We start from the raw sequence: 72,089 nt of genomic DNA on the forward strand, positions 1-72,089 counted from the left end.
GAGCTTTATCACAAACAAGTTTTATCTTCAATAAGACACAGTTCTGCCCAGTTCTTTGCCACCTCTTAACAGAGATCACCTTCCTTCCCTCCAGTTTCCAACAGCATGTTGCTCATTTCTATCCGAGACCTCACCCGAAGGACCTTTGATGTTCATATTTTTTATATCAACATTGTGTTCATTATAATCTAAGTATTATCTAAGATGATAGAAGTTTTCTCTCCACTTATCCTCTATTCTTTCTGAGTCCTCACCAGAATTACCTTTAATATCTATGTTTGCATCAATAGTTTCTTCAAGGAAATCTTTTTTTATCATGCATCTCAAAACTTTCAGCCTCTACCTATTACTCTGCTCCAAAGCCACTTCCATGATTTTAGGTATTTGTTTCAGCAGCACCCCACTAGTGTATCAATATGCATTAGTCAACTTGAGCTACAATAACAGAACCAAAGACTGGGTGGATTAAACAACAGATATTTATTTTCTTACAGTTTTGGGGATGTAAATACAAGATCTAGATGCCAGCAAGGTTTATTTTCTAGTGAGAACTTTCTTCCCGGTTTGTAGTGGCCAACTTTTCACTGTGTCCTCATATGACCTTTATCTGTGCCCCTGCAAAGAGAAAGCTCTGATATCTTTTCTTTTCTTATAAGGACATCAGTCCTATTAGATTACAGTCTCACCTTTATGATCTCATTTAACCTTAATTATCTACTTAAAGGCTCTATCTCCAAATACAGTCGTTGGTATTTAAGTTTCAACAAAAAATTTTGGAGGGACAAACTTCATTCATAACAGAAGGGAATCAAACATGCCATTACAAATTTTTTAGTGACAAACATTTTTGTCACTAAACAAAAAGAGAGCAATAATGGAGGAAATGAGGAGCAAAAAAGTTGTAAGACATACACAAAACAGATAACAAAGTAAGTAGAAATTTCTAAAATAATAGTTGGAGAATTTAATAATCCCTTTCAATAACTGATAGAATAACCAGCAGAAGATCAAAAAGAAAACAGAGGACTTGAACAAGGCTGTAACTCAATTTAACCAAAAAAAAAAAAAAAAAAAAACATATAAAGAACATTCCACTCAACAATAGCACAACAAATGTTTTTCTAAAAATACATGGAACATACTTCAGGACAGGACATGTATAAGGGCACAAAACAAGTCTTAATAAGGTTTAAAATATTTAAATTATACAAAGTATTTTTGCCATCACAAAGGAATAAAACTAGAAATCAATTATCACACACACACGTGCACACACACACAACTGGAAAATTCAGAAATATATGGAAATTAAGCAATACAACACCCTAATAAAAATATATTAAGTCCCAGAATAAAACACAAAAGAAACTAAAAATAATTTGAGATTAATTAAAACAGAAAAAAAAATATACCATTATTTGTGAAATACAGTAAAAACAGTGTTCAGAGGAAATTTATAGCCATAAACACCTATATTAAAAAGAAAGAAATACCTCACATCCATAACCTAACTTTACACCAGAAGAAACTAGAAAAAAAAAGAAAAACAGCAAACTAAGCCCAAAGATAAAAGGAAGGAAACAATAAAGGTCAGAGTGCATATATACATAAGATAAATGTAGAAAAGAAGAAATAAAAATCAATGAAACCTAAAGTTGGTTCTTTAAAAATATTAACAAATGTGACAAACTAACTAGATTAGTTTGAAAAATAGAAATAAGACTCAAAATACAAAAATTAGAAGTGAAATGGAGACATTGCTACTGATTATGCAAAAATAAAATAGATTATGAGAGAAGACCATGAACAATTGTATACAAACAAATTAGATAGATAAAATGAACAACTTCTAGAAACACATCATCTAGTAACACTGAATAATGAAGAAATAGAAAATGAAAAAAAGATCTATAACTACTAAGTAGATTGAATATACAATAAAAATGTTTCCCTATAAGAAAGGCCCTGAACCAAATGGGTTCACTGGTAAATTCTATCAAAGATATAAAAGCATAACACCATTTTTTTTCTCATACTCTTGTAATAATTAAAGAGAGGGAACACTTCCTTACCAATTCTATGAGGCTGGCATTATCCTGATACTAAGACCAAAGACATTAAAATAAATTAAAAGTACAGACCAAAATTAATGCAGATACTTCAACCAAATATTAGTAAGCAGAATATAATAACTTATTACAAGGATTGTACACCATGACCAAATGTGACTTAATCTCATAATGCAAATGTCTTTCAACCTGAAAAAGTAAATCAATGTAATAAACATATTATTAGAACGAAATCAGAAAAACCTACATGATCATCACAATTGATGCATAAAGCATTTGACCAATTTAATACCCTTAAATGATAAAATATAAAAAAAAAAAAACCCTAGGAATATTAAAAAAAAAATTCCTCAATATGACAAGAGGCCCATATGAAAAACCCACAATTAACATCATGCTTCCTAATGAAGACTTGAACCTTTTCTGCTAAGATCAAGAACAAGATGATTATATCTGAATTTACCACTGCTATTTAACATAGTATTGTAATTTCAGTCAAAGTAACTAGTCAAGAAAAATAAATAAAAGAAATACAAACTTAAAAATGAAGAAATAAAGTGATCTGTATTTTTCAATGAACATGTCTTCTGTGTAGAAAATCCCAAAGAATACACACACACACACACATACACACACACACACTTAGAGCTAATATATAAGTTCACTGAAGTAGCAGTGTACAAGATGTGTTTCCTTGTGTTTCTATACAAGAGTAAAAAAATCTAAAGAGAAGATTTATAATGGTATCTAAAACAATAAAATACCTTGAAATAATTTATTTTCTTTTTTATATTAATTTATTTTTGTTACAGATGTTTCTCCTTTTACCCCCTGGACACCCTCCTCCTGATTCTGACCCCCACCCTCTCCCCAGCATTGTTGTCTATGTCCATTGGTTATGCATATAAATTTTTTTATTTATCTCTTCTCTCTCCCACCCTACCCCCCTCCTCTGAGGTTTGTCAGTCTGAATCCTACTCCTTTCTATGTCTCTGGAAATATTTTGTTCATCAGTTTATTTTGTCCATTATATTCCACAAATAAGTGAGATCATGTGGTATTTGTCCTTCTCTGATTGGCTTATTTTGCTTAGCATAATATTCTTTACGTCCCTCCATGTCATCTTAAAAGATAAGAGATCTTTCTTTTTTTTTTTTATTGATGTTTAGAGAGAGAGAAAGGGAGAGGGCGAAGGAGATAGAAACATCGATGAGAGGGAACATAGATCAGCCACCTCCTGCATGTGGGGATTGGGCCCACAACCTGGGCATGTGCCCTGACTGGGAATCAAACCAGCGACCTCTTGGTGCATGGGTTGACACTCAACCACTGAGCCACACTGGTTGGGCAAGAGATCTTTCTTTCTTACAGCTGCATGGTATTCCATTGTGTAAATGTACCACAGCTTTTCTATCCACCGATCTACTGATGGACACTTGGGCTGTTTCCAGATCTTAGCTATTGTAAATAATGCTGCTATGAACATAGGGGTGCATATATTCTTTCTGGTTGGTGTTTCAGACTTCTTAGGGTATTATTCCTAGAAGTGCAATCACTGGGTCAAATGGCAGTTCAATTTTTAATATTTTGAGGAAACACCATATTGTTTAGAAATAAATTTAAGTAAGGACATGTTCATGGGTTAAAATTCTTAATATTGCTAACATGTCAATATTACCCCAAACAATCTACAGATACAATTCCTATAAAAATTTCCATGCTCTTTTTTTTTCAGAAGTTGAAAATATAATGATCGAATTCTTATGGAATTACAGGGACCCCAAATAGTCAAAACAATCTTGAAAATGAACAAACTTGGAGAACTGATACCTTTCAATTTTAAAACTTTCTACAAAGCTACTCTTATCTAAACATTATGGTAATAGCATAAAGATAGATATATGAGATGAATGAAATAGAATTGAGGGTCCAGAAACAAACTCATATATTCATGGTCAACCAACTTTCAAAAAGTATGCCTACTCGGCTGTGTGGCTCAGCGGCTGAGCATCGAACCATGCTCCAAGAGGTCACTGGTTTGATTCCCTATCAAGGCTCATGCCTGGGTTGCAGACTCAATCCCCAGTAGGGTGTGTGCATGAGGCAGCCATTGATGGTTCACTCTCACATTGATGTTTCTATCTCTTTCTTCTCCCTTCCTTTCTCTCTAAAATCATTTAAAAATATTTTTTTTAAAGTATGCCAGAACCACTCAGTGGGAAAGAATAATCCCTTTAACAAATGGTTCTAAGACAACTGGATAACCACATGCAAACAGTGAAGGTGGACCTCACACCATATATAAAATTAACTAAAAATCATAAATCTTTTAAAAGAAACATATGGGTAAATCATCATGATCTTGGATTTTGTGATGTTCTTAGATAGGACACCAAATGCATGAACAACAACTATATATATATATATATATATATATATATATATATATATATATATATATGTGTGTGTGTATATATACATACATATACACACACACACACACACATATATATATATATAAATTAGACAAATTTAAAACTGTATATCAACATATTTTCAAATAAATAACCTATAGATGCATAGATGAGAGGAATTATTTGCAAACCATATATTTGGTGAGAGTCTGTATCCAGAATACATAAAAACTCTTTTTTTTATTTTATTGATTTGAGAGAGAGAAGAAGGGAGAGGGAGAGAGAGATAGAAACATCAATGAGAGAGAACATCAGTTGGCTGCCTCCTGCATGCCCTCCCTGGGGATTTTGCCCATAACCCTGGCATGTGCCCTGACTGGGAATCAAACCAGCAACATCTTGGTGCATGGGTCGACGCTCCACCACTGCACTACAGCGGATGGGCCATAAAAACTCTTACAAGTCAAAAAGGAAAAGACAAATTACCCAATTAAAAATAGACTAGAAACTTGGAAAGACATATCTCCAAAAAAGATGCAAATGGCAAAAAAAAAAAAAATTAGGAAAAGGTGGTCAACATTATTAGTCTTCAGGGAAATGCGACTGCAGACAATATGGAGGTACCACTTCACACACCTATTATTATGTCATAAGAAAAATATACAGGTGCTGAGACTTGGACATAGTGAAACCCTTGTCTACAGCTGGTACACAAAAACTGGTTCAGCCCCTTGGAAAGCAGTTCTGTGGTTCCTCAGAACGTTAGACATGTGACTACATATGAGCATGTGATTCAGTCCTAGGTATGTACCAAAGGACTTGAAAACAGAGACTCAGATGTGGATGTGCACACACATGATTACAGCAGCACTATTCACAACACCCAAAAGGTGGACGCAACTCAAACATTTGTCATCAGATGAGTGGGTAAATAGACTGTGTTACACACATGTGATTGAAATAGAATATTATTTAACCATAAAAAGGAATAAACTACTGATACATGCTACACTGTGAATTATATATTATGAAAACATTATGGTAAATAAAAGTAACCAGATACAAGAGGTCATGTTTTATGTGATTCAGTTTACATAAAATACCCGGACTAGATAAATCCACAGAGACAGAATGCAGATTGGTGGCTGTTCAGAGTCTGGAGGAGAGAGAAAGTGGGGAGAACTGTGACAAAGGGTGTTACCTTGGAAACACTTTGAAACTACACAGACATAGGTGATGGATGCAAACATCGTGAATGTACTAAATGTCATTGAATTTTGCACTTTAAAGTGGTTAATGTTATTTTAGGCAAATTTTACCTCAATTAATTACTTTTTTAAAAAAGAAACGATTCCGGCCAGTGTGGTTCTGTGGTTGAGCCCACCAAGAGGTTACCAGTTGGATTCCTGGTCAGGGAACATATCCAGGTTGTGGGCCTGATCCCCAGTAGGGGCATGCAGGAGGCGGCCAATCAGTGTTCTCTCTCATCGATGTTTCTATCTCTCTCTCCCTCTCCCTTCCCCTCTCTAAAATCTATAAAGAAAAAAAGAAAATTAAAAAATAACCAAAGGCACTATTTGGCTATGACACTACTATAGAGGAAAATGATTGACCCTAAAATGCATTGCTCATCACTGCTGTACTTTTTATAAACCATGACGGAGGTATGCAATTGGAAATTCCTGCATAACTTCCTTCTCTAAAAGTACAAGGATTTAGTCATCCTCTATCATTTATCATAAGAGCAGAAAGAAAAAAGGAAAAGAAAAAAAGCACTTGGCATTTGCTGGGCAATTGCATTTGATCTTAATTGATTAGTAGCCAAGTGATTAATTCTAGTGTTATTTTCATTGTCAGTACATGGAGGTCTATTAGGTCTGGTCTTTACTCATTTTGAGTTTCAATTTTTTTTTTTCTGTAAAATGATAAAGCAGTTCAATTCAACTAAGTTTTTGACTAGTAGTATTCCAGGCATAATGCTAAGTTTCAAGTATATAAAGGTGAATGGAATGTGATCTTCCCCTGTGCAGAGTTCACAGGCTAATAGAGAAATGAACATATGATCTATAGACAGTTGATATGTAGTAGTACGTGCCATGGGGAACAGCTTCAAAGGTGGACACATTACCTGTCCCAGCAGACAGGAATTGTGAAAGCTCTCTTGGACCTATGTCTGAGCTAAATCTAAATGAATGAGAAGGAATTAGTTGTGTACAATGTGAAGAGGATGTCATTGAAAAGTTGCCAGCACCATGGTCAGTGTGGCTTTGTGGGTTGAGCAGCCTCCCATGCACTGAGAGGTCACTCATGATTGCAGATTCAATCCCCAGTAGGGGGCGTGCAGGAGACAGCCCATCAGTGTTTCCCTCTCAATGTTGGTCTCTCCTTCTCAATGTTTGTCTCCCTTCCTCTCTCTCTAAAAAACCAATAAAAACATATTTTTTTAAAAAAAGTTGCCAGGAACTGTTGGTGAGGCTGAGTGTCAAAGAGAAGAAGAAGAATCTGTATCTCTTCCACATGTATCTTTTGGAAAGTGTATAATTGCCACTCTTCTTGGCCTTAGCTAGAACATCATACATTGGACTTAGTTAACAATTGGTCAAGAATTTGAAGCTAGACCTTAATCTATAATGTGGTTCACAGAATATGTGAAAGCCTGAAGTTCTTCTGAGATTAGCAGCAAAACATTTCTTTACCATCAGAAAAAGAAATATGCAGGACCATTGACCTCCCCATTAGTTGTAAACTTGACCCCCGCCACAGGCTGAAATGCCAGCAGGCTTCCACAAGGGATCAAAGCATGTACATGTATGCCAGGTGATGTCCTTCTCAAATAACCAGTGCTATTTACAACAAAATATGATGCTGATGCTGTAGCTCTAAGGACCACACTTTGAGTAGCACTGAGTTGCAAGGTTGTAGACCATCAGCTGGTTGAGGACAGGGTTCTTTTTGTTTCAGTCACTTGGGTATATACCTAGTACATAGGACAATTCTGAGAACACAGTGGGTGCTCACCACGTGTTTGTTGAATGAATACATATCACCCTTCTCCTGTCTGGTTAAGGTCTTTTGTTTGTGCTTTCCCTAACATCTGTGTGTAGATAGGATACATCTTTCTGGCACTTATAACAACCTATTGAAGTAGAGTTTTGTTTGTTTCTTCCTTTCTTTCCTTTCCCAAAAGATAAGTTGCTTAACAGGGTCTATACCAGTGGTTCTCAACCTTCCTAATGCCGCAACCCTTTAATACAGTTTCTTATGTTGTGGTGATCCCCAATCATAAAATTATTTTTGCTACTGTTATGTCTTAGGTGACCCCTGTGAAAGGGTTGTTCAACCCCCAAAGGGGTCCCGACCCACAGGTTGAGAACTGCTGGTCTATACAATTTTCTACCTTTCTCAGTACTTAGGACAGTGCTCGGAACATCAAATGCACTTAGAAAATGTATCTGAAATAAATAAATGATTTGGAAAAGAAACACCTGCTTTTTATCCCCCAAAGCTGCAAATTTGCTCCTCCATTGATTGATATGTGTTTCTCTGATTCCGAGCTGATCACCTGTTCTCGGGAGACTGGAGGAAGAGGTGCTGAAGACAAAGGAGGAATGAGTGTCTGGGAGGATACTCCTGGAGCAGAAATCACATGCAAACTCATCCTCAGATCAGACAGATTCAGAGGACATGGCAGATGAGGAAATGTCTCTACAGAAGTAGACTGAGTACATCAGTTATTTTCAACTGGTGCTTTTTGTCGTGAAAATAGCTTCTCTGCCAGGTCAGAATTTTTTTTGGTCATTTCCAAGGTCATTGCTCTTTCCCAGATCTGGCACTGAGTCCAGTCTGGCAAGTCTGGCTTCTTAAAGTGGATTAGGTGGGCCCCAAGGAGAGTCTGGTTTCCTGGCTGCATTCCGGATTCATATACCTAAAAGCCTTGTGATTTTCCTCTGAGGACAACCACCCACCTCTTCTGTTCCTGTTTGGACTGGAGTCCAGCTTTCTGACCTAAGCCACATGCACTATTTCATAAATGCCATTGCCCATGCCTGACCTGTTACAACCACTAGCTTTTTGTCATCGTCACTTTAGCTACATTCTGGTAGGTAAAACATAAATTAAACCTGTGGCCAAATCCAGAGTTCCTTAAGATTGCGCCAGTGCGTAACCCTTCCATGTAAAAGTGGGCTTGTGTAGACAGGCTGTCTCAGCCTTTTCCAGAACAGCAGAAAGACAGCTGTCCATGCAGGTCCTTCTCTCTGTCTGTTCTCTCTGAACTCCTGTGAGCTTATTTAACTCCCACATGGTGGGTGGACTCAGTTATCCTGTGTGCATGTGTGTGTCTGTGTCTGTGTCTGTGTGTGTGTGTGTGTGTGTTTAATCCTCACACTAAGATATTTTTCCATTGATTTTTTTTTCTTTCAGAGAGAGTGGAAAGGGTGGAGGGGGTGAGAAAGAAAGAGAGAGAGAAACACTGATGTGTCTTTGATTGGTTGCCTCCCACACGCTGGGAATTGAATCTGCAGGTACCTGCCCTGGACCAGAATCAAACAGGCTGCCCTTGCCTCCCCGGCCAACGCACTAACCAATGAACAATCGGCTAGGACCACAGTTATTACTTTACAAGAACAAAGAAAAGGAGCAGTGATATACATTTGAGGGTAAATTTCCACATCCGGTGTAAAAAAAAAAAAATGGGGGGTCATCTGAAATTCTATCTAGATAAAAGTGAACAAGAGTTAAAAATACTCTTACTTGTTCTATCGGTTTAGATTTTCATAACTGACTGTTTAATACACTGATAGGTGTGTTATGGAATATGGAAAGCCTATAGCTATGTATACTATAGATATGTAACTATATCCATGAATATATAAGTGATCTAGGTAGTACATAAATACATATATCTAGTTGTAGATAAATTGATATTTTAAACATGTAGAAAATTATTCATAACTTTGGAATAAGATAATTTGTGGGCAAGCAACCTAGTTGCTCCACAAGGAACGCGGTCTTGCCTGTCTTATGTGGTAACTTCACTTGTTTTGGGCAACTCCTGGAGTCTTTCATCCGATCCCATTTAAGAGTGGAGGGGACTTTTCAAGTGACTTTTGAAACGTTCCAGAAACGTCTGCTGGATGGAACCCACCCCTGGGAAGCAGGAACCAGGCTCCCGAGGCCAGGGAGGCTGGGGACGGCGCCTCTGCTCTCAGTGACAGAAGCTCAAGGACCCATTCCTGCGAAGTCTGGGAAGAAGGGAACGCCGGACCCCTCCTCTCTGCAGGGCTTCCAGCGGCTGTCTGAAACCGCAGCTCTCTGAGACCCTCCGGCCTCCCCTTCCCTTGCTCCCAACCGGAGCCCTGGGGAGTTAGAACTGGAAATGACCCCGGGGGATAACGTCCTCTTTCCTGGAGAGGGAAGCGGGAGTGGCTGGGCGCGCCCTGCATCTGCCTGGGACCAGGCTGTCGCCGCGGCACTGGCCTCCAGCCCAGGCTGCGTCCTGGTTCCTGGGCCACGTTTCCTGCGCACCCACCCTGCTCCCGAGGGCACCGTCCCCAGCACTCGCCCCACCACCCCTTCCCTCTGACGTCCGATCTCGAGCTCTGACGATCGCCCCCACCGGCCGCCCTTATAAAGGGGACTTTTGCCAATACTGAGATCGATCGCCACCTCGCCCGGTGCCACGCGCCCTCCGCCGGCTCCCACACCTGTCAACTCTGCGCGCCCAGGTTCTTAGAGAAGCTGGGCGAGGAGCCGCGCCGGGATCCTGACCCCAGCGCCTGGCCCTGCCCCCGCCCCCTGCAACCCTGCCCACCCCTTCCCACCACACACACACACACACACACACACACACGCACGCACACACGCACGCACACCACTGCACCCTTGCAGCCCGGCCAGCGGGTCCCGGGGGCGGCGGTCCCGGGAGCAGTCCGACGGGCGCAGCGCTTCTCCGAGCGGCGATCGGTCCAGGTAGGCGCGGCGCAGGGCGTTTTCAGAGCGGAGGGACGCGTCTCTTGCCTCGTCGTGGGGACGCGCGGGCCGTCCACTCCCTTGTACTCATGGTTCTCGGGTGCGAGCAGCTGGAAAGTCTGGTTACAGAAGGGACAAAGTCCTTGCGCAGGAGGTGGGCGGAGGGGTCCAGGGGGGACAGCGGGCCCTGGGAGCACACTGGCGAGGCCCCAGAAAGAACTTCCCGGTTAGGTTGCTCACAAAGGCAGCGCCCATCCAGCCCTGGGCTTCTTTTGCTTCCCCTGAATCCTGGGTAGGTTAGCTCGTCTCCCAAGGTCTCATTACCCACCCGCGTGCACAAATACGAATTTCTCCCAGAAACGTGTTTGTGTGAACTGGGTGCATGGAATAGCCATGATCACAAGGGGGGAATAACAGAGAAAGTGAAGGCGTTAGAACTTGACATCTGTCTTCTAAGAATCTTGATTTTAATACTTTTGACCCTCTGTTATGTTTTTAAATTGTTCCTTGTGTATACCGTTGAGGGGGGTGGGGGAGAGATGAAAGGAACAAAGGAGAATGGATCGGGAAGAAGGTTGATCAAGATGTTAAACAGCATCTTTAGTTGCTACAGAAACTTGAACCACAGGCACTTGTTGAAAATTGGAGTTGATGTGTTCTTTGAAATGGGTTCTGCTAAAGTTTTTGTTTGGTTGGTTGGTTGAGGGTTTTTTATTTTGGATATTTTCAGGTCACATTGCTTTTGGAGCATGCCCTGAAATTGTTTGAAGGAAGGCAAAGAGGAATGGATGAATGAATGGCTATGTTAGAATTCTCGGAGTAATCTTTTATGATATACTTACCTTACTGAATGATTCTAATTCGATTAATAAGTTCGTTCCCAAAAGGAAATAGATACATACTCTTTAGAAGTGATTTCTTAACTGAATTTCTGAAATAACAAGATAAGGTTAATTTTATATTGAAAGAATTTATTAAACACAAAATGTTTATGATTACATTAGTTACAAAGCATTTTCATGTCTCTCTCTCTCTCTTTTTTTTTTTTTTTGAATGCTCAGAACAATCCTATATTGTTAAATAGAATAATATAATAGACACCTACTAGTTTAACATGTGATTTCAATGTACTTTTTCTTCAACTGGCAAAGGATGCCTCATAAGCCAGCTGGTTTACCTCTGCCTGCCTGTGTATGCGCGGCTGGTCTGTAACCACTACTGTGTGTTCTTCAGAAGTCTGATGAAGTAGCCAGCTGTGGAAGACTCCAGAGCCTGGGTGAAATGGCTTTCCATGTGGAAGGACTGATAGCTATCATCATCTTCTACCTCCTAATCCTGCTGGTTGGAATATGGGCTGCCTGGAGAACCAAAAACAGTGGCAACTCGGAAGAGCGCAGCGAGGCCATAATAGTCGGTGGCAGAGACATTGGTCTGCTGGTGGGTGGATTTACCATGACAGGTAGGTCCAGAGGCCCAGCTCCATGCTGCCCTCCCTCCTTGGCTTCTCAGAGTGACAAAGCAAACATTACTCTTTGTCCTTTGAGGATTCTTTGTGTTCTTTACATATATATTTTAGAAATAATTTTCCATTTATTTAAAACAAAATTAAAATTGTTCTACGCGGTCATATTTGAACAAAGTGGCTTGATAATTAACCACAGAACAGAATATGAATGAAACAACCTGGGCCATCTGGGTGGAAACAATAAAAACAAAGAAGTGGAGGAAAGTGCAGAAGTCTCTTAGTTTTACAAGTTATGTATCTGTTAATTAATGTGATCAAGTCAGCATATCTTGTTCATTAATACAGGTATGCAGTTGTGACTTTGCACTGTCTTAAATGATGAGTATCAGTGAACACTAACTAGTGATGGTTTTAAGCAATAAATCAGTTCTAGGGCAACACAATTCCAAATTGATTGATGCCCTGTTTTGAAACCTAATCATCCCATTTAATAAACTATTTTCCTTAAAGGAAGACAGTCAGATGTTAGGAATCCACAGCAATGAAAGAAAAAGTTCCCAGGAACCTTGGTATGAAAGGAAAATTTTAGGGCATGTCTAACAGGAAGCGCCGGCTGCCATCTGCCCTCTCGCCTCCACACCTTCCCTGTGCCAGGAGGGGCTGGTGTTCTAGCCTCCTTTGCCCAGAGGTAGTCCTATTTCAGTGGTGATTTATTTCTCTCTTATATTCTCTTTGGTCATTGAAAATATTTCTAAAAAACAATTTATAATTATATTTTTAATATTATTTGATACATATTCACTAACAAAATACTTTTCCTTTTAGAGTCTTACTAGGTTTTTAAACATCAGCAACATATCCATACTAACAGCAGCTCTGAGTGCTCATTGGAAAGTAGCCCATTGGAAATCATATTAAAATGATGCTCAGTTTCAGTCTTGAAGTGTCACTTAAAAATGATTTGCTTTCTATGTGAAATATTTTACCAAACCAAGCTGTGAAGACTGCATCCCTGTTTGACCATCTGAAATATACTATGTTCTAGAATAATCTGTGGACTATAGATTTTTCTTTCCAATATTCACATTTTGTTTTGTTAAATCTTAGCCAAGTGTACATGGTTTTATTTGGTCTGAATACCTATGAAAGGATTCTGGGAGTGAGTGAGCACACAGATTTACACGGTTAACAAGGACCAGAGCCAGGGCCAAACCCGATCTTCTGGGAACCACGCCCAGGGCCCCTCCACAGCGTCAGCACAGTTAGCATCTCACTGATTTCTCTTTATTTCTTTATAAATGCACAGTTGTAAGGAGGTATTTTATCTTACCCTCTGTGTCTGCTCTTTATATACACCATATATGAAACACATTGTGTAGTGCAAAATATTTTCCATGATGTCTAATTGTGCAAAATTAGATAAATACAAAAACACAAAGAATCAAAATTATTCACAGAAATTTTGGCATGGACTTGTCGATGTTTTTTTCCCTTGTTAACCACCTATTGATGAACAGTGAACACAACTTTATATCATCATTTTCATTTTTCATTATAGCATTTCCTCTTTCCCTTAAAGACCCACATCTGATATTGGTATTTTAAGTGCGTTAAAACATTGTAATATTTCCCTCAGTTATTTCCTGTTACAAAGAAAATAAGAAAAAGAGCAAAATGAAACAAATGTGGTTGCTTTTACTAAAATAAGTGTTGGAAAGGATAAATAAGCTATTGTATATAAAAGTATTTTGCTCATTATAAATTATTATGTTTTATTACTCTAGTTTAACATTCTATTTATTTTGTCCATAAAGATAATATTTCACAATTTGTTCTTTTATCTTTACAGTGATATTTTTTTCAATCTAATAGGCTATTTTTAAAATAATCTCTCCCATTTCTTTCTTTTTAATTTTTATTGAATTTATTGATTTGACATTGGTTAATAAAATTATATAGTTTTCATACATACAATTCTATAATAAATTATCTGTGTATTGTATGGCATTGTGTGGTTACCACCCAGAGTCAAGTCTCCTTCCATCACCATTTATCCCACCTTTACCCTCTTCTCCCTCCACTCAACCCATACTTCGTCTATGAGGTGTTTTTGTTTCTGTTTTTCGTTGCTTAATCCTTTCACCCTTTTACCCAGCCCCCAACTCCCCTTCTCTCTGACAGCTGTCAGTCTGTTCTCTGTATCTGTGAGTCTGTTTCCATTTTTTTGTTAATTTTTTTTTATTAAAGTCCACATATAAGTAAAATCATATGGTATTTGTCTTTCTCTGGCTGGTTTATTTCACTTATGGACCATTAAATGGTACAGAAAAAAAATTGAATTATAATGTTTTTTTTTTTTTTAAGAGTCATGGTCTAAACTCAGTTTTTAAAGATTTTTAAGAATTTCTCAGAACTGAAAAGAATCTTGATTATTATCATAATTTATTTAAAATCTGAACCATATTATCTAAGCCTTGTCAGATTCATTGATTTTATACTTTTGATAAGTAACAAAGATTAAAAATAAAAATGCATATAGTTTAAAAGAGTTCTTGTTCTCATTCATGAATCTGACATGAAATATACAAACAGGCAAAGCAAATTTTTTACTAGAAGTTACCAGATGAATAAAAATGGAGGGACTCTAAAGATAACAAGTAAGTCTTCACTTCTATATTAGAATATTGGAGATCATTCAGGCAAGAATTTTCTGTTTGGATGAGGGCAGGAGACCTGCACAGAGAAAAATGATTACTAATAGCTTTGTGCTTGTGAGACCATCAGCCCATCTACTCTGTGCAATGACACATTGCTGGGTTGTTAGCAGTTCTGGTCACCAGCAGGAAGATGGACGATAAAATCTCAGGTCCTGTGCCTATGAGAATTTGTCTTTTCAGGCTCTAGTTACAATGGGGCTGGGAGAGGGGAACCCTTTTTTGAATTTCAACTAGACTTAGAATGAAAAAGACAAATAAGAGCTTTAGTTATTTGTTAACTCCCCCACAAACACTACTATGATGATGACTGTCTGCTAGCTCTGTGTTTGTCCACTTTAGGGTTTTGTACAGAAACTTTCCATCTAAATATACTTAAAATTATCCTGCAGGCAAGTCTTTTTATGTTAACCCTTTAAAAATAATACTAACTTCAAAATATTCTCTCTTCTTTGCTTTGTATTTGGATTTAAAAATAAAAACAACAGATAGATTTTGGTGTAAACACAAGAGAAACACTTGTTTTCTATAGATTCATATACATATTTTTGAAATTTTAATTACATGCAGTGAGATTTTAGAGAATTTTTTTAGAGTTGAATTAGATGATACAGCTTAGAATTCAGTCTCATACCTGAGAAGTTTCTTACCAATGTATGTTCCTCATAATTTTACACAAATTCTTCATAGGAATTATTTTAAATATTTAAACTATACTCTTAAAAATATATAAACTGCAGATATTTAAGTGTTCCATTAAATGTAGTTTTTAAGCAAGAGTTAAATACTATATTATATTCTCAGAGAAAATGGTAGTTTGTACATTTTCTCTAAACCTATGTAACCAAAATGTGGAGGTTTTTTTGGGGGGGGGGGGGTCCTTTACCTCTCCTTCAGCCATTATGCTACAGAAGTTTTATTAAATAGGATCTAAGAATATTTATTTTTCTTACTAGAATAGCCAGATTAGAACAAATAATTGTGAGTGGACATGCAATCAGTGTTTTAAATTTTTCTGAATGTTAGTCTAGGTTCGAAGCGTATGCTGTTTACTTGGGAAGAGAGTGGGAAAAGGCAATTTTCACTCTGGGATAAGTGAAATCTCTCCGCTCTTCAGTCTTTTAACAATTTAAGGTAGTAAGTACAACTTAGTTGTGATTTAAAGTGACTCTATTAACAAAAAGTACACACACTCACAACTACACATGTGCATGCGCATACACACACACACACACACACACACACACACACACTCGCTCCTTGAGAACAACAGTCATGATCAATGTGAATAGATCAATACAATTAAAACAGAAGAACGTTGAAATAAATACATTTGACCCATGTTATGGAGGCTGCGGGGAAAATCGTAGTTTCATTGAGAATAGAAATAGTCACGCACAGGGCCGCGCATGCGCGCTGCAGTGGGGCGAGGGGCAGCACAGGCGGAATCTGTCAGTGACAGCTGGAGGGGGAGGGGGAGGGGGAAGGGGAGGGACAAAAATATATAGTCGTGTACAAAGTTGTAGTTTTATTGAGAATAGAAATGGTCATGTACTATATTACATATGATCTCAAGCTTTATGAGCTAATGGTATCATTTAAATGTGTTGATAACTAAAGACATTGGACACATCTGGGGCAAACCTGTCCATTAGAAATATAATGAGAGCCACAAATGTAATGTTACATTTTCTACAAACCAGAAAATATAAAGAATAGTTGAATCAATGTAAGTAATAAAATATATTTAATTCAATACATTCTATTGTGTATTGTATGTGTGTGTGTGCAAAACAATGCAAATGTTTTCATTTCACAATGTAATCAATACAAAAATTGTAACATCTTACATTTAGATTTTCTTTTTTTTCAATCCTCACCCGAGGACATTTTTTCATTTTTTGTTCAGATAGAGTGGAAGGAGAGAGAGGGAGAGAAACATCAACGTGAAAGGGACACATCGAGTGGCTGCCTCCCACACGACCCAACCAGGGCTGGGGACAAACGGCAACCGAGGTACATACCCTTAGCGGGAACCGAACCCGGGTCTCTCTGGACCACAGACTGACCCTCTAACCACTGAGCAAAGCCAGCCAGGGCTACATTTAGGTTTTCATATGAACTCTTTTAAAATTTGGTTAAACATGCTGAGTCTTTGGAATCCAATGTTTTTTACACTCATTGGTTGTGTCATCTGGACTAACCACATTTCAGGTACTCAACAGCCACATGAGGCTAACAGCCAGGTGTTACACCGAGCAGGAATAGGGTGTGGCAGGCATGAGAGCGCTTTCCCTTACCTTCCTTCTCTTTCAGCCACCTGGGTCGGAGGAGGTTACATCAATGGGACAGCTGAAGCAGTGTATGTACCAGATTATGGTCTAGCTTGGGCTCAGGCACCAATTGGATATTCTCTTAGTCTGATTTTAGGTAAGTGAAAGTTCAAACCTCAGTGACCCTCTTGGGAAAGCACAAAGAGCAGAATAAAAATAACAAGTGAAATAACAAGTCAAACAATGTAAATAATTATTGTGGGAAAATGTCACCAGAAATATTTAAGTAGCTACTACCAGAAACTAGTAGCACATGCTTAGATTACTTGATCTCTTGATGATGCATTATGTTAAAAAAAACTCTTGATATATCAGAAGAGTGATTTTTTTTTTATCCTCACTCGAGGACCTTTTTGTATTTATCTTCAGACAGAGCAAGAGGAAGGGAGGGAGGAAGAGAGAGAAACATCGATCTGAGAGAGACACATCAACTGGTCGCCACCTATATGATCCCAACAGGGACAGGGGACAAACCGCAACCAAAGTACATGCCCTTAGTGGAAATCAAACCCAGGACTCTCTGGTCTGTGGGCCGACACTCTAACTGCTAAGCCAAACTGGTCAGGGCAGAAAACAGTGATTTTTAAAAATATAATGATGTGGTTATTTTCTTTCAAAAAGAGTTGTTTAAAATGAATCAACTTGAATTGTACCTGAATTTCTTTTTGTAAATCAAACTAATAAAAGGTCAAGAATATTATATAACAGAGTGTTCCTAACTTATTTTTGCACTTAAAATACATATATTAAATCTTGGGCTTAATTAAAATATCTGAACACCTGCTATGCTGGGTGACACATCAAGCTGTTTCAGTGAGTGTTGTGTTGGTCCATGTTTTCTAGTCCACAGGCCTCAGACATACCATTCAATTGTCCTTTGATGCATACAGTGATCAGGGTATTAATAAATTTGCCTTTGGTTGCTAGATATTTCTTAGTTTCTATATTCATATGACATTTCAGACTGGTTCCTTAACACATATAAGTGTCCTTAAAATTTTCTTTCCCTTGAGAAATTGTAGCATAATAAAAGGTTGGAAAAGACTATTACATTATAAATTTGCTATTTTGACATAAACCCTTGTTTCATTCCTTTTAGGTGGTCTGTTTTTTGCAAAACCTATGCGTTCCAGAGGATATGTGACCATGTTAGACCCATTTCAGCAGATCTATGGAAAACGTATGGGCGGCCTTCTGTTTATTCCTGCACTCATGGGGGAAATGTTCTGGGCGGCGGCCATCTTCTCCGCTTTAGGTAAGACCTAAGGAAACATCCCTCTACCCGAACCTCTGGTTGACTCAACATCAGACACACAACTCTACTTTCTTCATCCAAACTTCTCCTAGATTGATACAAACATCTCCCTAACACTTCTGTCTGCCTCCTGGAGTCTACCCATGGCAGCCGCACTCATCCTTCTAAAATGCAAATCTCATTATGTCCCTTTGCTGCTTATAAACAAACTTTTAACCAGGCTCATAGGCTTTTCATGACTTAGCTCTGACTGTCTCCTCTCATCATCCCCTCTCCTCCCTTCTTCTCTCACAACCGCAGTCCTTCTCTCTTACCTCTGACATTTTGCAAGCCCAGGTGCCTCCTGTCTGAGACGCCTCTCTGCTCGTTCCTGTCTCACGTCTGCCTCCTCCAGACCTTCTCATAGATGTCATTTCCTCAGAGAAGTGATCCCGCGCTTGCTTTCCCTGTGGGCTTCCTTAGACACCAAAAAAATTTGTTTTCATTGGAAATATCATTTTGTGCAATTATGTGCCTGTTTAGTTCATGCTCAATTTTCAATCTCACAAAAAGGACTATAGATTCATGAAGGCGGGATTTATGTCTTGTTAACAGTTGTGATCCTATCACAAATGAATGAAAAAAACCATTTACATTTTTTTAAATTCAATTTATTGGGGTGACATTGGTTATTAAAATTATATAGGTTTCAGAAGTATGATTCTACAAACTTCATCTGGATATTGTCTCCTCCCATCACCATTTATTCCCCTTTTACCTTCTTCTATCTTCTCCACCTCCTTCCCTTGGCAATCACCATACTGTTGCCTGTGTCCATGCTTTTTTTCTTCTTTGCTTAATCCCTTCACCCTTCTCACTCAGCCCCAAACCCCTTCCCCTCTGACAGCTGTCAGTATGTTCTCTGTATCCATGAGTCTGTGTCCACTTGGTTAATTTATTTTCTTCATTGCATTCCACATATAAATAAAATCATATTATACTTGTCTTTATCAGACATAGAGTTAAAAGTAATGGTTATTAAGATGCTCAGGGAACTTAGTGACAACTATAACAGCATGAAATAAGGCATAGAAACCATGAAAAGGAACCAATCAGAAAAGAAGTATACCATATCTGGCATCAAAAATAAAATGGAGTCCTGGGTGGCATGACTTAGTTGGTTGAGCATTGTCCCATGCACCAAAAGGTTGGTGGTTTGATTCCTAGTCAGAGCACATGTCTGAGTTGTGGGTTCTGTCCCCAGTTGGGGATGTACAGGAGGCTGCCAAGTACTGTTTCTCTCTCTCATTGATATTTCTCTCTCTCTCTCTCTCTCTCTCTCTCTCTCTCTCTCTCTCTTTCTCTCTCTCATACTTTCTCTCTCTCAAATCAATAAAAACTATAAAAAATACACTGGAAGAAATAAAAAAAAAAAGATTGAATGAAGCAAAGAATCAAGTCAGCAATTTGGAAGACAGAGTAGAAAAGAAAACACAAAATCAGAAAAGCAAAAAAATAAAAATAAAATGAAAAGAATGAGGACATTTAAGGGAAATTTGGGACAATATGAAGCATAACATCCACCTCATAGGGGTACCAGAAGAAGAAGAAGAAGAAGAGAGAGAGAGAGATAGAGAGAGAGAGAGAGAGAGAGAGATCAAGAATGCGTTTGATAGAATAATGACCCAAAACTTTCCTAACCTGTTGAGGGAAAAACACAGACAAGTGCAGAAAGCACAGAGAATGCTAAACAAGATAAATCCAAAGAAGCCCACACAAGGACAAAAGAGAAAAGGAACCTTAGAGCACTGTTGGTGCAACCACTGTGGAAACAGTATGGAGTTGCATCAAAATAAAAAATGGAACTTCCTTATGACCCAACATTTTAACTTCTGGGAATATATCTAAGGAAACCTGAAACACTAATTTCACTTAGCATAATACTCTCCAGGTCTATCCATGCTGTCGCAAAGGGTAAGATTTTCTTCTTATTTACAGCCAAGTGAGTAATATCCCATTGTGTAAATGCACCACATTTTTTAATCCACTCATCTACTCATCTGGCACTTGGGTTGCTTCCAAATCATGGCTATTGAACACTGCAATGAACATGGGGATGTATGTATCCTCCCCCCCCCCCCCCCCCCAGGCTGATGCTGAATGGAAGGGAGTGCTCCACCCAAGAAAGATGGTGACTACTGTATTGGAGAATGACTCAGCACAAAGATCCTGGTGGCTGACCCCTAGCTCCCTCCCCAAAGCCAAAAACCCCAGTCTTTCTTTATGCTACCATAGTCCTCTGGAGATGAGGGTGTGTGGCTACAAATGAAATTTTGTGCATTGCCTCCCCACCTTTTTAAATTTTCTCCTGAGGATATATTTTTATTGATTTCAGAGAGAGAGAAAGGGAGAAGGAAAGAGAGAGAAACATTGATGTGAGAGAGAAACATCGATTAGTTGCCTCCCATATGCACTCCTACTGGAATTCAAAATTGCAACCTGAGCATGTGCCCTGACTGGGAATTGAACCTGTGACCTTTCAGTGTATGGGGCAATGCTCCAGTCAACTTAGCCACACCAGCCAGGGCATATGCCCTGGCCCTTTAAGAGGGTGCCTGTGTCTCCAGCAGTCCCCATTTCTCCCTGGCAGATTGCAACCCCACTGCTTCTCAGAGCCAGATGTTATGTATGTGCCTATTCTCAGCTCTGGTGCTCTGTGCTGAGGATTTGGCTTCAGGTTTAGACCCCACTTTTTATGGGGATTTCCTTCAGCTGAGATATCCTTCCAGAACCTTAGCTTCAGCTCATGGGAGCTGGGTCAGCTTTTTTAGTTTCTCTTCCCTTCTTACTAGTCTTGACATGGCTTCCTCTGTAAACCCTGGGTTATAAGACTCCCCTTCAGTAGTCTTCAGTTGGTTATAGATGATGTTTATTCTTCAATTTAATTGTAATTCCAGTTTGGCCCTGGGAGGAGGTGATTGTAGCTTTCACCTACTCTGCTGCCATCTTGAAAACCCCTAATTCTGATTATACTTTCTTCAAAAAAAGAAAAAGAAAAAGAATTCAACATCTTTTCTCAATGTAATCCTGCAACATTGCAAAGTGTGGGGTGATATACATGTTTAGAGATCTAGAAAATAAGCTTAGACTCTTTAGGGCCTAACTTACTACCAAGATTAACTACTGCTGAGGATAACCTGTCCTTGGCCCTTGGATTCTTAGTCCACTTATAAGATTTAAAAAACAAGAGATTTCAATGGGATTGTGGGAAGTTTTCAAAGTCAATACCCTACCTTTTGATCAAGGGTAAATCTAAGCCATTCTATTGAGTATTTAGGTCCTTCCTAAATATTAATAGAATTGGAAATTCCACAAATTCCCTCAGTGAGCCATGTCAATGTTTGACATCCAGGCATTCATTTTGTTACTCTTCATCTTTCCTTACAAATGGAAATAAAGGGCTGAAGTCTACAGCCAGACTTTCAGTGGTCAAAACGGAAGTAAGGTAAGATGAATTTGTTTCTATGTTATCTGTTCTAGACCACAGATTTGTCTTTTGGTTTCAGTACTATCATCAGATCTGGTCTCTGTAATATTAGATATTAGTTTATAGTTATAGTTCTTTCCCTCTCAAACTTCTACATAATCTTATCTTATTTTCATGGTCTCTAACTATAAAATAAAGGAATGACTTTTCTTAAAAAGAAGAGAATTTGATCATTTTAAATGCTGTCATAACTCGGTGAAATGTTGGACTTCCCTGGTGCTAGATAACGATGCTCCACAACTACCACTGCACTTAGATCCTAATGAAGATACGTATGAAAATGCACCTCCTTTGCTACCTTACTCTCATTAGTAAGAAACAATAGTAGTTTATTTGTCATTGGTTTCGACATCAGAAAATTTTGCTTTTAAGAAACTGCCTGCTGAGATATCAAAAAAAAAGCAGGCTTAATATCTGACAGAATACAAAATATTTATTCTCACTGAATAAAGATCAATTTATGCAACAGATTCCTTAAAGGGGAATAGAATTAATAAGCTAATATTTCTAAAGTATTTTGGAAATATAAAACATAAGAGCAGCTATTCTTGTATATATGTGTGTCTACTTTTCTGTGCATATGTCAATATATTTGTAAAATATGTTAATGTCTCTCTCTCTCCCTCTCTACATATACACACATCAACAATAGAGATGAAAACATTACTGATATTGTTTGAAATATATGCTTTGATAAAAAGAATGTGTGTCTACTTTTAAATCAACACCTGTATTTTCTTCAAAAATAATAGTTGGACATGATTCAAAGTTATTATATATTTATTAGAAACATTTATTTTTATTAGATTAATAAACATTAATATTTATTAGAAACAACTTAAAATACTTAAGAATAGACACATATAAGATCTATTACCACCTTGTTGTGAGTGTGCATGGTTCACCACTGAAACTTAGGAGAATCTTAAACTATCTTCTTGGTATAAATGGACAACATCCTTCTAACTTTTTAAAGAAATGTATAGTATTGATATTTCTGACAGCTCAGATTCAGTGAATTTTTATAACTTTATTTACAGTACAGTATACTTATTTTTTATATATATATATATCCTCATCTGAGGACATTTTTCCATTTTCTGTTCAGATAGAGTGGGAAGGAGAGAGAGGAAGAGAGAGAGAAACATCGACGTGAAAGGGACACATCGAGTGGTTGCCACCCACACAACCCAACCAGGGCCGGGGACAAACTGCAACCGAGATACATGCCCTTAGCGGGAACCTAACCCGGGCCTCTCTGGACCGCAGGCCGACGCTCTAACCGCTGAGCCAAACCGGCCAGGGCAGTATACTTATTTTTATGGCTTCATGAACAAACTAATATTTCACAGCAGATCTGTAAGTATAACTTTGATTTTACTCACTACAAATGGAATCATTTAGAAAATATTTTAGAGAAAAATTCATCTCAGTCTTAACAACGATATAAAATTAGGTGACTTCTTTACAACCACTAAGTGAAAACCAGATGGCAACATCTACTAGTATCGCAAATCTTCAGGAGTCTAGTCCAGTGACCTTACTTCTGTAACATACAAACAGCATTGAAAAGAGGTAGGATAATAACACTAGTTATAATTCATGGGGTATAACTTAAAATGTTCTTATTGAAGTAGAGAACTAGATCAAAAGAACTAGATCAAGAGAACTAGATCAAACTAAATTTTCAACTAAAGTTGAAAAAATAATTTCAGAAAAAATAATTTGTTCAAAATCTTTACAACAATTCAGTCAATTATCCAGTCATTTATCAATAGTTAAACTTGTGATCATCCTTTAATTCCTTACCAGGCATTTCCTTTTATTAATTGGTTTTTACTCAAGAAAGAAATTTAATTTTATTACCAGAACCAAAGCACTCAGAAAATTTTGTTTGAAAAATATTTTGTATTATCTTAGATCAAAATATTTTATATTTCTCTTTGAGATAATAGTTGTTGTTTTTTTGTTTTGTTTTTGTTTTTTATCTCTGGTAGGTTGTATACACTATTAGCCAGCAATTGAAGAATAATAGAATATGATTAAAATAAAAAATCACAGGTTTGTTGCATGTATATTTGCATTGCTATCACTGCTGCATTTAATAATATGAAACATAAACTTTACAGCTTTTGAGAACAATGAGGAAAATGTTTGTAAAGTAAATTCAGATCTGGCATTCCAAGATCTGTGGTTTCCAACTGTCCGTATCATAATATCCTCATTAGAAATATAGACACCAACAGACACAATAAACAAAGTCATAAAGTAAGAAAAATAAATTTGATTTCTAAAGCAGGTTTAAAATTCTGATGGTGAAAATTACTTTATGATGTTGAAATCTAGGGTTCCTTAATACATTGGTGTTTCAGAAACAGGACAAGAATGCTCCACCAATAAAATAAAATAAATAGCATAACATAAAATAGAGCTTTCATAAAGTTGAAAGAAAAACAGTTAAAAGATGTAATTTACCAATTTTAATTTTTTTCTCCTACAAATTTGTCTAAGACCCTGGTATCATGCCTTTTGCCATCTAATAAAAGTTTACAAGTGTCAGAGTAATGCAAAACAGAGGATGAATATTAATTGTAAAATGTAGAAATTGGTTAATATGACTATCACCAAAAGCTGTTTTTCCATAGATGTGAGTAAACATATTGCATATATTCAATATTAAAGTGGAGTTTTCAATAGTTGATGGAGTTAACGTATGTTCTAATAATAGAATAAAATGTAAAATAGTTCATGGAATTCTGAAATCAAGTCATGAATTTCAGGTGTCCCCGCACAAATTAGTAAGCACTAATTTTTAAATTAGAAAGAATTTTTAAATATACGTACATACATACATGTATATGAATGTTCAGTTTCCTGAGATTTACAATTCTCAGTATGAACACCAACTCCAGCTGTACTTCCGTGTGACGCAGGGGAGTGTCTGCTGTCACTGAGCTTCCGCACGTCTGCAGGACAGCGGGGTGCACTGGGGCCCTTGACCTCAGCGTCCTCTCGTCTGTGTTCCTCAGGAGCCACCATCAGCGTGATCATTGACCTCGACGTGCACATCTCTGTCATTGTCTCCGCGCTCATCGCCATCCTGTACACCCTGGTGGGCGGTGTCTACTCCGTGGCCTACACTGACGTTGTTCAGCTCTTTTGTATTTTCGTAGGATTGGTAAGTGGGGCCATTCGCAGATTCTCTCTCTCCTGCTCCCTCCTTCCCTCTCTCCCTCCCTCCATTCCTCCCTGCCTCCCTTTTGCCCTCCTTTCCTTACTACTTTCCCTCCCTCCCTTCCTTCCTCCCTCCCTTCCTTCCTCCCTCCCTCCTTCCTCCCTCCCTCCCTCCTCTCTCCCTCCCTCCCTCCTTCCTTCCTTCCTTCCTCCTTCCTTCCTTCCTTCTTCCTTCCTTCCTCCTTCCTTCCTTCCTCCTTCCTTCCTCCTCCTTCCTTCCTTCTTCTTTCCTTCCTCCCTCCCTCCTCCCTCCCTCCCTCCCTCCCTCCCTCCTTCCTTCCTTCCTTCCTTCCTTCCTTCTTCTTCCTCCCTCCTTCCTTCCTTCTCTCCTTCCTTCCTTCCTCCTTCCTTCCTCTTCTTTTTTCCTCCTCCCTCCCTCCTCCCTCCCTCCCTCCCCTCCCTCCCTCCTTCCTTCCTTCCCCTTCCTTCCTTCCTCCTTCCTTCCTTCTTCTTTCCTTCCTTCTTCCTCCTTCCTTCCTTCCTTCCTTCCTTCCTTCCTTCCTTCCTTCCTTCCTTTCTTCCTTCCTTCTTTCCTTCCTCACTTCCTCACTTCCTCCCTCCCTCTCTCCCTTCCTTCCTTCCTTCCTTCCTTCCTTCCTTCCTTCCTTCCTTCCTTCCTTTTTTAAAAGATAGCATGCCATTTTATACTAAATCCTGAAAAACTAGTAGAAATGTTATTTTTCACCACAAGTAGTACATAGTAAGTCATATACCATAAAACATTAAATTTCTTTATGAATTCATTAAATAAGAAATCTAGTTGTTTTGTTAGATTTTGCCAGAAAAGTGTGCCCTCAGTTGAATTCTTAGAAAAGTCTCAGCCTTCCTTCCCTTCAAGTCTACACCTGATGGAACCTTACGTGTGCTCTTTCTTGAAGTTTGAAGGCAACATACCTCCTCATTATGGAAATTACACCTTGATGCTAACCTGTAGTGGACTCTAACCCTCTCCTTATATTAGTGTTGGTTAATCTATAAACTGCTCACAGGGCACTACAAATTCTCCTCTTGGAAATAACATGAGTTTCAATATTAATCATCACTATTTGGGTTCTATAAACAAAGAAAAGGCTTAATTATTATATAAGGCACTAAACAGATTTATTATGTATTGTGTATATATCCTAGGTTAAATTCGGCAATATATTTGTGCTTTATTAAATAAAAGTACTGTATGACTATGAGATATGAATATTATTAGTATTAAATTAAAAGCACTTTTGTGTGTTAAAAACTCTTGCTACTCAATGTTTATCCTTTACAAACTAACACCTTAAAATGTTATGATTGTAATCATGCATATAATAATATCCACTGCCCAGAACGAAAAGGAAGTATAAAGAAAATGGAATGTGCACTCTCTTCTAGGGGCTGTGATGGGTTCGTACAAGCACATGACCTCAGGAGTGTATTCCATAGAGTAAGGCCCTGTGCAGAGACCATGGACAGAGCGAGCTAAGACTGCAGACCGTGACGCATTCTTCTGGGGGATCAGAGCTCCCTGGGTTCTCCTGGTTTTGGTGTGTGTGTGTGTGTGTTTTCTTACCATGAAAAGCTTTGGACTCTTTTAGTGTTTACACTAGATACTTATAAGAAAAAATGAGGAATAAATTTCATACTCATTTTTGTTTCTTTTGTTCTGCATCTCTAATATACAGGAGGAAAGTTTAAAAGAACTAATTTCAGTTAGAACTGTAATTCTAGCAATGATTATAAAATTTCCTCTTTTTCTTCTAGACACCTTGTTTGCATTTCATGGACTTTTGCTCAGTTAAATTTTAGTTAAATCCAAAAATATTTAACTTGCTCAAGGACTTCTACATTTTTATTTTTATTTTAAAATTGTTTAATTGATTTTAGGGAGAAAGAGAAAGAAAGAAACATCAATGAGAGAGAAACATCGATTGGCCACCTCCTGCATATCCTCAACTGGGGACGGAGCCCACAACCTGAGCATGTGCCCTGACTAGAAATCGAACCGGTGACCTCTTGGTGCATGGTTCAATGTTCAACCAGTGAGCCACACTGGCTGGGTGACACATTTTTTTTTAATTTTTATCTTTATTGATTTGAGAGAGAGAGGAAGAGAGAGGGAGAGAAATAGTAATATTGATGAGAGAGGAACATTGATTGACTGCCTCCTGCATGCCCCCCACTGGGGATTTGGCCCTCAACTTTGCATGTGCCCTGACCGGGAATTGAACCAGTGACCTCTTGGTACATGGGTCAATGCTCAGCCACTGAACCACACTGGGCGGGCCACAGTTTTCTTTTTAAATATTCAAAAGCAAATGACAGTGCTGAGATTATGAATTTTCTTAACATCATCACAAACTTCCAGAAATAAAGTTCTGTTCTGAATATTGGAGGTGAGGTTAGTTTGGCAATGGTAGCTGTCATAAAAGGTGCACTTGGTATTCTAATAAGACAGCTCCAGGGAATGAATCTATTTATTTGCGGTTTATTGCTTTGTATGAGACCAGAAGTTAAAATACACAAGTGCACAGATCAAATATGCTAGTAGAAACATGACAGGGCAAATATTTGTAAGGATACATGTTAGAGAGGTTTTTCTGCTACAAAAATATAACTTATTAATAAGGAATCAAGTTCTATTTGTTACTACTTAAGGCCCTATTAAATTGGTGGAATAAAAGGCCAAACTTTTTTTTCCAAGCTTCAAGTCACTATACATGCATATATAATTAATCAACGTACAGCATAAACAATTTCCTCTTTTCAGATTCTCTGATTCTATTAAGTTTATCATATTCCTACAACTGTATATATTGTTCATATGTCAGTTTCCACACACCCTCGACCTCTTTCTTCTTATTGTTATTGAAGACTGTTGAATCTCTCTTTAAAATTCCTTTGTTACAATATTTTTTCATTTCCAGTATTATTACTCAACTTCAGGACATTATCTGGTTATATCAGTGCCAACTTATGCTCTTCCTGACTCCTCCCTTTTTATAAACTCACTGTTCACATCTATGAAAATGAAGAAATTCTACTAGAATATTTTAGAACCCAGAAGAAGTTCCTCTTCTAGCTTCTAGTTGTAGCAAAACGTAATAGAAATCTCTTAGCTTGCGCCCTGGCCAGTTTGGCTCAGCGGTTAGAGTGTTGGCCTGCGGTCCGGAGAAATCTCTTAGCTTGCAATTCAAAGCTTTCTCCACGTATCCAGCTTTACTTCTCCCATTTCCCGAAGCTACCCCCATGCACGCAAAGCTTCTAACCACAGATGTGCATGTGCACACACACACACACACACACACACACACACACATATATATATATAATTCTCAAATGTAACATTTTCTCCCCTGAGGTTTCTAGTGACTTCTTTGTTGGGTTATTATTGGTATAATTAAACACAGAAGTAGACAATATTTTACTTTAACTTTTCTAAGTCAGCATTTCATGATGTTACACAGACAACATGATTCCAGCTTATTCCCTATCTGAACAAGAGGAACTACTGAGCTATGTGGTCTATGAGGGAAAAAAAACAAAGCAGGTGACTAACCCTTGCATATATTAAGCAGTTAACAAACCACCGTGTGACACTCTGGTTACAGTGGATCAGCGTCCCGTTCGCACTGTCACATCCTGCAGTTACCAACATTGGGTTCACCTCTACGCACACCAAGTACCAGGCTCCTTGGCTGGGGACCATCGAATCATTTGAAGTCTACAGTTGGCTTGATAGCTTTCTGTTGTTGGTAAGTTGTGTCTTACTTGAGGAATGCAATGTAATGCTCCCTAAAATCAAATGCATTTTCAAGATGTTAATGTTCTATGTAAATTTCATGTACTGGCTCATGTCCATTTCTGAATCTACTACTTGCTATTGGAAGGATGGAGCGATTTACAGACTGTGGTAGCTGACTGTATCAAAGTGGACAAGTGAGGCCTTAAAGGGATAGCATCCATTGGATTGTGTGCACATTTCTAGTGTGCCGCAGAAGAAGTAAAGGCAGGTCACACATGGAGGGAAGAGAGAAAATCCAAAAGAACCTGACAAATTTTGATTTTGCTAATTAGAGGGATTTTGTATAAAATAAAACATTTAATTTTTATATAAAAATTAAGGGGAAATTGTTTATTTTTTTTCCTCCATAGAGGATTCACAATGTACTTGTGATTGCACTTTGTCTTTGTGATGTTCTGTTAAGTATCTTAGCCCTGTCAGTAAATGAGAGAGATCTGTCTCAGTAAAGAGTTTGCTGGTGAGAAGGCAGGAGAACACGAAGAAAAATGTTTCCTGTGGAGGCCAGAGATCTTCTTTTCCAAGGATTGTTAAGAATGTATCCAGTGAAGCTATTCTTAAATGGTTTACAATTTTGAATTTAGTGGATAAAGGTATCAAACATTATATGTGTATGTAATTATACCTGCATGGAAGGTATAGTTATGATTCTATGGAGGAGATGGTGACACTCAGTTAGACTATTTGTTAATAATCACAGCATTGTCTGAAAAAGACATTGAAATAGAGAAGCAAAACCCCAAATCTTTTCCTCTACAGTACACCAATTAGTCCTCAGATTTGCTAATCTTCAAGATAAAGCTTTATATTCTGCTAAAGATTTTCTATCTCAAAAAGTTATATGACTAAGTCATGGTCATTCTTTCAACTGTAAAATAAGTTGAAGTAAAATAATAGATGTTGAATGAATGAATGACTGTCTAAGTAAGCCTTGAAATGTTTCACCAATGGTCTCCGATCCTCCAATTGTCATGTAAATGATCATCCAGTGCAGCTCAGGATACCTGAGGTGTCTCCAGTCCCATCCAACCCTGCCCTCTGTCTGTGGCTCTAGATCAGGTAGGCAGCTTGCTCGCTGGCCTGTAGCCCTTCCACGGTCTCCCTGAAGTCACCCACACCTCTCACTCCTCCAAGCTCATTTCCCACCTTGCCATTAGAGCTGTTTGTCACTGAAGGTCAGATTTTACCCTATTTGTGACCTAAATGTCCAGAGAGACTGGTGTGTAAATTATTATATATCAGTTCATATAGTCATTGATATTATTGCACAATATTGGTTCACATAGAAGAGGTTAATGATATATTGATTTATAGGTTGCAAAACAAAAGGAAGTGCTTGGGAAGAATATAGGTTTAAGGAATGGGATAATGAAGTTTAGAACTTTTAAAACTTTTTCTGTACCTTTGGAACATGCATGGATTTTATCAGAAGAGAATTGTCTGGAATCAGTATGTGCCAAGCACTCTGATTGGCAAAGATATGACAAGGACAGACACAAAGCATGTCCCTGAGTTTAGAGCCAGGTGAGAGAGACAACTGAAGAATCAACCTTAATATGTTGTGATATGGGGAGCCCATTCAATTCACTCACTGATACCAAGTCTATGCCAGTCAGAGGAATGTGGCAGTAATTAAGGGGGAGGTATTTTCCCAGCCTCCTGCTAGCCATTCCCACACACCCTGACTTCCAGTTACAGGAAACACATAGTGTCCTCATAGCTGCTACATTGTTCTTTTTCCTTCTTTTTCTGTTGGGTTCTCTGACAGGTACTCTCCTCTCTCTCCATCTCCATCTGGTGACACCCTCTCAGTACTTAAGGATTTATTGGAATGCAATTTCTGTAGGATTACCAGGAAGTTGCCTTTCATCATGCCTCTCCACCCCTCAGTTTCCCCCAAATGACTAATTGCTCCTCAACATTGTTTCCATAAGTACCTCTTTATAGCATACAATATATTATATAATAGTTCAATGTCTATACGCTTTTTTGACTGTTTATCCTCAGTTTAAATTTTAATCACACCCTGACTGTAAGTACCTGCAATTGTAATTGTTTACATATACTTTACTAGTACATCGTGTAAATAATTGAATAAGGCATCACGTGACATTTAGATATGCGGTAACAATGAGTGTAAATGGAAATTCTAATACTGTCACGCCCTACTGTGTTGCGTGGAGCACGCTGCACCGCCCCTGTGGGGGACACGGCAGTGCATCGCCGCTCCCGTGGACAGGAGCCCGGAGCAAGCATGCCCTGTCCCTCTCCTGCTCTGCAGCCACTGCATTGCCTCGCACACGCTGGAGTCCAGAAATGCACAATGGGTTGTATTGATTCAGGTGGAAAAACTCCATATTTTCAGAATCTTAATTTTTTGAGACAATGTTGTGATGGTTAGGAGCCATAGATAAGAACCAATAGGCTTCTGGGAAATTGTAATGCAGCTTAGGTAAATTTAGGAAAAGTTCATCTTATGTAATTATGAAGGAAAAGAACTTGAAGAAATTCTGTACGGTTGTAAATATGACAATAACATAATAATAATAACAACTGAGATGTGTAGCATGTAAGGTCATTTTTTACACTTTAGAGATGTACATATGACTATTCTGAATGTGACTGCAAAAAGATAATCTCATGCTAAAAATATCTAATCCATGCTGCTTGCCTCTCATTCATTCTGAGTCCCCGTGGTTCCCATGCAGATGTTGGGTGGAATCCCATGGCAAGCCTACTTCCAGAGGGTCCTTTCTTCATCCTCAGCCACCTATGCTCAGGTGCTGTCCTTCCTGGCAGCATTTGGATGCCTGGTGATGGCCGTACCAGCCATACTCATTGGGGCCATTGGAGCGTCAACAGGTAACTCTCTTTCAGCTTCACTAATCAACCATTTTCTCTTTTACCGTCACATAATTGTTTATCATCAAGTTATACATATGTAAGTATTTATCATCAGATTTTATATATGTATATATATAACACGATATATCTTTGTTATAGTGTTTAGTACATTGTATTATATGTTTGTTGTCTCCAAACATTTTTCAACTTCTAACCCACCAATAAAATATTTATAAACAGCCCTGGACAGTTTGGCTCAGCAGTTAGAGTATCGGCCTGCAGACCAGTGAGTCACGGGTTTGATTCTGACCAAGGGCACGTATGGTGGTTGCAATTCGTCCCCGGCCCTGGTTGGGGTAGTGTGGGAAGCAGCCACTCGATGTGTCCCTTTCACATCGATGTTTCTCTACCTCTCTTCCTCTCTCTCCCTCCCACTCTGTCCTCTGGTGAGGATAAAAAAAAAATGTATAAGTATCCCCAGGGCCAGGGACCGAAGCACTACCAAGTTACATGCACTTGACTGGAATCAAACCAGTGACTCTTTGGTTCATGAGTCAAAGCTCTAACAGCTGAGCCAAATTGGCCAGGATGCGACCAGGGTTTTTAGAAGTCCTCCTGATGAGTCAAAGTGCAGCCAGACGTTTATCTGCTATCATCATGACCACTTTAAACTCGAGATTCCTGCTTTACCTTTTCAATAGTTTCTTAATTAAGTTTTTCTTCTTGGAGAAATCAATAAGTGTCTGCATAAAGATAAACTAAGGCTTGAAATCACTTAAAGAATTTCTTACTCAAAATTGGTAAAACGAGCATTATGAAATGCATACGTCCCAGTTAGCCTCTATCGAGAACAATTTAAATATCTCACCCTTAATTTTATTGAACTTATTGATCCTGACTGAACCTTATGTTCTCATGTTATCCAGCTTTTGAGCATTTTATGCAAATATGTCATATTAGCCCAAACTCAAAGGAGTCCTCTAGGTTCAGATAACTAAAACCCATTGCAGAAGTTGACCTTTCATTCTGTTGTGCTTTATAAAGATTACCCAGGATGACACCTACATGCTTATTTTGACTTTCCATTAGTAGAGCTATTTATTGGATGACTTAAATTTTAAAAGAGCAGTTATGGTTCATATCATATATTCTCTATTTCAGCTGTACACTCATGACATAAGTAAACATTTAAAAAGATGTTTGACAGAGGTGATTGTGTGCCTTTGAATAAAAGAGAGCATTTATGTCACAATCAGAAGACAGTTCTGGCCATTAATGTGTGTGTGTATGTGTGTGTGCGTGTGTGTGTGCATGCAAACACACACATACATGTATATAAGTGTTGAAGGACGATAGACTGAAAACAATGTAAAGCCTATTTTTTCCTAGATTAAGTACACATTTTTTATTCTTGTTATTTCTGACATCATAGCATCTTATTTAATGCTATAAAATCGGTTTCATCATGGCTCTGAACAATTATAATGGAAAATGAGGGGAAGAAAAAAATGGCAAGATCCAAGGGAAAAGACTCCTATTTGTTTCTGTAATCATAACATTAAAAAGTTCAACAAATAAAAAGAGCTCTATTAATGTATGTATAAAGAATCTGCTGTATTCTTTAGCACATGCTAGTACCGCAGTCCACACCTTATCCACAGAGGACAAACTCCAAGACCCCCAGTGGATACCTCAAATCCCAGATAGTATTAAACTTTATATAGTCCTCACTTAACATCACTGACAGGTTCTGTGGCTTTAAGCAAAATAACATATAACAATCTCCTTCTTACCACAGGCTAATTGATAACAAGCAAGAACTAAGTTCCCATGGTGTCCCATCAACAATGTAACAGAATGACATTGAATAAAATGACATTATCCAAGGACCTGTTGTATATACTATGTTTTATCTTATACATACTTACCTATGATAAAGTTTAACATAAATTAGACATAGTGATAGATTAACAACAATGACTAATAAAAATAGAAAAATTATAATAATATACTGTAATAAAAGTTATGTGAATGTGGTCTTTACCTCTCTCAAAATATCTTGTTGTGCAGTACTCACGTTGTTTTTCGGGGATGATGATACAATGATACAATGCCTACGTCATGCGGTGGAGTGAGGTGAATGGCTAGGCATTGTGATGTAGCGTGAGGGTTACCTCAGCACAGCTCTGCAATACCACGGAGATACTAAGGACTAGTGGGTGGGGAGCATACACATTATGTCACATCCCTGACCAGATGGGGCGGGCAGTGCGAGGCTGCATCACACCACTAAAACGTGATGCAATTCAAAGTTTATAAATTGTTTATTTCTGACATTTTCTATTTTCAGACCAAATTTGACCAAGGGTAACTGAAACCACAGAAAGCAAAACCACAGATGGGGAACTACTGCATAACTAAATGTTAAAGGCACTATCTATTCAAAGATAAATTTATGTTTCATGTCCTTTTGCCACAAAGTCCAAAAACCCTCTGAAAACAGCAGCCTCATATCTACACTTTTTAATCAATGAAAAGGGACTTTCCTTTATCTATCATGCTTTCTATTTCCAGTAAGTGAAAGCTGATGCAAGGAGAAATTTAATTGGGAAGAAGTGATGCTGAGGATGCTCCAAAACCCAAGTTGATATACAGAAAGAGCATCAGTGAGAATTGCCCCAGTATTCTTCATCCTTTTATGCATTTATAACCAAGGAATGAAACATTGAGTGTCTGCTCACATCTTGAAATGATTGAAGAAATAATTTATGCTTCAGTTTATATAGGTAGGTAGGTAGGTAGGTAGGTAGGTAGGTAGGTGATAAATGCTAGGTCGATCTGTTACCACCATATTCTGTGCAAGTCTTGTGAATAAGACTAAGTGTAACCAAAACTCATTAGAGGCCAGGACCTATAATATAATTTCACTTGACCTAATTAGACTAACATATCTAGTTAGAATTATTAGGTTTCCCATCTAATTAGACTAATTCATACCTTCCGAATTTTCCTCAAAAACTACCTAGTAAATAGGATGGCACCAGATTGACAGGGAACTCATGCCTCTTGGTTGCTGTTATGTTTTTGTTTCTACTCAACAGACTGGAACCAAACTACCTATGGGATTCCAGACCCCAAAAGTAAGGAGGAAGCAGACATGATTTTGCCGATCGTGCTGCAGTACCTCTGCCCAGTGTACATTTCTTTCTTCGGTCTGGGTGCAGTTTCTGCTGCTGTGATGTCATCAGCAGATTCTTCTATTTTGTCAGCAAGTTCAATGTTCGCTCGCAACATCTACCAGCTTTCATTCAGACAAAACGTAAGAGCTTTTTAAATGTTACATTATTGTTTTTGTTGTTGTCTTTGTGATTGTATTTATTATGTATGTAATATTATATAGTTATTAATATTCTATATAAAAATTTGACCTTACTTTTAAAAAAAAAAATCCTCACCTGAGGATAGTTTTGCATTTATTTCCAGACAGAATGGGAAGGAGAGAGAGAGAGAGAGAGAGAGAGAGAGAGAGAGAGACACATCAATGTGAGAAAGAGACATCGATTGATTGCCTTTTATACAACCCTGATCAGGGCTGGGGCTGAACTGTGACCGAGGTATGTGCCCTTGACCATGATTAAACCCACAGTTCTTTGGTCCTCAAGCTGACGCTCTAACTGCTGAGCCAAACAGGCCAGGGTGACACTACTTTGATTAAGCAAATAACGTTAGATAATGATGAATTTCACTTACGCTATATATGAATGTTTCTAATGCATGTTATCATTCATATTAATACTGAAGGAAACAGCCAGGCCAGTGTGGCTCAGTGGTTGAGCATGGATCTATGCACCAAGATGTCGCCAGTTCGATTCCTGGTCAGGGCACATGCCCAGGTTGTGGGCCTGATCCCCACGGGGGGACATGCAGGAGGCGGCCAATCCATGTGCTCTCTTATTGATTTTTCTCTCTCTCTCTCTCTCCCCCTCTCCCTTCCTCTCTCTCTAAAATCAATAAAGAAAAAAATGTTTAAAAAATAACATAACATTAAAAAGAAAGAAAAGATACTGAAGGAAACAAAGCAATATAACTGTTTCCGAAGAGGTACAGTTATACTGTTATAATTTAAACTCTCCTGTCTATGAAAGAGTAATGAAACCTAAAATATCTTAGAAAAGCTTTGAGTTCGATTAAATATGATAAGAAACTTGAGAACCTTAGTGGAAGAGAACATGGTAAGTTATTTCATGAGTATATGTCTCACTCTTCACTTGACTCTCAAATGTATCTTTGTCCAGAAATATCCTCCCAGTTGACTTTCCTCATTGCATGGCGTGGGCGCAGAACAGCATACCTCTGTGGGCTACTGAAGGCCAAGCAGCCCTGGCCACCTCCTTCCTTGACTACAACTTTGTCTTTCTCTAGATTTTCTAGGTCACTGTTAACAGAATGGTCCCACTTATTTTTTAAGGTGCTAACCTTAAAAATGGGTAGGGCTCCTATGAAGAGAGGAAGCAAGGATAAACATGCCTCCTGACTGCCACATGAGAACTATTTCTTTATATGTAAATAACCCCCCCCCCTTGTGTTATTCTTCTATGACAGCACATTAGCTCAGCTCCCATCTGCCCCTGTGCAGACAGGTAAGGCGTGGTGGTCTGTTTACTGCACGTGGTACTCAGAACCCTTCCAGAGGCCACCAGGGAGGCCAGCTAGAGTGCTTGCTTCACAGGCTGTGGTGTAGATTGGTTTTGCTCATAGACTGAGCCATTGAAACCAGGAGATCCTTCTGATCAGCATTAAAGCACAGAATTGCTTTACTTCACTTAAGTGAGCCAGCACCTTGCGTGACATCTGACCCTGGGACGATTTCTTGCAGGCATCAGACAAGGAAATCGTTTGGGTCATTCGAATCACAGTGTTTGTGTTTGGAGCTTCTGCGACCGCTATGGCGTTGCTGACCAAGACCGTGTACGGGCTCTGGTACCTGAGCTCGGACCTCGTCTACATCATCATCTTCCCGCAGCTCCTCTGCGTGCTCTTCGTCAAGGGGACCAACACGTACGGAGCCGCTGCGGGTTACGTTTCTGGCCTTTTCCTGAGAATAACTGGCGGGGAGCCATACCTGTACCTACAGCCCTTGTTCTTCTACCCCGGCTATTACTCTGATAAGAACGGCATATACAATCAAAGGTTCCCGTTCAAAACCCTCGCCATGCTTACCTCATTCCTAGTCAACATCGGCGTCTCCTATCTGGCCAAGTACCTGTTCGAAAGCGGAACCTTGCCACCCAAACTGGATGTGTTTGATGCTGTTGTCGCAAGGCACAGTGAAGAAAACATGGATAAGACAATTCTGGTCAAAAACGAAAATATTAAGTTGGATGAACTCGCACCTGTGAAGCCCCGACAGAGCATAGCTCGAAGCTCAACTTTCACCAATAAAGAGGCCTTCCTCCACATGGACTCCAGCCCAGAGGGGTCTGGGGCTGAGGACGGTTTGCAATGACCCCCCGAACCAAACAGAGCTCTCTCTCAGACAGAGCTCTGCAGCAGGCTAGTGCTGGAGGGGTGGTGTGCAGCGTATAAAATACATTTTAAAAATAACATTCAGGAGGACAAAAATCCATATAAAAGTGCAACTGTACAAACGCAAGCCAAGCTAAAAGGAATACCTCTGGAAGAAACCGCTTTGTTTCTCATTGCTACTGCTCATCCCCATTTGGTTTTGTCTCTGGGTAGATTTACTAAGTATTCAATAGTAAGTAAAGCCCCACCCAAAGCACAGAGGGCCAAACGGAGTATCTTCCGTATGAAAAAGGGAAGTAGAGGTGAAGGAGCCAAGGAAACTGAGTCATTGGGCCAGACTGTGTTTCTAATGCCCTGGTGAGTGTAGTTATGAGAAGGACCAGCGTTACACCAACCAACGGCGCAGTGCACGCACCGGCTGATTTTCTTGATGACACAGTGTACCCTTTAGTTTGCGTTCTTAGCTATAACACTTGTTGAACATGCAATTTGTTTTTCTTTTAGTAGTAGCATGTATTATTCTGAGCATAGGCAAAACAAATACAAAAAATATTGTATGGTGATTTTGTTATTGCAAAGCGAGGGGAAACGCGAATCCACCTCCGTTGAGCAGCACTGGGCTTTGAGTGTGTCTGCATCTACCACGTGCACGAGGACAGTGCCTGGAGCATGGAAGACACGGCTACTGGGTAAAATCTGAAAGCCATAAATCAAAAAGGTCATTAAGAAGAAATAACAAGAAAAACAGTAGATTGTTATCTTCATCTCAAGTTTGTAAAATTCTGATTGGTGATTAAAAAAGTAATGTCTTGGCTTGCCCTGTAAATCCGTACCGGAAGTGAACTGGAGCTATAGGTAAGATGAGGCAGCTCCACAGCACGCACTGAGGTTACTGAGGGACAAACTGCACGTCCTTACCGGAGTAAAACTAAAAAGACAAAACCCATTTGATTTTAGATATTTATTTGCTTATTTTAATTTAATTTTTCCATTACAGTTTATATTCAATATTATTTTGTATTAGTTTCAGGTGTACAGCATGGTGTGTATGCAGTCATGTACTGTACAAGATGATCTCCCAACATTCCCAGTACCCACCTGACACCACACACAGTGACCACAATATTATTGACTTGATTCCCTGCAGCGTACTTTAAATTCTCTGACTATTCTGTGATTACTAATCTGAATCTTTTAATTCCTTCACCTTTATTAATGAGGATAATTTATTGCTAAGAGTGTGACCAGTGTTGGGGGTGGGGACTGGGTGGAAGAGGTGAAGGGATTCAGTAAAGATACCCAACAAACTCACAGACACAGACATCAGTATGGTGGTGACCAGAAGGAAGGGGGGCTGGAGGCAGGCAAAAGAGGGTAAAGGAAGAATAAATGGTGATGGAAAGGACTAGCTTTTGGGTGGTGAACACACAACACAATAAAAAGATGATGCATTATAGAATTGTACACTTGAAACATATATAATTTTATTAACCATTGTCACCTCAATAAAATAAATAAATAAACAGCTACTCTGGCACTTTTCCATATAAGTCAGTCTTAGGCACTGGACAAGTCCCCACAACAGAAAGTATATAGTGAGTTTTAAAATGCAGAAGAAAGCATTTTAATAAGTAAAAATAAGTCCTAAAGAGAAGAAACCACCAATTTTAAAATTTGGTGTCTACATAATTTTCATGAGATGGGTCATTAAATATTATTTTGCTTTTTTTCTAGAGTTAAAAATTAAATATTATTTTGCTTCTTTTCTGGTTTATAACCATTTTAGAATTTTAAATGTTTCCCCACCAGTCACATAACAGAAATAACTATAACTGTGTAAAAATGCAGAGTAACCTGATGAGCTGAAAATTATCTGAGCAATTGATCCAATAAAGTAAGCAGCCTGGATTATTCAAATGAAAGCACTTTTTCTAAGAGTGTTTCTTTTTCGTGATTCATAGACAGAGTGAAGTTCATTCAGTGTTCGACTTTATGTATAAAAGTTGTGATCGAGAAGCTAGGCTTCCTTTTTTTAATTGTACTTGTCCAAAAGCATCAGATAAATGTATCTCTCTTTGTTATGAAACATGAATTAAATTTAAATGGTAGTTTTAAAATATTAAATTAAATAATTGTACCTGTTGTATCATCCCGTTTTTAATGTTTTATCGAAACTCGACGTGACTGACACTGCCTTCAGAATCTTACAGAACGCCCTCCGCTCCCACGTGGAAAGGGAGCTCCTTGTACTCTTCTGTTGGCTCAGCATCTGCTCTCTGCCCAGTGCCCTCTGGAGCACTGGAGGAAGCACGGTTTTGGAACCGGTAAAGGTGGATGGCCCGAGATTCTCAGACATGGATTGAAGGAAGAGCCAGGGGCAGGAAACACACTGAAGGAAAACTACAGAGATGAAATCATTTGTCATGTAAAAGTGATTTACTGGCAGGGCTACAGGTGCTGGCAAACATGATACTTCGAGTGCACCACCTTTCTGGTACCTGAATCGCATCTGTATTCGTTCCATCACCGTACGTTTTGGTTTCAACCTATTTAGGCTTCTGTACTCACAGGAAAACTTATGACAGAGTACAACATTGTAACAGAGTACAACAGGGACTTGAGTCTTTTTACAGACATTGTATTTATAGTGTTGTTGGGCAACAATTGTCCAAGCAAATAACCATATCAAATCCAGTGAAAAAGAATAAATATTAATAGTGAAATTTATTTCATTTCATTCATTTTGTAATAATAGAAAGATGAAGGGGAACTCCTTTAGCTTATCCAAAATATTAAAAACTAGATAACTCATTTTAGCTACCAGTGTTCTATTTTTATTAAGCCTATTATTTTCTACCTACTTTCAACCTAGATGTATTTTAAAAAACTAGGTTAGAAAATCCACTAATAAATTAGCTAAGTAGTAACAAGAAGATTTATCAAAAGGAATGAAACAGATTGCAGGGTCTTCATTTAGGCACCTTCACACACAAATGTCCCCGTTTCCAAGGAAGGAACAAAGTTGTGGTATGTAGAGGACAATGCTTTATGCTCAGCAATTACACTTTTTTGACATCACGAGTAATGCAGACAGCCTTGTGTTCTTCCAGCTTGCTCAGTGGACTTAATTTTCAAAAACCTGTTCTCAGTGAAAAGAAAGACACAGAAACATGTTAGACACTGACTATGTTCACCTTCCCAGGCAACACCTGTGTAATTGATCATCAGAATAAAACACATTGTTTTCATACTTTCATAATATTATAATTTGTTTATGGGTAAGTTTAGTGTTTCTTCACGCATGTTTTTAAAAACATCAGACTTGTAGATTCAACGCAACGATAGTCAACAACAAGCTTTCAAATCCTCAGCTTCAAAATCCAGTTTCATTGCTACACTTGTAAGTAATGAATTCTATGTGAATAAGAAATGAATGTAGCTTAAAATAAGTGAATCTAATGTAATGGCTATTAGCTTTTTTATTTGGAATAATGAATTAGCATTGTATCTTAAAGATAAATCAAGACTTTTTTTTAGCCTTCAAGAACATTTACTCTGATGTAATGTATAATGTGTTGTGAGTTTGCTACTGAACAGATAGGTATATAAAATGTTGCTAAACATATATTTTTGTCATCCAAATATATAAATTATGCTTAAAATAAGTAAATTTTCAACTCCACATGTAAATGTTTTAAATGTAATGGTTCTGTATTAAATTGTGCTAGTGCAATTCAGGATATTCTTGTCTAGGTTTGGCTTTTTCGGGCCCTTAAAGCAAATATAAATGGTGCTTCAAGACAATTATACAATAAATTAGAAATAAACCATCTAATTAATGGAACTTATGTAAATACAAAATGGAAATGTTGCACCTGTATAAATCTTGGGAAAATATATAATATCATATAAAAAAAAGTGAATTATTTTTCTTGGACCACAATACACAAATCTTTCTTTGAATCAAAGAAGTCAATAAACATAATTTCTATTCCACTAATATCAAGAAGATCTGATGTTGAAAAGCAAACATTTGTCTGGTTGTTGATTTAGGATATGCAATCACTAAATGACAAGCTGGTTCTCATTGTACTCTAAGTGTGTATTTCATACTTCAGAGCAAACCCTCAAGGCAAGAGGATTGCGTTTACCTGTTATTAGGCTAAAATTATTTGACATATACAAAGCTACATGAGCCCACAAGTATGATTCAGTGGTTGAGCACTGACCCATGCACCAAAAGGTCACTGGTTCAATTCCCAGTCAGGACACATGCCCAAGTGGTGGGCCAAAACCCCAGTGGGGGGAGCATGCAGGAGCAGGCCAGTTGATGTTCTCTCTCATCGATGTTTCTATCTCTCTCTCCTTCTCCTTTCCTCTCTCTCTAAAATCAATAAAGAAAAAAGAAAGAAAGAAAGAAAGAAAGCTACATGGCACAACACGCTTAAATGTAAAAATACAGAACTATAAACACAGCTTTATAACTGAGAAAATTATGACAAAATATATCTAGCTATTTTGGGAAATCATTTTGACTTTAAATCTTGTAGTATTAAACTGTTTGTTTGTTTGTTTGTTTTTTCTCCTTAAATGGGGACTTCAAGATTTATTTATTTATTTATTTAGTGATTTTTAGAGAGAGGAAGGGAGAGAGATAGAAACATCAATGTGAGAGAACATCGAATGGCCACCTCCTGCATGCCCCACACTGGGGATCGGGCCCACAACCTGGATATGTGTCCTGACTGGGAATCGAACCGGTGACCTCTTGGTGCATGGATCAATAGTCAACCACTAAGCCACACCAGCCAGGCATATCGAACTGGTTTTAAGTGTGGACTCCAAATCAGGGATAAAGAAAAAGAAGTCATGTTTTAAAGTATTTTGAGCTATAGATCACATTTGCTTTATTTGGCTTTTCAAGGACCAAACTTAACAGAATGTTAATGCTGCTCCACATACACCTAAACTGTGGCCTGGTGTGAATATGAGCTTAACTGCGAGTGGCTGGGTCTATAGAGAATTCTGTCTCATTATTCACATTGGAATTGTCAGGCAATACCACCTACCAAGAGTGCTTAGTGCTGAGGGTAAGGAACAGAAAGCATATGGGAGGTCTGTAGGTTGGAAAAGTCAGCAAAATTTTCTTTAGTTGTTTTGTAGATTTCTGATCATACCATTAAAAAGTATCACACTATTCAAATTTTTTGAAAAGGTGGTAAAAAGTATAGGAGGTTGAAAAATCTAATTTTATTTGTAAACCACCCAAAGCTAGTCTTCAAAGCCCATAATGATATATGTCGCAGTGGGAGTGGGGACCAAGTGCTAATGGATACAAATAAAAATTAAATTTTAGAACATCAAGGTCAGTAAAGCATTGCAAACCGTATGACTGTATATAGGTTGCAGTGTCCCGGGCACGGTTGGCCACGGGCATAAAGCACAAGCCGAGATTTAAGTGCAGGGTTGAACCCATGCGAAGCAGTCGCAGTCCCGACCGCATTTGTCTGTGCTCACAGAGCTGGAACAGCCTCAGTGGAGGCCGCAGGACATATTTTCTGGGAATCAACACTAAGTTGAAATTTAGCCCTCAGAAAAAATTTAACCTATATAGGCTTCCATTTTATAACAACATCCTTTTCATTTTATTTTAGTTGTTATAGTAAAATTTCTATTAAATAACACTATGTTAGTAAATCTTTTTCATATTTCATTTTCGAGAGAGAATTATACTATTCCAGAAAGCCAGTTTATACAAGAGGTTTTAAAACATAATGTAAATTTAATTTAAAAAACAAACTGGAAACAAAAGATTAAATTAAGCCCAATGTATGAAGAAGAATAAGAAATAAAGAGAGGAAATAAAATCGAAAGAAGCCAATGAAAATGAACATTTCTTTGAAAAAATCCAATAAACTTGGTAAATCTCTAGCTTTAGCCCTCAGGAAAAAAAAAAAAAGATAACAAGTGTTGGCAAGGATGTGGAGAAATTAAAACTCTTGTACACACTTGATGAAAATCCGAAAAGGTACAGCAGCTATGGAAAACAGTATGGAGGTCCTTAAAAAGTTAACACTAGAACTACCATATGATTCAGCGCTCTGGATATATAGCCAGAAGGATTAAAATCAGGCTTTCAAAGATGTATCTTCACTCCCATGTTCATTGCAGCATTATGTACAATAACCAAGACATGGCAACAACCCAAGTATCCTTCAACAGATGAATGGATCAACTAAATGTGGTATGTACATGCAATTGAACATTCTCTTTAAAAAGCAAGAAACTACTAGCATTTGCAACAATATGGATAAAGTTGGAGGACATTATGCTAAGTAAAATAAATCAGTTACAGAAGGACAAATGCTTCATGATTCCACTTACATGAGGTTTTTAAAGTAGTCAAACACATAGCATGAGATACTGTGACGGGGGCTGCCACGGATGGGCAGTGGGGAAAACGGAGAGTAATTTCTCGAAGGAAATAAAGTTTGGTTACATAAGATGAGTAAGTTCTAGGGATCTGCTGTAAACATAGTACGGTAGTGTGTACTTCAAAATTTGTTTCAAATGTACGTCTCATAATAAGTGTTTCTACCACAAATAAAGTACACAAGGAAACCTTAGAAAATATAGTATAAAATAAATATATCTTCTTATAGCTTCATATATATTTGACTCAGTTTCTATTCCTTGTATCCCTATTCTCTACAAAACAATTTTGAGGTCAATTTAATTTTAGTTGAGTCTACCTTCTAATTTAACAAAAACTTAGAGACTTTTAAACAATGAAGTCTGAAGAAGTAAAAGCAAGTTACAAACACTCATGTTGAACACCCAGTAGGGATTCTACTTTCTTACCTTCATCTCTTACTCGAGCAAGGAGCTAGGAGACATTAATTACCCGTTATAGCTGGTTTTGCTTCTGTTTGATCTGAGGTGAGCTAATTGACCTTTCTTGGTCACAAGTCATTTTCTGTAAAGGATGATTTTAGTGTGTCTCTCTGGCTTGGAATTTAACAACTACATGAGTCTACACCCCTTGCCATATGAGTTGAGACATATTTCATTAACCGTTCTGGAACTATTCAAATTATTGGGTTTCCAAGATCTCAAATTTGGAGTTTACTGTAAACTGAAGCATTGTGGGAATCAGTAGAACCTGTGATGATGTATCTGCTCTGTATTGTGACTGTGGAGGTGGTTGTACAAATCCACGCATCTGACACACTGTGCAGCATGATGGGAAACACACTGACCTGGACACCTCAGTGTTCCTGTGACAGCCACATTTCTGAGACCGTATCATGAGAATTAACTGTGTACCTATTTTTTTAGTTAATTGATCTAATCCAAAAGTGTAATAAAACGTCTCTTATACCAAATGACTACAGGGCAGAGTAGGGCTCTAGTCACCCAAGGGTGTCAGGAAGACTGTAATGTTTTCTTACCACATATTTATATTTCAGGAGCAATGAAGCCTAGAACTTGGAGGAGTCTCACAGTCACAAAAGCCAAAACACACAGGGCTATCTGAATTGTGAACAGATTTTATTTAAAACTCAAAAGGTGGGAATTAAGATCCACGTCCATTGTCTTTTCAAAGAAACTGGTAAAGGGGTCAGCAGCCTCCTTCACCTGTGGAATGCTCTGTGCCCAGGACTGTCACTTGCCTTAAACTAGCTCCCTGCCTCTCTGTGAGTCCATCACTTTCATGACCACCCGATCTGGTTGCTGTGTCTATGCCTTCTGAGAGTGGAGCACCTTCTCTTGGGTCCTATTTCCGATCATTCTGTCTGCTGTCAGTGAACCCTACCTCCACCACCTTGGCCTGCAGAAGAACACGCCATTGAATTTCCAGCACGATTAGCATACCCGTTCCAGTAAGCCCACAGCCCAGAACGTTTTCACCCTTTCCTTAGCTGTCTATTTCAATTTCATTGAGCTATGCCAAACTTTTTCATGTTTCTAGGAGCTATGCTAGTAGTGAGTTCTCGCCATCTCCAGAGGGCCTTGCCAGGCTGTTAAATCCGGTATCTCAGGTGAGTTCCCATCAGAAAGGTTGGACTCTGGAAAGACACTGATGATCATGTACAGAAGACACCAGCCCTGTCATCAGCCACCGGTGCTGTGCAACCCGAAGGGGAACCTGTTTTCGCGTCTGGTGCCCTGAAGAAATACGCCTCGACATAATGAAGGCCACATGAGACAAACAGTCAATGCCGTACACAGCTCTGAAAGGCTGAAAGCTCTCCCTCTAAGATCGGAACCAACAGAAGTCCACCCACTCTCACCACTCCGATTGAACATTACGCTACAGGTCCTAGCTAGAGAAATTACATAGAATTAAAAGAGAAAAGAAAAGGCATTCAAATTGGAAAGAAGTAACATTGTCTTTGCAGATGATATAATGTTTTATATAGAAATTCTAAAGACCATGGTAAAAAAACAAAAAATGATAGAACTAATAAAAAAATTCAGTAAAGTTGCAGGATACAAAATCAAAATAAAACTTACTAGCATTTTCTACATTAACAATGAGCTATCTGAAAAAAAGGAAAACAATTCCATTTACAAAAGCATCAAAAACACTAAAATACGGAATAAATTTAACCAAAGAAGTGAAAGATCTGAACACTGAAAACTATAAGACATTGATGAAATAAATTAAAGAATACACAAATAAATGAAAGATATCTCATGTTTATGGGTCAGAAGAATTAATATTGTTAAAATATATAAACTACTGAAAGTGATCTAAAGATCAAATGCAAGCCTATTACAATTCTCATGGTATTTTTCACAGAAGAAGAAAACACAGTTTTTGTGCTCTCTGAGACACAGGCTGTTGACATTGTGTTGCGCTGCCCCTCTGCCTGTGTAATCTTGCAGAAAGAACCTGTACCCTCATCTAGCAGCTTGATATTTGGGTTGCCACCCGGAGAACACCTCTAAGCTGCCTGGTATCCAGTAGGGCTTACACTTACGAATCTCACAAGACTGAGGTACATGGAGAATGAGTTTTTTGTTTATTTGTTTTGATTTATTTAGATCCTCACTCAAGGATATTTTTCTATTGATTTTTTTTTTTTTTAGATAGAGGAAAGGAAGGGAGGGAGGGAGAGAAAGAGAAACATCGATGTGAGAGAGATGCATCAATTGGTTGCCTCCTTCATGACCCCAGCAGAGACTTGGGATTGAACCTGCAACCCTTCAGTCTATAAGCTGATGCTGTAACTGCTGAGCCAAACCGGCCAGGGCAAGAATGAGTTTTTAATCAGTTACCACCCTCTGCAGAGCAAGAGGCATCGACTGAGGTGCTCAGTGTTTCAGTGCATATAAGATTAGCATATAATCTTAGCTGCCACCTGAAAGACAGGTTCCTAATTAAACACACATCTAAGGGCTGACTGTAATCTGCCCCAGAGATCTTGGACGGTGGATGCTCCCGTCACGCTCTTCTCTGCCAGTTTCCAGAGTGCCAGTACCACCCTGGTTTTCATGTCTTGTTCCAGCTTCGGTGGTGATAGCTCAGGGAACATCCCGACTGCCAGACTCTCATGGCCAGTGGGTGTTCCCTGGGTCCTAGGGTACCATAACAATTAGAGACAGTTCTTGGCAAGCTACTGCCCCATCTGAAACACACCCTGTTTTATGGTGATCTCAGCCCAATGATGATGGCCGTGTGACTGGTGTGGGTCTTGTTATGGCTGGAGAACACCTTCAGCCTTTACCATCAGGAAACTATTAAGGAAACATGGTTGATTACTTACAAGTCTTGGAAATTACAGCACACCTGGGGCCACACTGTGAGGTCACAGTGGGAGAGAGAGAGCATGGGCCTGAGGTTCTGCTTCTATTGGTCCAGGGTGGGGGGCCTAGGCTTTCCTGGGCATACTCTTTACGGTGAATTTAAAACATAAATTTAAAACTGGTAAAACAAACAAAACACACAGTGTCCAAATGGTCATTTATCAAAAACAACTAAGAACTTTAAAAATAAATAAACTGGGGGAGTGAGGTGGGCTTGGCCTGGCTTATCTAATCATGAGACTAGCAATGTGTTGACTTGAGATAGCCATCTTTGAGGTGGATGTGCATAGCAGTAATGCTTGTCATGTATTTGTATTACAAAAAGAAAAAGAAAAAAACTATCAGGGCTTACATACACACCCCAATTGTTCTGTGAATGACACCTATTTGTCCTGGAGCTTTGACCTGAGGGAAAGGCTTCTGATTTGGCCACTGGGATGCTCTCAGGGATGAGGACAGTGGACAACATCTTTGCATGTCCTTCTGCTTTGCTCCAGGTCATCAGCATCTCCTTGAAAGGAGCTTATACCATTGTTTAGTGCCTCAGTTCCTGCAGCTGCCACCATATATGAAGCAACCTGGCCAGTGTGGTTCAGTGGCTGAGCATCAACGCATGCACCAAAAGGTTCGATTTCCAGTCAGGGCACAGGCCCAGGTTGTGGGCCAAATCCCCAGTGGGTGGCATGCAGGAGGTGGCCAATCAATGCTCTCTCTCATGGGTGTTTCTCTCTCTCTAAAATAAATTTAAAAAAATTTTAATAATAAATATATGAAGCAAATATTAGTGAACCTAATGGGAGAAATAAACAGCAATTCAGTAATAGTGGGGGGCTTTAATCCTCCACTTTCACAAATGAATGGATCTTCAGATAGATAATCAGGAAGGATACTGGCCTTAAATGTCACATCAGACCAGATGGACTGGACGGATATATACTGAACATTCCGTCCAGGAGCAACAGAACACATTCTTCTCAAGTGCACAGGAAATATTCTCTAGGACAGGTCATATGTGAGCCACAAAACAAGTTTTTATAAATTTAATAAGATTAAAATTATGCCAAATATCTTCATCAACCACAATTATATGAAACTACCAAATCAATTCACAAATATGTGGAGATTTAGCAACATGCTCCTAACCAATCAGTAGGTCACAAAAAAAAATCAAAAGAGAATTTAAAAAATAGCTTGAGACAAATTGAAAATGCAGGTTCAACATACCAAAACTTACAAAATGCAGCAAAAATAATTTTAAGAAGGAAGTAAATAGAGATAAATACCTACCTCAAGAAACAAGAAAGAAATCCCAAGTAAACAACCTAAATTTATGCCTAAAAAAATTTAAAAAAAATTAAAAAAAAAAAAAACAAGAAAAGAAGAACAAAAAATTTCAAAGATAGTAGAAGAAAGGAAATAACAAAAATCAAAATATAAATAAATGAAACAGAGACTAAAAGGAAAAACAAAGATCAATGAAACTAAGAACTTATTTTTGGAAAACATAAACATATTTGAAAAACCTTCGATGAGACGCGCAGGGGAGAAAGAGAAAGAAGAAGACGCAAAATCAGAAATGAAAGAGGAGATGTTGTTACTCATACTAGAGAAATACAAAAGATCATAAGAAACTAGTATGACCGATTGTATGCCAACAAATTGGACAACCTAGGAAAATGGGTAGAATTCTAAAAATATACACCCTGCATAGACTGAATCATAAAAAAAAAAAAAGAAAATCTATACAGTCTGATTACTAGTAAAGAGACTGAATCAGTAATCGAAATTCTCTCAACCAAAGGTTCAGGACCAGAAAATTTCACCAGTGAATTCTACCAAATATTTAAAGAATAATTAATAACAAGCTCATTTTACAGGCCAGAATTTCCTCAATTCCAAAAGCAGATTGAAAGGTTAGTAACGTTTTAAACGGTAAAGGTAAAAGTTTGCAAAGGCAGAAACTGTGGAAAATATGTTGCTTGCATGACCTTTGCTCAGCCTTCTGTTGAGTAAGGATTTTCGCGTTATTGGCAAGACAATGAATCACGCAGCAGAAGCAGGATGAGATAGCAGACAAGTCCAACTGCAAAGTGGACAGTGTGCCAGGCAGAGTACGTCAGCAGGAACTGCTAGAAGCTAAAAGTAGAGTATGTAACCTACACCCCAACTGTTATTTGGGGCTGGTTATTTTTCAGCTCAGCCCACCTGCTCCCAAGCACATGCAATAAAGCCATTTTGCTCTACATTGGCCTTGTGTTGTGGATGTGATCTCCCACCAGCTCAGACCTTTGATTTGGTGCCGAAGTCCGGGAGGTCCCTGAGGATCCCACATAGGGGGCAACCTTGAGCCCCCAGGGTCCTCCGGGCCTCCTTTTGGACCAGGATGGATCACATCCTCAGCTGGATACCGGACCTCCAACCTTTCCTGCTGATCGAGCCTCAACACCGAACACTAATTTGCTGGTGAGTGTTTTAATTTTTTATTTCTTGCCTACTGGTGTGACTCTCCAGGCTGTCCTGTTATTCCCCATCCAGGACAGAAGAGAGCCAGGTCTCTCACTCACATCTGTGTGATCATATCTCCCAAAATGCTGGTCAGGACACACTCCTTGGGAGCCAGTTTCCCTCAGCTCCCCATTTATTTAAGGACACCTGGTATAGGTGATTCACGTCTCTCTAGGGGGCAAGGGGCGATGCCTTCTTCTTCCCCTAGTGTATCCGTCGGACCCATGGGTCACGACGTCTCACACCGCAGCATGGGAAATGCTCAATCTGCCGTCCCTCCTGCAACACCCCTAGGATGTCTCCTAAAAAATCTGCAGACCTTAGGGCTCGCTTAGTACTTACGTCCCAAACAACTCATTTTTTTACTGCAACACGGCCTGGCCTCAGGACAAATTGGACAGAGGGGCACAATAGCCTGAGAAGGGCACTTCTGACATTCTCACTGACCTGGACAATGTCTGTCAAAGGCAAGGAAAATGGTCTGAGGTTCCTTACATCCAGGCCCCTTTGCACTCAGATCTTCCTGCTCCACTTAATCCTCCAAACCTCCCTCTGAAGACCGTGCTAACTTCTCCTGTTTCCTCCCTTGACCCAGCCGATCTCGCTCCACCACCTCCTCCTCCAGCCCCTTCTGTGACCTCCACCCTCCCCTGAACCTTCTTCTCCAGCTCCGACTCCTCTACCACTGCACAGACTCCCTCGCACACGCGATCGGGAACCATCTCTGGTCCCCATCCGTCCCCTACCTCGGCCCTGTTTTACAATAACCCCTGAGGGAAACAGCAGGAGCTGAAGGGATTGTCAGAGTTCGTGTCTCCGTCTCTCTCTCAGATTTGTCCCAAATAAATAAAAGACTAGTGTTCTTTACTGAGGATCCCACCAATTATACTCAGGAATTCAAGTAACTTACCTAGACCTGTGATCTAACTTGGAATGATGTTCATGTTATTCTCTCTTCCACCCTTAATCTGAAAGATAAAAATCGAGTCTGGGTTAGTGCCCAGGGCCATGCCGATAATCTGAGCCGACAGGCCCCCACTACCCCGTAGGGGCCGCGGCAGTCCCTAGCCAGGACCCCAGGTGGAGTTATCAGGACAATGGGGTGGGTAGGAAAGCCAGGGACCACATGATACTATGTCTCATCGAGGGACTTTGCAAAGCCTCACACAAGGCGGTTAACTATGAAAAACTGTCTGAAATAATCCAGGAAAAGAATGAAAACCCTGCAATCTTTCTATCCCCCTTACATAGGCTACGAGAAGATGCACTAACTTAGATCCCACCAGCCCAGAGGGGACTGTCCTCTGAAACCTGAGATTTATCTCTCAGTCAGTCCCAGACATTAGGAGAAAGTTACAAAAACTGGAAGATGGCCCTCAAAACTCTCAACGGGAACTTCTGAATCTAGCCTTTAGAGTTTTTGATAATCATGATGAAGAGGCTAAACAGCAAAGAACAGCAGAATTCCAAATGCTTGCCTCTGCCATCAGAGCCCCACTAATCAAAGGGGTCAGGGGACAGAGGAAGGCACCCACCAGGGTCAGCAGAGCAGACCCCCAGGTCCCTGCTTCAGGTGTAATCAGACTGGCCATTGGGCGAGGCAGTGCCCCAGCCCCCGACCCCACGTAAGCCGTGTCCTCCATGTGGAGGCCCCACTGGAAGTCGGGCTGCGGACAGACTGCGCAGAGCCGGTCCTCGTCCCCTCCTCGGGCTGGTGGAACAGGCAGCCCAGGCCTTGATCTGATTGGCCTTGCGGCTGAAGACTGAAGGTGCCCAGGAATGGACACCCCGACACTCATCTTGTACTCCACATGTCAGGTAACTCTGATGGTAGCAGGTAGGCCAATTTTATTTTTAATTGACACCGGGGCAACCTACTCTGCCCTCCCCGAGTTCAGGGGACCTTTTCAATGCTCTGGGGTTTCAGTTGTGGGAATTGATGGCCAAATATTGCAACCCTGGGAACCCCTGACACTCACTTGTCCTTTGGGCCCTTACATCCTTCTCCGCTCTTTTCTTGCATTACCAGCCTGCCCCACTCCCTTGTCGGGGCGGGACGTTCTAGCGAAACTCCATGCTGCTTTAGCCTTGACTCCTTCTCTCCCCACCAACCACTCTCATTTTTTACTTTGTCTTCTTCAAGAATCTGCTTCTTCTCCTAACATACCCCCCCCCAGAGCCCCTCTGTCCCCTTGAGGGGGTGGGGCGGGGCAGGGTCCACTGGCCTTGTGGCCCTGGGTGAAATATCACTGCTGTTATTGTTTTTTTTTGCTGACCCAGTGAGGCGAAGGAGTGGGGGGCGAGCCCCGAGGGGCCTTGCTTCTGGCGCCAAGTGCTCTGCTGCGCCGGCTGGGTGCCAGGCTTGGGGACAGTGCCAGGTGGGGAGTTTGACTGGGGCGGTACCCCTGTCAGTCAGTTACACAGGTGTCCTAAGGTGAGCTCAGGGGGGACAGAAACCTGTGGAGCAGAAGGGCAAACGCTCCCTTGATCTTGATTCTCAGTAAGAATACAGACCATGAAAGTGGGCACGTGTATATCTCTCACTGTAACCTCACGAGGGGCACCTGTAATCTGACTATTCATGACGTGTCTAACCCTGCAATGGGCGTTTATATGTGCAAGCTCAGAGGGACTTGATGCAACACCAAAAACTCATACCAGGGAAATTAGTCGCTGTCCAGGGTGCAGTTCTGCCGGTAGCACTCTCCCTATCATGGTTTAATCATGTGAGCCTTACTGTGGGTCTATCAAACACCTCCCTGGGCCCAATGTGACTGGACTACTTACTTACCAGCGGGAATGATGTTTTTAGGTGCACTAAACACTTCTGCCTCCAGGAGAGGAATTGCTATTCAATGCCTAAGCCCAGAAAAACAGGGTGGCTTATGGCAGTAGGATATGTCACCCCAGCCAATACCCTAATCCATTCCTTCATCCCTAATTCAACCTCATCAGGCCCTGAGCCCAGAAGTCATCACAGGGAGAAAAGGGGAGTCGGACTCCTCAAAGCAGGAGCCATAGCTGCAGTGACCACTGCAGCCTCATGGGGGGAATTACTTACAATGTCATAACAGCAAAAAACCACCACCACCATGGCAAATATAGGCAGAGGTACAGGTGAAAATTTCAAATTTCTTTCAAAATCCCTTGACTCTCTTGCCTGCATGGTAATAGATAACCATATTGCACTAGACTGCTTACTGGCCAAAGAAGGAGGTGTATGCATAATAGGAAATACATCTTGTTGCTTCTATGTTGACTCAACTGGCCAGGTTGAGGAGAGAACACACAAATTCTAGAAGAATTCAGTCAGGATAACCTAGACCAATCTATCTGGACAAGTATAGAGGCAGCCTTGCCTAAAATGACCAGGCTACTCCCCTTCACAGGGCCCCGAGTATTAGCCTTCTTATTATTGCTTTTCAGACCCTGCTTCTTGCACCTGATTACTAGGTTTGTACAAAATCGACTGCAAATTTTAGTCAACCAGACAGTTGGACAATTTGTTCTAGCACAGGTAAAAGGACCCTATCACCATATTCCCCAAGAAGTTCTCTAACAAATTCTTTTTAGGAGTATATAATGACCCACACCTGCAGGAAGTAAACAAAGAGAAACTTCGCCCCTTTTCCTTTTTATCATCATTATAAGATGGGAATGGAAGGGTTAGTAACATTTTAAAGGGTAAAGGTAAAAGCTTGCAAAGACAGAAACTGTGAAAAATATGTTGCTTGCATGACCTTTGCTCAGCCTTCTGTTGAGTGAGGGTTATTGGGTTATCCACAAAACAATGAATCACCCAGCAGATGCAGGATGAGATACCAGACCAATCCAACTGCAAAGTGGATAATAGGCCATGCAGAGTACGTTAGCAGGAACTGCCAGAAGCTAAAATTAGAGTATATAACCTACACCCCAACTGTTATTTGGGGCTGACCCTTTTTCAGCTCAGCCCATCTGTTCCCGGGCACATGCAATGAAGCCATTTTGCTCTACACTGGCCTTGCATGTGGATGTGATCTCCTGCCGGCTGAGACCTTTTACAGACGAGACTACCAGAGGAAGAAAAAAAAAAAGTTATAAGGCTATATTTCTGATGAACTCAGATGCAAAAGCCCTGAACAAAATATTAGCAAAGTGAATTTGACAGTATGTTAAAAGGATAATTTAGATTGAGTAAGTAGGATTTTTTCCAAAGACACAAGTATGGTCAACTTCCACTAAACAAACATAATAATACCCATTAACAAAATGAAGAATAAAAGTCATATGATCACTTAATTAATGTAGAAAAGACATTTCACAAAATTCAGTATTTTGTTTGATAGAAACGCTCAGCGAACTGGGTATTCAGGGAATGTACCTCAACATAAGTAAGAGCATGTTTGTCAAGCCCACAAGTATCGTCATCCTCCACAGTGAAAAGATTAAACCTGTTTCTCTAAGATCATAAAAATACAAGGATGCCCAATCCTGACACTTTTATTCAATGGAATATTGGTGTTCTAGCCTGAACATTTAGTAAAGGAAAAAAAATGTATATAAGACATCAAATTAGAAAGGAAGAGTTAAAACTGTCACTGTTTTCAAATGACATGATATATGCACAAAACCTTAAGGACTTCACATAAAACTCCACCAAAAGAACTAATAAATAAATTCAGCTAAGTTGTAGGATACAAAATGAATCCAGAAAATCTGGTAGATTTCTATACACCAATAATGAGCTATCAGAAAGAGAAACTAATAAAGCAATTACATTTAAGAATAAAATACCTAGAGAACATTTTCTCTTTTTTTGGTGAAAGACCTGTACACTAAGAACTGTAGGATACTAATATAAGAAATTGAAGAAGACATAAATAAATGAACAGATATTCTGTACTCCTGAATTGTAAAAATTAGTATTGTTAAAAATTCATATGTTCATATGCTCGTGGAAACAGAAAAAAAACAAAAACAAAAAAAAACCAACCCTAATATTTGTACAGAACCACAATAGTCCCCAAAGAGCCAACGCAATCTTAAGAAAGAACAAAGCTTGTTCACACTTCTAATTTCAAACTTTTAAACAAAGCTATCATAATTAAAAGAGTATGGAATTAGCCTAAAAACAGGCACATACATCAGCGATTTTCAAATGGGGTGCCACAAGAATTTTTAAAACATGCAGTACCCAGCTATTTAGTCAGGAGCACTGACATCTTTTCCCTTAAACTGTCAAATAAAAAATGACAACAGCCCTGCAGTCCAGAGAGACCCAGGTTCAGTTCCTGCTAAGGGCACGTACCTTGGTTGCAGTTTATCCCTGGCCCCGGTTAGGGTCTTGTGGGTGGCAGCCAGTCAATGTGTCTCTCTCACATCAATGTTTCTCTCTCTCTTTTCCTCCCTCTCTCCCTCCCGCTCTATCTAAAGATGAATGCAAAAACGTCCTCAGGTGAGGATTAAAAAAAAAAAAAAGACAACAGACAACAACCAACACAACAATAGCCATCTGGTGTGAATAAATCAAAATTGCACCCATTTTTTTGTCAGATTGGAAAAAAATATATTTCTTGGTGTGCCACACAATTTGAACAATTAATGTGTGCCATGAGATGAAAAAGGTTGAAAACCACTGGTCTAAAGGAGAAAATGTTAAGGGTCAAACAGTTTTTTCTACAGACTAATTTTGCCGTTCTGTTAACACTGGATGGATTTTTTGACACTTGACACATTTTTAAATTTTTGAAACAATACTTCTGCTGAAACACATCTTATAGCTTTTTGAGGTTCTAATAACAATGTAATTACTATATACAACTCCTCGAAATCTTCCACAGAATTAAGCAGTGACACTTTGAGGGGGGCAGGGGATATTAACACCAATTATAAATCCACGAATAGCTCCAAACTCTAAACTTGAGTTGGTGAGGGCAATGTCTTATAATTCCAAGTATTTTCTGAGCTGCATGGCTTTGCAATTTCTCAAATTTGATTTTATTCTATTCACTCTAAAGTCAGCCAGCCCAAGGAATAAGGACCTGTGAGAATTACACATGGACCAACAGCCTCCATTTCTAAGACTTTAAATATTTGAGGACAACTTTACCAATCATGCCTGATGTGTAGGCTGAACATAACCAGAAGCTTAGCTAAATAAGGGCTGCTTGACTGTCATATCCTGAGCACACAGTGGTGAAGAGACAGAAAACCTTTTCTTGGAGGACTTGGAAAGAGCAGAACCTTAAGTTCATCACTTACAGAGGCTGAGCACCTGACTAGGGACAGACAAATAAAAGGCAGAGCCATCAAATGAACCAACTCCTCTTCCTGAGTAACTTCCCAAGGCTGATGCCAAAATCCCTCTGTGAGCGCTGTCCGCGAGGAGTGGGCAACAGAGCAGGACTGAGTGAAACGGAAACTGCATTAGCTCAGAGTAACTTCTCACATTAAGGGAACTTAGAACCAGAAGGCAGTTGCTGAGGAAGAAGCCAGGCTTCTTCGTTGCTCTTCTGGGGCATGTAAAAGAGATTCTCTCCGAAATGTGATTTGTCCTGCAGGGTGTATGTTTTATAAGACAGCCTACACACACACACACACACACACACTCCAGAGGACTCTTTGGTAGACATGCATATTTATACTATGGAAACATGCTTTAAGTTGCTTGCAAAATTTGCAGGTGCAGAGTATCCCCTTTCAGTGTATAATAACTAACTTTGATATTTGCTCATCCCAAATGTGATAAGCAGAACGAGAAGATACATATTTGGTTTTGTTGTTTTTATTCTCCAGACTACAAAACTTGCATATAAAATAGGAAGCAAAATTATGGCAGACCTTAGGGAATGATTTTCTCTGAGAGCTGTTTGTAAAAATAGCCTATTTTGTTTACAAAATATATCATTTACGTCTTCAAACGTAACATGGAAGTTAATTATTTTGGAGATGTTACTTTAGCTTATTTTAGCTGGCACAGTGCTTGTGACCTCCAAGTAGAATAATAGCTCCCAGACAGATGGCGGGAAAGGCTGACATTTGGACAAACAGTTTGGCCCTGCACTGTTTCAGTGTAGAGGCCCAGGCTGAAAAGCTGTGCCAGAGTTCTGGGCCCTCAGAAATCTAGAATGCAGGTTTGGGGATGGGAGGCTAAAACTGGAAAAAGTGGAAGTTGAGATGAAGGCAAAAATTGGAGTGTTGGAGAGAGGCTGGCAGTCCCATGCAAACATTCTCAGTGAATGGGGGGGGGTTACGTTATGTCGATTACAGGAGCAAGAAGAAGGATGGTAAGAGTAGGGTTTTGACTGTCAAAAGAAAAGTTTCAATGAGGAAGAATAATGTTCCAAAGTAACAGGGGATAGTGGTACGATGTTAATAGGTTCTGTAGACTCTGCGGCGTGAGGTGTATGGGTTAACAGGAAAGTTCCAACCTAGAAAACCAAAAAGAACATAGAGTCTTTAAAGGAAAACCAGGGATCAAAAGTTAAATAGAGGAGGCATTTTGTGAAGATGTAAGGGATTCTCTGGATGAAAGTGGGAAATAAAGAAGGCTCTTGGTGGAGGAAGCACACCGGAATGGATGGGTCTCCGAGGCTTCACTTCAGGGCCCCTGGAAGAGAGACGAGCAAGGCCCCGCCTCTTCCAGGAAAGGCGAAAAGGAAGTGTGTGCTCACAGGAAGGAAGGCCGGAAAACATATTAAAGATTCCATTTATTACACAAGTGTCTACATAGGGCGAGGTGGAGATTATCAAAGGTGCAGGTAATATGCAAAAGACATGGACAGCCACAGAGGATCGTGTCTACCTAATCTTCATTACTGCCTTCCTTCCACAATGTCTGACACAGTAGATTTTCTATAATCACTGCATTAGCTATTAATAAGCATAACAGAGCATAAATACATTCTGATCCATTTCAACAAGAAGTTCACACGTTGACAAAGTCTACCAGTCAGAGAACCTGAGATGCCACACACAGGTGGGTCCATTCTAGCCGGGGTGTGAGGCCCAAGTGCATCTGAAAAATAAACGTACTTCTCATCATTAGAGTCTGAACTTGTAACTGTCAATAAAAATATACATTATAACCACTATTTTCTTAGCAAAAAATTTAAGCAATTATCTCAAAAAAAGTCAATGTTTCCTTCCTTGAGGAAACAACTTGGTTACTGAGTCTGTCTAATGCTGACAGACTAGGGTAATTTTTTTTGATAATCACCATGGCTTCATCACCGTTTTCTGGCTCTCTCCCTGTTTTGTGTCCTCAACATACATAAGCCCAAGGCTGTGGGGATGAGAATGAAAAGTACTCATATAGGTCAATAGGTAGAATAGTGAGGGAGACAATTCCCAGCTCTTCTTGTTGGCTCCCAGATCCGGGCATTTGGTTGATGGTGAAAATAATACCATGTATTTCCCACTGGTATTACGTACTTACCAAATGTATAAGAGTGTAAATTGCCCTGGCAAGTTTGGCTCAGCAGTTAGAGTGTAGGCCCACGTACCAAAGAGTCATGGGTTCAGTTCCGTTCAAGGGCATGTACCTTGGTTAGGGTTGGGTGCCCAGCCCTGGTCAGGGTTGTGTGGGAGGCAGCCAATCAGTGTGTCTCTCACACATTGATGTTTCTCTCTCTCTCTCTCTCTCTCTCTCTCTCTCTCTCTCTCTCTCCTTCTCTTTCCCCCTCTTACTCTATCTGAAGATAATTGGAGGAATATCCTCAGGTGAGGATTAAAAACAAGAGTGTAAACTCACCTGTTAAGGCGTGTTCCAGCTAGTGCTGTAACTGAACCTTCAGTAGGCCACTCGGTATGCTATGCGGAGAGATGCTTCGGGGACACAGGGCCTGATAGGTAGCTACGGCTGCTATAACAAATACCATGTACTCCGTGGTTTCAGCAACAGAAACCGATTTCCCACCGACTCAGGGGCTATTCTAGGGACCAGGTGCCAGCCATTTGGGTCCTGGTCAGAGCTCTCTTCCTGGTTTTCACATGACCCTCTTCTCACTGTGTCCTCACATGGCAGAGACCAGAGACACAGAAAATGTGATCTTTCCTGTCTTTCTTATAAGGACACTATTTTCACCGTTAGGGCTCCACCTAATGACCTAGTTACCCCCCAAAGGCCCCATCTGCCAATACTATCACTTTGGAGATTCAAGTTTCAACATGCGAACCGCTAGAGGGGCCGACATTGAGACCATAACAAGGTCTTGGTCAGAACCAGTGAGTCCCATGGTCGTGAACCATTGGTACAGTCCTTTGCTGTGAGTGGATCCCATAGTCAGAGGCTGGGAAGTCAGTGAACAAGGATCTCTCTAAATCTGGGAATCGTGGTTCTAACAGAAAGCCCACGGGAGAGGAAGTCAAATCCCTGACTGAAATGTGTGTCCATCCACAAAGGGCAGTGGGTTGGGCTCTATGTCCAGCAGGCCCCATGTGTCGGCTGCTTCCTCCAAGGAAGGGGTCAGAGGGGATTCCAGTGTCGTTCCTGCTGTGGCATGTTGGTCAGACGCCTTTCTCCCCCGTCTGATCTGCTGCTGGTCCGCATTGTCCAAACCCAGCCAGAAATGAGTGTCGGCGTTCAGACCTCCTTTCTTCAAAGGAGGGACCTGAAATTCACATGGAGAACTCTTCAGTCCCTTTTCTCTTTGTCTTTAACTCCCCCTCCAGTTCTAGCATCAGACTTTTATTAAGTTTTTTTTTTTTTTAATCCTCACCCGAGGACATTTTTCCATTTTTTGTTCAGATAGAGTGGGAGGGAGAGAGAGGAGGAGAGAGCGAAAAAAAAACATCAACGTGAAAGGGACACATCGAGTGGCTGCCTCCTGCACAAGCCAACCGGGGCCGGGGACAAACTGTAACCTAGGTACGTGCCCTTAGCGGGAACCAAACCCGGGTCTCTCTGGACCGCAGGCCGACGCTCTAACCGCTGAGCCAAACCGGCCAGGGCTTTTCTTAAGTTTTGATATCTTCTCTTGATAAACCCAACAAGGAGTCATTATACTTCTCATAATATGATGGATGAGAATAAATCATTACTTTTATTTTATGACACTTAATTTAGTTTTATATTTGATTACTCAGATGTTATCTTTTTATGGTTATATTTTTTATGTTATGACCCACAGGAAGACTTGAAATGGTCAGTTACCAACTCTGTGAAGCTTAATTATGGCTGAAAACCTAAATTATGGCTGAAAACCTCTAAAATTCAACATATAAACATTGGCCAGTAAATACAATGTATTTCTCTACCTCTGCTTTACTGTCAGGAATAAAGCCGGCATTGGAATCACAGGGAGCTGGAATTCTACTGACTCCACTATCCAAGGCCCCCCTTGAAAATCAGGCCCCCAGCGTAATAACAAAATAAAGCCACCTGCAGTACTGAACTAGAACTGAGAACGCATGAGGCCACCATCAGGGAAAGGACGACTATTTCATTATTGCTGCATGGTTATATTTTACTGTTTATTTGTATGGAAACTATTCACATGATAGAAAACATTTCTGATGTAACCAGTTATCTTTTGTTGCGCCAATAGGAGAAAAGATAAAATTCAAATTTATAAATTAGACCATTACCTTCCTGATGGAGGTTTGTCATTGAAGAAATGACTATCAAACATTTTAACAATTTTTTAAAATGTAAAAAAAAAAGTCAACCCCAGTGTTTTGTGTTACAATAAAGTTGTGATTAAGTGTTCAAGACATGGAGCCAACAGTTAGGGCTAAAGAAACGGGCTCCATAGACATGCTATTTCTCACCCAGCAGGGTGTTTTCCATCCCATTAAAATATTCATTATTTTTGTATCCATTAGATTCACTAATTATGTCCAATCTCATGCTCTCAGAAGGCTTAAAAACAAATATGCAAACACTGATATTTTCAAGATCTTAGGACTGATTGCAATGTGTTTCTATAAACAGGTGGCACAGTGGTTGACCTACCTGGTGAGACACCATTAGACATTGATGAAATATGTTGATTTTTATTTGTTGTGATGGCCTCAGTGCTTCGCACACTGCTTGCTGGCCTTCTCAGTGGGTATGGCTGCCAGCCTCCCTCAGGATGGCTTGCCATTTGCATTAAGTATTCATCACAGGGATAAATAGTCACAGCCTGACACACCATAAATTGTGGATTTGGAGTGATCTGAGCAAGGCCCTGGGGATGGAGAGGAAAGAATGTGAGGCTTTTGTTTTCAGGAGATGCGTGGAAACTTTATAAAGTTGTGGCAGATCCCCATCTTTATATAACACAAATGCAGAGAGAGCACATCTGTTTCAATCAAGTTGTAAAATGTACCATCTCCACCTACATCAACATTCAGTATCTAGTCATTTACTTGACAAATATTCTTTCAGTGACCATACATAGTCGAGAAATTTTCTCATGCAGCTTCTCACTCTAGTGGTAAGAATCAGACGATGAACACATAACTCCATATAGGCAAAACCTCAGAGAGAACATTTCTGTCCCTTCATGGGAAGACATCTCTTAAACAGGCTCGGAAAACTGAGGGTCCCCTTGTATGGCTGAGTTCTGCACGGATGTTTATGGAGGTGGGGGCAAAACTTGGGGAATTCTAGAACATACTTCAACAAGAAAAACTAGAATAGAGAAAAGGAAAGAAAGAAAAATTAAAATGAAAATAATAGGCAGAGCAAGAAAATGAGCAGGAAAGATAGAAAAAAGAAGTGAAAAGAAAGGAAAGAGCAATCTCCCGGAAATCAAACACTAGCAGAGGACTTATGACGGCTACCAGAGGTTACTCCATTCACAGACCTTTATTAGGTAGATGACTTGGATGTCATTTATTCCATTCATAAATATAAAATATATATTTCAGACCATATAAGAAAAATTCTTTTGATGTATGCATTCAGGTTTTATTCTACAAACACACCTTGTATGGAAAGTATAAGTAGGATAAGGGTTTTGACACCTGCTATCCTCCTGAGGAAGGGTAGCAACAGATATCTTTATAGATAAAGGAGAGATTTTTCCATTTGCTTTTAGAATCTCTTCAGAGATAATGATCTTCAGCTACGTTGTTTTGTTGGGTCTAATACAAATGAATAACCTGACCCATGCTGGTCGTTGGAGGAGTGCAGTGAGGGTGAATGAAAGACATTTGGGCAAAATTCAAGTAAGTCTGTCTTCAGAGGTTCCTGTCAGCTCTAGAAGTGAAAAGTGCAACAAATATTTATCATGGGCCTCGTATATGTCAAAATCTGAGTTTAGTTCTTGGGATAGAACAGTTGGACAGGATTGGCAAGGTTTCTGTTCCCATGTAGCTCCAATCCTGCCTATTTGTCACCCTCTCCTACCTCTCATCAGGAATCTACCCACAAGGAGAAAGAAAAGGATGAGGAGACCCAGGGATTCCTGATTCCACTGTGATCTAACTGCTCCCTCTTTCCCATGAGGTCTCTGAGAGCTATTACACACCAAGGAAACAACCACAGCAAAGAACAATTTTAGGTGCAGTTTTGATTTTGGCCCCCAAATTTGTTCCACAACCCCTATAAGTTATAAAGGGACGTGAGGATGGTTCCATTTTTCTAAGCTGAGGAGGCAAAAGTACATAGACCAAATCTAGTCCTTTCCCATGGATTGTGTGGAGATGAGGGACTTCCTCCTGCCCAACACCCCTGTTCGTTCCCCTAAGGGCGATACTACTCCCATTGTGAACACATGCAGATGCAGGCTGAGCAGTACGTAGCTGCACTGAAACCGCCATCTCCTTCAGTGCCCTCCAAGTCTTAGTTCTCATCTCCCTCCCGGACCTTGATGTTGAAGTGCTGACCCCTGGGTTCCCATATTAATCCTTGAGGGGTCTTTTCTGCATGTCCCACCTGCAACCACTTGGACCCATGACCTCCCTTGACTTGCACGCCTATGATGTTGAAGTCTTGTGTCTATCCCTCTCCTGGTGTTTGGACACCAGTCCTCAAAAGTCTGCTTGGTGATAAGAGCCTTTCAGCTTCATAGACAGACTTCTTGGATGAAGAACTGAAGCCCACAAGACTCTCTAGTTCTATATATCTTCATGTCTCTATTTTTGTGTTAACTGCTTATAGTTCGAGGGCCAATCATTGCCTCAAACATGACTGTTTGGGCATTTGGGCCTCTCCTGCCTGGTTGAATATCTACTTTTATCTCAGTCCACCATCCATCCCTGTTCTGTTCTGCTGGGCAGTGTCATCCTACAGACAGGTTCCTGCCTTGCCACCTTTACTCCATGTTGACACAGAGCCGTGACTCACGTCCACATTCAGCAATGGGACGCTGGAAAGCTCCCCTCCATGGTGCTGTCCTCACATTCCGGATTCCCTGTTCCTCACGCCTTGCCAGCTCTTCTCATTACCAAGATGTTTCTTCAAGAAGAGAAAACAGGAGATGTGTTACTTCAAAATTGCATTCATTAAGTCAACCTGACTTTGTTTTAAACCAGTATTCTTCATAGCAAAGAGCAAGCTTTTCAAATGATAGGATGTAGGCTATTGAAGATCAGCTATAGGAAATGTTTGAGAACACAAGGACCTTCCTATACCTCTTAATTCACAATTCATTAATACAGAAACAGGGTCGCAGTGACAATACACTTAGATTTATTTTCCCTGAAGACTCTCGCCAGCTTCCTGTCCTCAACCTGCCTTCTCTGATGTGCAGAGGCAGCCAGCTCCCCGCTGGGGTCTCCGGAAGCTCCCTTCCCTGCACTCGCCTGCAGACACAGAGCAGCCAGGGCTGTGCACATCTCAGTGTCCACTCCTACAGAGACTCGGGAGCCCTTCTTTTAAATTGTTTTTTTATTGATTTTAGAGAGAGAGAAAGTGAGAGTGAGAGAGAGATAAAAACATCAGTAAGAGAGAACATTGATTGAGTTTTGCTCAGTGGTTAGAGCATCGGACTGAGGTCCAGAGACCATTGATTGGCCACGTCTTGCATGCCCCCCACTGGGGATTTGATCCACAGCCTGGTGACTTCTTGGTGCGTGGGTCGATGCTCAACCACTGAGCATACCGGTCGGGCTTAGGAGCTCTTCTTAATCACATTTTTCATAAATCCACCCATAATAGTAGCAGTGGTATTTTAATTATCAGTTGATGGAGAAAAAATATAATAGCAAAAAGCATGAGATGACTTCAATCATTCTTTTTTAAGTGTTGACTTTTTTAAGCCTAACAACATACACAGACTTAGATATGGCACTATTTATAGGCAAGAAAAGTGTGTTCAAGCTGTAGACCATGCATTGAGCACATCTGAGGTCCAGAGGCCTGGCCTGAATTCCACAGCCCTGAGGGTTTCTGCCCCACAGGTCTCCACCTCATTGGGTCTATGAAATTAGACTGGACTAATTTCCCACTGGTAGTAGGAGACTTCCTGGTTTGTCCCAAGATGTTTTACATAGTAAAGACAACCTTGGTCCTTATTTCCCTACTGCAAACAGAAAGCTGGGGGAATGGCCAAGGGAAGAGAAGGAAAGCCACTTCTCTCTTCAGAGAAAATCCAAATAATAGTGCCTTCTGTGCCTTGCACGTCGGCACTCGTAAGCATTTATCTGGTCAAAGTTGCTAGGGAATAACCGATCTCCACCCAAGGGGAGAAAAGCAATTTGGTCATCTTTCAAACGAACAGTGTTTTCTCTTCTTTCGACCATCCGAACAATGACCTATTCTATTAAGTGGGGATCAGCACTTTCTCCTCTGTGTGACAAAGTGGAAAACTCTAAAAACTAGAAATCATATTTTTACATTTTCCCTTTATCCTTAAGGGAAAAAAAGAAGTCCAGCTTAAAATCTTATCTCTTCCCTTGATGAGGCAGTTACTGGTATTTCCTTATCCCTTGATGGTTTTGGAGAAACTATTGCAGACATCAATTTGCACTCTCAGTAAGTCTTCTGTGAGCCATCAGAATCATAGCCTCTCAAAGACAAGTCTTCTAAAATTATATATTTTAAAGACAAGAAAAGCTTCCAAAGATTTACACAGCCACCTCTAAGCAAAAGATACAAGTTCAACCTTCAATTTTTTTTCTGAAGCTAGTGAATAAAGTCCACTTCATAAGTAAGTTCTAACCCAGCTGGTGTGGCTCAGTGGTTGACATCCACCCATGCACCAAGAAGTTGCCAGTATGATTCCCGGTCAGGGCACATGCCCAGGTTGTGGACCAAACCCCCAGTGGGAGGCATGCAGGAGGCGGCCAATCAATGTTCTCTCTCATCAATTCAATGTTTCTATCTCTCTCCCTCTCCCTTCCTCTCTCTCTAAAATAAAATAATAAAAAAAAAAAAAAGTAAGTTCTATGAATAAGACTTGCCCAGGATCGAAATATATTGTTATTTACTTATTTCATTTTCTTACCAAGGAAGCATTTTTTTCATAGTCAAATTAATGCCAAAATGAGATAAGTTCAATTTGCATTACCATGACATCCAAGCATGTGATCTGTAGGCTTATATTTTATGTCTTTTGGTTTGTTTGTTATTTTCTAATAATTGTTTGTATTTTATTTTATAAAAATGTATTAGTCAGCAATAAGTCAGAAATTTGGTCCTTCCCCACCAATAATGTGAGAAGCAGTGATCTAGTCAATAAGGTATAAATGAGGAAGGTCTGGGCAGAGGGTACAGGACAGCAGATTCTACGGCTTGGCTCTGAGGCTGGAGATATGGGCATGTTTTGGGAATTGTATGTAGCTCCTTCTGAAACATCAAATCCAACCCACCTCCAAACGTACATTGTCTCCTTCTCCCTGTAGCCCTTAGGCAATCTTTTCTGTAATAAACCACAGAACTTATATGCATGTATGCATGACCAATGGACGTGGACAACTAAGCCGGGGACGGGGCAGGGGGGAGGGGGGGGAGGGGGGTGCCAATAGGGTAAAAAAGGTGAAATATCTGTAACAAAAAAATAAATAAAAATTTTTTTAAAAAACGATAATTTTTAACATTGTGCATGCTTTCTATGCATCTGGGCCTATACTAAACCCTTTCTTGTATTATTTATTTACAACCAACTGATAAATTAGATACTATCATTATGATTATTTTATAAATGAGAGAAGTTAGACCTGTCAAAATTAAGCAACTTGGCTGGAGTCAGATTCAGAACTCCAACCTAGAAATCTTTGATTCCACTCATTCTTCTTGCCTGGACTAGAAGTAATTATGTCCAGTCCCATAGAATCACTAATTTACATCATTCCACTCTCTCCTTAAGAAGTTGTTTAAAAGGTTTCCTTTTTTTCTCTACCCCATAGCTATCCACAGAATTGTCTGTCCCTCAAACAACTTTATTTGTTCAACACTATTTCAAAAAGAAAAATATCTACAACCCTACAATTGTTTCTTTTCTTGTCCATGAACAAAGCTTTTGTTACTGAACTAAAGGGGTTTATTGCTCTGTGCACAATGCCACCCCATCAAACTCAAACAGGAGCTGGCTTCCAAGAAGTTAAAGATTTTTAAGGAAATGACACCAAACCTGGGGTCACAGGTGAGTTGTTCTAAGACCTGGCTCCCGATGGCTCCCAGAGGATGTTATAGGGACAAAGAAAGGTAGCCTGGTGGCTCGAGTCGTGGTCTCTGTTGCTTGGTCCTTGCTTGGGCCAGGGGTACTTGATCACTGTATCTGGTCCTGATGTCAGCAATGGTGTTGCTTTGTCTGGTTCCACAAGGGTGTGGTCAGTGGGGTCATCCTGGAGCTGAAACACAGCTGAGGCCTAGATGTTATCTCTAGTTTTACTAAAAGTCTCTCTCTAGTCAATAGACCCAAGACTTTGTTCCTGAGATGACTTGATGCTGACCTGAACCTCACTGCCCTGAGGACTTCATGACTAAGAAAGTGCAAGGGAAGGAGAGGTGGGTGAGTCAGGGTGCTGGATGAGGCCAGTTTGAATCAAAAGGGAAGAAAAGGGGGGAAGGACCATCTTGCAGAAATGAAGTGTCTGCAGTCATACCTTCCACTTGCTTACTTTCCAGATCTGCAATGAAAGATGCTCAGGGTTGTGCTATCAAGAAACATACATGTCATTTTGATTTCTGATCCATTTGCCAACCCCAAGAAGACTTGCCAGTATAATCCTCAGTCACTAAATTTTTTAAAACTTTCATGCCCATTCTTTTTTATTTTATTTTCCCCTTTCTTCTCATTTCAAACTAAATCGGGGGATGGTGACGGCCATAAACCGAAATGTGGCTCTGTCTGGCAGAGCGCGGGTGAGCCGAAGCTCATCACAGGACTGGGTCCCTTGCACTCCGTGCCACCCACCGCCCGTGACAGCTGCCACCGGACAGTCACAGCCTCGCGCTGCGTGCAGGCCCTCCTCACATGCAAGCATCTCTTGTAAGCGCGAGACGGGAGTCTCTTTTGTTTGTTTGTTTCATTTCTTTCTAAAAATGTATTTCAATCATCACAGAAGTAAATCCCGCATGAGTGTGCCTGTGGTGATAAAAGGGTTTGAGCCTGTCTCCTGATGTGACAACCATACGGGCAGCGTCTCTGAAGGAGACAAGGAAAAGAATTCTACTTCAGAGAATTCCAGAGTGTTTCAGCAGAAAAAGGTATCTGGGGTAATCTAAGATAACCTAGGCTATATTATAAATCTCATTTTAAAACAAATTTTCTCTTCTGTTACGCATGCTCTCTGGCAAGACGTTCGGCCGGGAATCCAGAGCTTCGAGCTGTTCTGTATTCTCTGGATTGCATACCAGTGTGGGGAGGAGGACGCAGAGAGAATGATTCGCACTGGGAGAGAAAGTGTTTTGTCCCACTGCTGAGTCAGAGAGACACAGACCCCATCCAATACGATGGTTTCTTCCAATCTGTAAGATCACTCCTGCCATAGTCTACTTTAAGTTGTATCGGGAACAATTTACACGACTTACTACAGGTATTGACTTGACAAGACTTCAGTGGGAACCATAACTTAGCAGTTTCTGGTTTTATCCTTAAATTCGAATATGCTTCCTTCCTAAGGACATGACTGCTTTCTTGTAAAACAACAGATCATAATAGGATGATTAGGGAATCAGTGAATGTTGTGGAAATAAATGAAAGTTATTTTCATTAATATTTTGTAATTTATGAATTATTATCTTGTATTTGTCTTCAGTGTGTTTTGTCACTTATAATGCCCATTTATATACATTTTTATTTCAGAATTATCACATGAAAATATTTTATAATCTATATGTATGTTCCAATTAGTTTTATTCCAAACACACACATCGAAGTTTTACTTCATGCTGCAGATTCTGAGCAGGTCTCCCCCGCCACCTGCTTTCTCCACTCGCTGAAAGGGGAGCAGTTGTGCCTGCAACCTCTCGCCTGCTGGGCAGCACGTCACGCGGTCACTTTGCATTACCTGGAGTTACAGGTATGTATCTGGTGACAAGGAGCCAAAGATAGAGTGTCCAAACAAATTTTGAAATCCTCACCAGCTTGTAATGGTGAATAACGCTGGCTTCCTAGAAGCCGGCCGGAGGACAGTGGACCACGCCCACCTGCACATTCCAGCCTGTTGAGCAAATGCCGGTGTGTCCAGGTGCCCCTCCAAGCCAGGAAATCAAAATTGCTGAGGGTGGAGCCAAGATAGGAGTCATTTTTATTTATTTATTTATTAAAATGTTTTTATTGCTTTTTTTAGAGGGAGAGAGAAACATCAGAAGCATCCATTGGCTGCCTCCCGCACGCCCCATACCGGGCATTGAGCCTGCAACCTGGGCATGGAACCAAACCTGGACCTCTCAGTCCATGGGGAGGCACCCAATCCCCTGAGCCACACTGGCTGGGTGACACTGGTCACTTTTAAAATTTTATTTTTTTAAATTTTATTTCCAGGAAGTCAATTCCTACTTACTTTGCAAGATCCAGTTCAGTGACAATATGTCTGATCCTCCTTTGCATGTATATAGGATTTTTAATTTAAAAAAATAAGTCCACACCCATATGGTTTATTTAAGACCCACAACTGCCAAGGGAGGCAGGAAAGATAGCAAAATTGTGCTTTATTTTCTCCCTTGAGCTACATTCCCTTCCTAAGACTCAGCTAAATTATCTAGAAGATGAGGACAATAAACCTAGTCCACCAATTTCCCTTGGTCATTTTAAGGAGTGAGGTTATTGTATGTAAAGATTTCTGTAAGTTATGAATCATTACAGTATCTCACCTGGTTTTAAGCAATACGAAATCAGGAATAAATCCAGAAATAAGCAAGATGAATCTTAGGTAAAAATTTTAAGTAAATGTCTCTTTTCAACAGAGAGACTTACATGTAGGCGTTAACCCTACAATAACACTGATATACTTTGAAACTTAGTATGTTTATTTTTTTAATTGAGTGACACCCTTCACCCATTTCTCCCACCCCTACCCTGCCTCTGGCAACCACTGATCTGTTCTCTGTGTTTATGAGTTTGTTCTGTTTGTTTATAGTCCCACTTGTTTATTTTTGCTTTTAATACTTTTGCTTTTGCTGTGAGAGTCAAAGAAATCCTTGCCAGGGCTACATCAAGGATGTAATAATCACTAGCTTCCTTCTAGTTTTGTGGTTTCAGGTCTTCCATTCAAGTCTTTAATCCATTTTGAGTTACTTTTTATTCCTTTGCATGTGGCTCTTCAGTTTTCTCAACACCAGAGCCCAGGAACTAGTCATTTGTTTTAAAAAGCCACTTGGGCCCAACCAGTGTGGCTCAGTGGTAGAGCACCCACCCCTGCACCAAGAGGTTGGAGATCAATTCCCAGTCAGGGCACATGCCCAGGTTGTAGGCCCGATCCCCAGTAGGGGGGCATGCAGGAGGCGGCCAGTCAATGTTCTCTCTCATCAATGTTCTCTCTCATCGATGTTCTCGCTCATCGGTGTTTTTATCTCTCTCTTCCTCTCCCTCTTTCTCTCTCTAAAAAAAAAAAAACCAATAATCAATTAAAAAAAAAAAAAAGCTATTTGGGCCCATCCGGTGTGGCTCAGTGGACTGAGCGTTGTCCCCTGCACCAAGAGGTCACAGGTTTGATTCCCAGTCAGGGCACATGTCTGGGGTTTGGGCTCAATCCCCTGGTAGGGTGTGTGCAGGAGGCAGCTGACCCATGTTTCTGTCTTACATCAGTGTTTCTCTCTCTCTCTCTAAAAAATCAGTAAAAACATATTTTTTAAAATAAATAAATAAAAAGCTACTTCAGTATTCCCAATGTGTGACCAGCTTTGAGAACCACTGTTTTGGATTTTACAAGACTTGAGTTTGATATCTTTGTCTGCTACTTACCTGGGCTAATTTACTAATTCCTCTGAATCTCAAATTTTAGTCCACAAAAACTAGAAAAATGATCCCTATTTCGTTAAGTTTATGAAAGAATGACATGAAATAACACGTATAAAGGAGCCCAGCACAATGATGGGCAGATAACAAGTTTTCAGTAAATAACCTGTCCCATCTGCAGACAGCATTTCACTGAGAATCAGTGTTAGAAGCATGATGTCTGCATCAAATAATCACAGACATAAACACCTGCTATGTTTTGTAAATGCCAAGCTACAGTGTTCTCTAGAAAAGAGGCGGGGACATTGCACATTACATTCACATGGCTACAGAAATCTCCCCCAACAACCAATTTAGAGGATGGTCTTCCCAATGGACAGCTTATCTGGTGCGTTAGCACTAACATTTAAGAACGCTTGAAGCTGTGCTGATCAATAACATGTTTAAACTCAAGGTTAAGTAACATTTTGGAGAAGCTCCAGAAATGTACAGTAAATGCTCATTCTATGAGAACAATCACAGAGCCTGCCAGGCTTCATAGCCAGACTGAAGCTAGCCGGGGCTTCTGGGACTCAGTCACATTTTAAATCATACCCCGACCGATTCCTATAAAGCACTTATGTGTTAAACCTCAGAGACAACAAAGTGTTCTGTCATCCAATATCTCCTTTTTATTTTGTTATTTGATATATTTTGTTTTATCCTCATCCGAGGGCATTTTTTTTTTTCTTTTTGCATTTATCTTCAGATAGAGCAGGGGGGAGAGAGGAAAGGAGAGAGAGAGAGAAACATCGATGTGAGAGAGACACATCGACTGGTTGGCATCCACATGACCCCAACCAGGGCTGGGGACAAACTGCAACCGACGTATGTGCCCTTAGTGGGAACTGAACCCGGGACTCTCTGGTCCATGGGCTGACGCTCTAACTGCTGAGCAAAACTGGCCAAGGCTTGTTACTTGATATTTATAATGTATAGCATGAGGCCAAGTCAAAAGTCTCCAAAGACAAAATAAACTCAGAAATGAGAAATACAGGAAAGAAAGTAATAAAATCTACTTACTCTGGCTCCATGAATTGGAAGTAGGTAATAACTGCATCCAGGAATGAATAGAAACACTAAACAGATCAATAATGTGATTAAGATAAGTGGCAAACCTAATTCACCTGTGTAATAGATGGTTTCCCGGCCATGCCTTGCACATGGGTGCACATTGGTCCATCCACTTGACGTGTTCTGGGATGCATGTAGCCCTGTCACCCGTGCAATGTTGCATTCCTTAAAGTGCCTGTAACTCCGACTTTACACAACCTCTGGCTGACCCCCTGCCCCACCTAATCCAAATGTGTGCTTGTTTTGCGCTCTGGTGATAATGCAGATGGTGCCATGGCCTGAATGTTGGGTCCACTCCAAGAGTCATATGCTGAAGCCTAGGCCCTAATGTGATGGCATTTGGAGTCAGGGCCTTAGGGAGGTGAGTGGGTCAGGATGGTGAGACCCTCGTAATAGTTTTTGTGCCTTTACTGGAAAGGACACCATTCAGAGCATTTGCTCACTTCCCTTCTCTGCCAGATAAACACAAGTGAGATGTCAGCTGCCTGTGAGCCAGAAAAGAGGTCTCAGGATGACACCTACCATGGTGGTACTAGCCTTGGCCTTGCGGCCTCCCAGACTGTGAGAAATACACTTCTGTTATTTAAGCTCCCAGCCAATGGTATTTTGTTATAGTCCAGCCAGACCAGACTGATACAGGTGGGTAGATGGTGACACTGGGAGGCAGAGAGGCTGGAGGGCAGTTCAGAGGAGCTATTTGTAGCTATGACCCTACCCGCACTGATGCTACTCAGTAGAATTAGTAGAGACAGTTATTTCTGGCTGGATGCACTACTTCCAGTCCTAAATTACAGCCATGACTCACTAATGGTGGCCATATACTACTTGTGATTGCTTCTATCTAGAAAGATTGTCATAAATGCAGGTTAGTGGGGAGTGGGCTTTTGCTAATAATGTTTCAGAATGTTGACTGACTGTTTCAGACTGAGTTAACAATCACCCACCCCTGTACTTCAGTGGGATAGCAATGTTTACCTCGATAATAATGACGATAATGAAATGCATGACGTAGGAGAAGAAGCTCAAGGAGCTTCCATGTCAGGTTTCAAGCCACTGGCTTTGCAGCCTCGGGAGTCTGTCCTCTCACATGCTGAGTTCATCTCCCGGGGCAGTGCTTCTCAAGGTGTGCTCCCCGACCAGCAGTATTAACACCACTGGGACCTTACCGGATGTGCCCCACCCCAGAAACCGAACCAGGGACTCTAGTGGTCAGGCCAGAAATTTGAGTTTTAATTTCTCTAGGTAATTGCATACCCACTAAATGTGAGGACCAGTGCC

The 72,089-nt window shown here is 40.0% G+C and overlaps 1 protein-coding gene across 1 annotated transcript; it reads left to right on the forward strand.

Annotated features, from left to right (window-relative positions):
* Positions 1 to 11,732: 11,732 nt before the first annotated feature.
* Positions 11,733 to 37,157, forward strand: SLC5A7 (solute carrier family 5 member 7). Its single transcript, XM_036257003.1, has 8 exons — positions 11,733 to 11,912; positions 16,949 to 17,062; positions 18,065 to 18,220; positions 24,776 to 24,924; positions 28,565 to 28,708; positions 31,464 to 31,617; positions 34,701 to 34,918; positions 36,476 to 37,157. The coding sequence occupies exons 1-8, from the start codon at positions 11,735 to 11,737 to the stop codon at positions 37,103 to 37,105; spliced, it is 1,743 nt and encodes a 580-aa protein (XP_036112896.1). The 5' UTR covers positions 11,733 to 11,734; the 3' UTR covers positions 37,106 to 37,157.
* The last annotated feature ends 34,932 nt before the right edge of the window (positions 37,158 to 72,089 follow it).

The sequence above is a fragment of the Molossus molossus genome, unplaced genomic scaffold (assembly GCF_014108415.1).
Source record: "Molossus molossus isolate mMolMol1 unplaced genomic scaffold, mMolMol1.p scaffold_m16_p_12, whole genome shotgun sequence".
In the NCBI taxonomy this organism is placed as follows: Eukaryota; Metazoa; Chordata; class Mammalia; order Chiroptera; family Molossidae; genus Molossus; species Molossus molossus.

Bases quoted from the DNA above. Each gene is read 5' to 3' on its own strand.
- SLC5A7 (XM_036257003.1), top strand. From the start codon at position 11,735: ATGGCTTTCCATGTGGAAGGACTGATAGCTATCATCATCTTCTACCTC. The intron at 11,913-16,948 runs GTAGGTCCAGAG...CTTCTCTTTCAG, and splicing joins GGGTGGATTTACCATGACAG to CCACCTGGGTCGGAGGAGGT. The intron at 24,925-28,564 runs GTAAGTGGGGCC...CTCTGGTTACAG, and splicing joins TTTGTATTTTCGTAGGATTG to TGGATCAGCGTCCCGTTCGC.